At 35.4% G+C, this 72089-nt stretch overlaps 3 protein-coding genes and 1 pseudogene across 3 annotated transcripts; 1 reads left to right on the top strand and 3 right to left on the bottom strand.

Moving 5' to 3' along the window:
- Positions 1 to 780: 780 nt before the first annotated feature.
- On the top strand, positions 781 to 12262 carry LOC121258537 (annotated as a pseudogene).
- An 867-nt stretch (positions 12263 to 13129) lies between these two features.
- LOC121258536 (gamma-glutamylcyclotransferase 2-3) lies at positions 13130 to 17706 on the bottom strand. The gene is made up of 8 exons (XM_041160072.1): positions 17445 to 17706; positions 17294 to 17370; positions 16475 to 16528; positions 14096 to 14152; positions 13977 to 14017; positions 13810 to 13881; positions 13537 to 13616; positions 13130 to 13407 (listed from the first exon to the last, which is right to left on the bottom strand). The coding sequence occupies exons 1-8, from the start codon at positions 17551 to 17553 to the stop codon at positions 13328 to 13330; spliced, it is 570 nt and encodes a 189-aa protein (XP_041016006.1). The 5' UTR covers positions 17554 to 17706; the 3' UTR covers positions 13130 to 13327.
- Positions 17707 to 25648: 7942 nt separating this feature from the next.
- Positions 25649 to 28710, bottom strand: LOC121258535 (WAT1-related protein At4g08300-like). Its single transcript, XM_041160071.1, has 7 exons — positions 28410 to 28710; positions 28170 to 28232; positions 27308 to 27424; positions 26792 to 27038; positions 26516 to 26674; positions 26224 to 26375; positions 25649 to 26127 (listed from the first exon to the last, which is right to left on the bottom strand). The coding sequence occupies exons 1-7, from the start codon at positions 28622 to 28624 to the stop codon at positions 25854 to 25856; spliced, it is 1227 nt and encodes a 408-aa protein (XP_041016005.1). The 5' UTR covers positions 28625 to 28710; the 3' UTR covers positions 25649 to 25853.
- Positions 28711 to 52434: 23724 nt separating this feature from the next.
- On the bottom strand, positions 52435 to 55738 carry LOC121258534 (WAT1-related protein At4g08300-like). The gene is made up of 7 exons (XM_041160070.1): positions 55464 to 55738; positions 55203 to 55265; positions 54330 to 54446; positions 53629 to 53872; positions 53353 to 53511; positions 53061 to 53212; positions 52435 to 52966 (listed from the first exon to the last, which is right to left on the bottom strand). Exons 1-7 carry the CDS (start codon positions 55676 to 55678, stop codon positions 52717 to 52719), a joined length of 1200 nt encoding a protein of 399 aa, XP_041016004.1. The 5' UTR covers positions 55679 to 55738; the 3' UTR covers positions 52435 to 52716.
- Positions 55739 to 72089: the final 16351 nt, after the last annotated feature.

Here is a 72089-nt window from a genome sequence, read left to right as displayed (position 1 = left end):
TTTTTAACTAAAATATCCTTGAAATTTATAAAAAAAAAATTAGTTTGATTCGAAACTGAGGAGTTCTATATAGGGGTGGACAGTGGGGACCCACACGCCGCCACCACCCTCGTCCACCCAGCAGGGAGAAAGCCTAGTGGGGGCGGGATGACCCCAATGGGGCCCCGTCCAGTCCCCCGTCCCGCTATATAAAAAAACTTATTTTTAAATATTTATATAAAAAGATTGTATATAAATATATACAATTTGTTGAAGACTTGAAGGTGTATTCAAGTCATTTTATTGCCTTGACCTCCTATATAAAGGTTGATCTAGGAGGTGAAGGCAATACAATAAAGTGAATATAACTCTAGTGAGTTTAAATTATATGAATTTTTGTTGTATATATAAATTTTAATTTATAATTTAAATTATATCATAATTTGGATCCAAAAACATTTTTTTGGAACTAGAAATATTTTAGGCCCAATGGGCCATGAGTAGCATTGGACTCGGCGGGGGGCAAGGCGAATGAGATGTTCCAAAACCTTCCTCCCCGGCCCGCACCATGCGAACATTACCCCTAGTTCTATAATCATAAAAAGATTACACAAGAATAATTTTATTAACAGACATAGTTTTATGATCTGTTAGATCTACTTTATAATAAAAATAACTTTATAATATAATAAATTACATCAAGTTATATTAATTTGTAAGATTATTTTTATATAATCTTTTTATAATTAGAGTATTTTAAAAATGGAATATCAAGGTCGTACCTTTTATCTTTTGATATAATTTGAAATCATTAGGCTCCAAACTTAACGAGCGGTTCAGATCCAGAAGAAGCACGCAGAAGTTGCATACCAGTACATGCGCTGTAATAATTCCCTACTTCTCTACCTCCGTTCCAAACTGCCAACCCAAGGTTTTAAGCACAGAAACACCCGCGGAGAGCGGACTTCACTCCGTAGTCCGTCCATCCACGCACTCACGCACACAGAAATGGAGGAGGTGGCGCAGGATAGCGAGAGCCCTAAGACAGAAATCAAGGATTTGGCGCACGACATCGAGTCCCAGATTAAAGGAGCTATGCTCTCGCGTTGCTTACTTCAAAGAACAAGCCGAGTACTCTCTCTCTCTCTCTCTCTCAAATCAATTGGTACTAAATTTTCTCCTGGGAGATGCTCAAAATGCCTTTCGTGATTGGATGTTATAGGGGCGGAGAAAAAGTGTTCTACGTTCAAATTTTGTCGTGTTTGGCTTGAATTGGGTACATAAGCATAATAGCAAGAGTAGTATGGTTTGTAGAAAGTTCTAGTAATAGTGGGTTTTGCAGAATATTGAAGAACTAGGAGTTTTATGCTTACATTTAATTTCTGGGTTTGAAGGTTTTCTTTGTCATGGGCTCCGTTCATGACATAAAGGCTTTTTCCAGGTACATAATTAACAGAGAAATATCTTCATGTGAGATCTAGCGCTTTTTCATACTTGTTGAAGGTTGTGTAATAGTTTAATTTCTTATCAGAATGTCCCTCTCTGTTGTTGTGTTATTAGATTTCTATTTCTTGTTCTGGTTTTGGTAATTGTTGTATGCTTGCCTTTTACAACAGCACCCAAACTTCTTATCTGTTTATTTACGTGTATTTAGCTATCTTGTTTTCCCTCGACCTATAAAAAAATAACTCGTTTTCCCTCATCTTATTTCCATAAGGACGAGATATACACATACACGCATACATAGAAACATCCATATATGTATGAATATGTATCTATACTTATAGCTATATGTACATAATGTTTTGAGTTTTCTTTGTGAAAAGGAACTGTAGATAATAAAACAACTAGCAAACGGAGTTACTGTAGATGCCTATCTGTTTTTTGTTTGTTTGTTTGTTTGGGAACAATATTGGGGATTGTCCTATGCATCAAATTCAGAAGGAAGGTTTTTGTACAGATCATAGTTTACCATTAAATGTGCTGTTTTAGTAAGTCAAGATTTTTTTGGTTATGCATATTATTCCTTCTATACATCAAGAATATATTGATTGATGTGATGGTGATAAAATCAATTGTAGGTTTATACTGCTACTTGATTAATTAGTCTTTCATCTTTTGCATAAAATTGTAAGCAAGCTATTTGCTTAAAAGTCATTTTATTAGTACATCAGTGAGCATTTTGGGCTTTGAGCCTGTCATGGGCGATTCAAAAGTTGAGTTATTGGTGAAATTGTTTTTAAAATGCAGTTCCTTGACATTTGAGGGGGTACGGAGAATGTTAGAGAAAGACTTGGGGTTGGAGACATATGCTTTGGATGTGCATAAGAGACTTATAAAGCAATATTTACTGGAGGTACTTCTTCGGATCTAGGAACTTCTCATCCACTTATAATCTGAGTACCGTTATTGTTAGGGTAGTTTACCGATAAAAAAAGATATTGTTGGGGTAGAAACTCTGTGCTTTGATATCATTATTCTCAATAAAATCTTGTTTACCAATAAAAAAATATTATCACATCTTATTTTGTGCCATTATCGCAAATACAAATTAACTTATCAAAAAAAAAATTATCGCAAATACAAATTAATGTGAATGAAAAGTAGAGTTATTGTCTAGGAATTCCAGAAACAATGTATAGATGCTGTGAGGTTCAACTTAAGAACATGGATTGGAGAATTTCCCTTTTCTCAACTTTAACCTAAAAATCTTAATGCCACAAATGCACCAAAAGGTTGTAGATGCAGCTTTCCAAAATCTTCCTACTCTAGTACTCTGCTTAATAGCATATAATTCCTAGCTGTACAATTGATTTTCACACCCTACTAAAAGAGAAATAACTAAGGTTGACCTTGAAGCTACCAAACCCTAGAGGCTACCAAACCCGCCTCCACCTTCCACCCACACTTGCCACCTCACCATCAGCACAGACAAGGCCGACCGGCGTTAGTGACTTCGCTGAGGGCCATCCGATGCGGGTCCTCCCGTCGGTGACTTGGACTTTTGCAAGGGTCTATTTCTTTTGTCTTTCAGAGTGCTCTGGTGGCCATGTTGCTGACACAGAAAGTTTTTCCAACTTCAGGCGAGGCTAATAGGAGTACTTCGGCGTCAATTTGCTGGTGTTTTCGTGTATCCTAGAGGGTTACAGCGACAGACGCAACCCAACCGCCGCATCCCTCCATTCTCTTTAGCCGGCGAGTGACACCTCAGTCACAGACAAGGCCGACGGGCCCAGGTGACTTTGCTGAGGGCCATTCGGAGTTGGTCCTACCTTCGGTGAACTGTATTTTTGCAAGGGAGTTATCCGCAATCTCTGTTGACATAGAAAGAGTCGTCGGATTCCAGCGAGTCTACTTCGAGCACTCCGACATCTAGACTAGCATGTCCCGTGAGCCCTATCAACAGTTCATTTCACAAATTTTTATCTGCCTCTCGAAGCTTTTTGCATAAATACTCGACAGAATGAAGCCCTTAAGCTTGGGAAGCCCCTGCATTTGAAGTCGAAGGTTTGATATCATTATGGGTTAGCTGGTGCGCTTTTGGATGGGATTGAAGGCTTTTGAGTTTTTGCCAGAAACATAGAGGTCTTCATTAAAAATTGTGGAAAGGAGCAGAAGGGTTTGAAGATTTGTAGTGATGGGTCGTAGTGGTATAGAATGGTTGATGGCTACGGTGGAAGCAGTATTACAGGCAGGGAGAAATTTGGATTTCACAAAACACTTGCGCGAAGGAAACAGAGCATTCATGGCTCTGATGCTCCAACGACCATGATAGGTATCTAACTGTCACCAAATACGGTGGAAGAGGCCGGCGGAGTGTTGTAGTCATTCCTGAAGGGTATGAAGGTCTGGGTTGGGAGAAGTTTGCTGCGGAATTACACAGAGCTGCGGATATGTTTTTTGCTGATGGGTCAAGGAAGGAAAACCAGAAGAAGAATGAGAACATTAACTTGGAGGTGAATCATAAAGACCCAAGTATAGCCACGGTGGCGAGGCGAACATATGCGGCAGCTCTGAAGACGGGTCATGCTTCGAGACTTCAGAGTGAGGGGAACGATGAAAGTGGTTTGCAGATCACGCCTCAGAACCAGCTTGTCACGATGCACAATTCTTTAAAGGAGATGGAAACCAACTTGTCGAGTTGAAGGCAGCGATAGCTTTATTGTCTACGAAATAGACCTATTTTCAGCTGGAGGCAACAAAGTTGTAAGAAACAAGACTAAGATAGGCCCAAATCCTTTAAACTTAGATAAAGGAAAACGGAAAATCAGATTCGGCTTTGTCCCTATAACTAGATCCAGGAGAGTATGGCAGGTCCAAAGGAAATCTGGGTTATTTGAAGTGGGTTCTACGTTGGGTATTGGCGTAGAGACATCAGTAATGGAATGTCATTCGGCTCGGGTAACACAGGATTCATCGATAGTTGGTATTACACCCTTGATCCGCAAAGAAACTATGGCTCCCTTGTTAGAGTTGAAGGAAAATGGTATACTGCCGAGTCTGAAGGAGATTTAGGATCCACTGAAATTGCACATAAAGGGTCACCAGAGATGAAGGGCTTGTTGTCATCCCAGAATCTCTAATGGGGACCCTGATACCATTGGAGAGAACCAGTGGAGTTGCTGAGGAGGTACGAGATTTGAATATGGGTTGCCTTGTGTAGATGAATGTCTAGAGTCGGGAGTGCAGTTGGATACTGTGTCTGGGGATAATGTTGCTCCCCTGGTCTCTCTTCCTCCAATAGCAGATTGGATTCTGCCTAAAGTTAACGAGATTCAGCAGTTTGTGGGAATTTCACATGGAGGATGTTAATACCAATTTAAAGAACTAATCACTACGATTGAGGCAAGCCACGAGCTTGAAACCAAATCAAGTTTCAAGAAAATCATGGAATTACAGCGTCTTTCTTGGGCAATCAACTATGACGCTAAGGGTGATAGCTCAACTAGAGGGAAGTATAAAGGGAGAGCATTGTGAAGACGGAAACAAGGGGTTGGGGTTGGGCTTGGTGTATTTTTGGTTGTTTTTCACTGGCTTTTTGGGTCATTAGGGGTTTTCTAATATGGACAAGGTGTTTTCTTGTATATATTCAATGTACTTGGATACTTCTATTGATATATATATATATATAATGTTTTTACTTATAAAAAAAAAGAAATAACTTATCCTTCAATGTTCAATCAAATAAATAATTTTGCTTTCTGCTGATCCCAAATTTGCAGAAAGCAACCATCATGACTTAGAAAACCATAGAAAGAGTATATAGGCCTCTCAAAAGAAAAAGTATACAAGAGTCATAATATTTTGCCTCCTAGTGTGATGATGACATATTTGAGTTGCTTTTGTTTACATATGATAGAATCATAGGACACAATGCACAACTTCTTGGGCGGGGGTCATTTTCCACCTTGCCCCTGACCTGCCATGAGCCACTATCTGTCCGCCCTCGTCTAATGAATACCTGCTCTTCGCCCAACCAGAAATTGAAAAAAATTCGTGGGTTTCTTCAACCAATCTTTGTGTGTAGATCTTGAAATATGTACACCAATCCTTACCAAGCCATGGTTGTAGATCTTCAAAAATGTGTAGATCCATACCAATCTCTGTGCAGAACCATGAGTCTCTCGCCTGCTTTCTATAGAAAAATGGTAGGGAGGCAAAGATGAGAGGTACGGTGGGGCACGACCAAGCCATGATCATGGGTTTCTACAACCCATGACCAAGCTGTGGCTGTGGGTTGTAGTCTATAGAGGCCGATGGCCATGGCCGTGGATCTCTTAGCCATAACCAGTTCAAGTGACCCACGACCATGGGTCTACTAGAAGAAATCTGGAAGAAGGTGAGGAGGAGGAGGATGAGAAGGAGAGAAGGAGATGAAGAAGAATGGGAGACTTGGCCGTTGGAGGAGATGAAGAGAAGAAGAAGAGGAAGTGAGTGACATAAGACTTTGGGGAGAGAATAAATAAGGGTAAAATTAGGTTTTTTTTTTTGGCTTATATGGTATGGGGTGGGCGGGTGGGTTATATACGGGTGGGTTGGTACCCATGCCCGAGCCTCGCCCTCTTTTAATGTTTTAAGATTTTGATCCGCTTGCCCGCCCAGTAGCCTGTGGGTGTGAGCGGATGGGCTGGGTAGGCCGGGTATAAGACCGCCCTCCAAGCCTATGTCCTACTATAGCCTTGCCTTCTCATCCATTCCAATTCCAAATAGATAGGATATTGTTCTCTGAATCATCTATGTTGCTAACCCTCTTAAAGCTTTGATCTTTTTTTTTGATAAGTACTTAAAGCTTTGATCTTACCCTTGAAACACGTTATGAGACCTCTAATGACGGATTCAAAAATCCAATTCCTTTACCCCCATCCTCCTTGGACCATTGACATAGATTGATATTTCAAATTTTGAACTTTGTTAGATGGATGGAAAAAGATTTGATGCTCTGGATAGACTTTATAATATTTTTTTTTACTTTTTCTTTTGGGGTGGGATGGGGGAGTTTGGGATTTAGAATTGGAGATTTTTTTTTTTAAATTTTTTATAAGAGAGATACAAGTAAAAGATGAGGTTGACTAAAGACAAAGCGCTGGGTCCAGATGGCTTTTCGTTGGGATTCTTTCAAGCTTGTTGGGAGATTGTGAAATGTGATGTTATGTGGTTTTTTCTTGGATTCCATTCCTTCAAAAAGTTTAATAAATGCCTTAATGCGTTGTTGATTGCTCTCATACTGAAGAAACATGGGGCTATGGAAGTTGAGGATTTCCGCCCTATAAGCCTGGTGAGTGGGATATACAAGATTATTTCGAAGGTTCTTGCTAATCGGCTAAGCTTGGTAATGGAACAAATTATTTCTTAGACTCAGAATGCATTTGTTCAGGGGAGACAATGAGTGCTTGGATCATAGGTTGAAGAAGGAAGTACCAGGCATTCTATGCAAGCTTGACGTGGAAAAAGCATATGACCATGTGAATTGAAAATTTCTCTTTTATTTGCTTGGGAGGTGTGTCGGGGCTTAAGGTGAATTTTGGTAAGTCTGAGATGGTGGTGGAGGGTGTGGTGTCTAGAATCAACAGTCTGGAAAATCTCTTGGGTTGTAAAGTGTCTTCTTTGCTTATGAAATATTTGGGTCTTCCGTTGGGGGCAACCTTTAAAGCTAGAGCTATTTGGGATGGAGTCATTGAGAAAGTTGAGAAAATGTTGGCTGGTTGGAAACAATTGTATTTATCGAAAGGGGGTCGACTCACACTGATTAAGAGCACTTTATCTAACCTTCCGACCTATTTTTTATCTCTATTTCCGTTGCCTGCAGGGGTGGTGAATATGATCGAGAAGTTATTTCGGGCTTTCTTGTGGGGTGGAGTGGGGGAGGAAACAAAATTCCATTTTGTAAATTGGAATAAAGTTTGCCCCCCAATCTCGATCGGCGGATTAGGAGTGTGCAACTTGAGGACCTTCAATAAAGCTCTATTGGGGAAATGGCTATGGAGGTACCACTTGGAGGGGGATTTGTTATGGAATGAAGTTGTTGATTTTAGACACGAAAGTGCTTTTTTTGGTTGGGGGGGGGGTGGTTTGGTGCTCCAATGTAGTTGGGGGAGGGGGGGGGTATGGTGTGGGCTTGAATTTAGGAGGGATTGGCAGTGTTTCGAAAATCATATCCTTTTTGTGGTTGGAGAGGGTACCAAAATCAGGTTTTGGCATGATGTTTGGTGTGGAGAGCGTGCTCTTGAAAGGGCCTTCCCAGCTCTCTATAGTATTGGAGTTAACAGGGATGCTTTTGTGGCGGATCTACTTGCATTTTCTCATGGTTCTCACTACTGGAATGTCCTATTTAATAGGAATAATCATGATTGGGAATTGCATCCTGTTTCAGAATTTTTCAGATTGATATACTCCACAAGAAGTATAACGGCACGGGGGATAGGATACAATGGAGGTCCATTGGCAGGAAGAAGTTTACAATCAAGGTGTATTACAAAATATTGGCATCACAAGGTAATGTACCCTTCCCGTGGAAAAGTATTTGGAGGTCTCGCTGCCTTCCAAAGTAGCTTTTTTTTTTTATGGACCGCTGCTCTTGGGAATATTCTGACCACGGACAACTTAAGGAAGAGGGGACTCATTGTGATGGATTGGTGCTATTTGTGCAAAAATCTTAGAAAATCAGTGGATCACTTACTATTGCATTGTGAGGCGACAAGAGTGTTGTGGAATAAGATCTTTAGAAGAGTTAATGTTGCTTGGGTAATGCCATTGAGGGTGGTTGATTTACTTGGAAGGCAATTCAAGGCTGTCCCCAGTTGGTGGCAGTATGGAAGATGATTCCGTTGTACATTATGTGGTGTACTTGATCCGAAAGGAATGCGCGGTACTTTGAAGATAGGGAGCGCACAATGATAGAGTTTCAGAATTTTTTTGTACACATTATTGCTCTGGTTTTCGGCCATTGTGCTTAATGGAAACAATGTTCATGACTTCTTATCTTTAATTTAGCGATTCTAGAATGTATTTAGGCATTCTTTTGTATACCTCCTGTGTACAATAGGCTATGCCTATTTCGTTCGTATCAATAAAATTTACCTCTTATAAAAAAAAAAAAATTAAGATGAAGTTGAGTACTGAAGTTAAAACTGTTGAGGCTTGCAATTGAGTTAAGAAATCTGCAACCAACCAGTGGACATAGGGACTGTGACAGAAAAACCCAAAAGTTTGGCAAAGGACAGTTTGACTATCCTTCATGGTACATAGTCTTGAGGTTGGGAAATGCCTTTGGTACATTCTGTTACATTAGCCTAAGAACCTCTCACGAAGACTTTGTAGAGAATACTAAAGGTTTGCACAAGATGGTCAAAGATTTTACCTGTGTGGAGTGATGTAGGATCTGATCTAGGCCTATATTAACTCTCTATAGTAATTTTTATGCTAGTTTAGCTTAGGTTATTTGTCTATTTGATATTGTCATTCTAATTTTTGACACTATTACTATTTTTTTTTCATGGTAAGTTACAGATGCACTCAATGGCCTTGAACCGACAAGTGTACCCACAACCTCAATTATAGTATCATTATCATTAGTTTTTTTTAATAAAAATCTCAATCTTATTAAAAGCACAAAGGGGTGCAACCCAAGTCCACATGGTGGATACAAGAGAAGGCACCCGATTAATCTATAGTCTATATTTTACTGTCTGCTTTAATAAGCAACATTAGTATACAGTGGAAAATTCTGATGACTGACGGACCTGGTTGGTTTTAGATTGCTTATTGGATAGCCGTGTGAAAGTAGAGAATTGCCTTGTCTGCATGATAGCTCAGTGAATTTGACTTTAGATGATTTTAACAATTTTGTACGAATTCCAATAATTAATTCATACATTTTGTATGGATACAAATTGTTGAGAAGGGGTGTATAAAGATATTATCTCATTTATGATTGGCTAAACTTGTCTATTCTATATGCTAGTGCTTAGATGGTGCCGATTCTGACAATGCCTTGAAGACTTCTGGGGATATGGGGGAGAAAAGTGTGACCAGAGAAGTGGCCGACTCATCTGAGGGGCTTCATTCCAAGAAAGATGTAAAGGATTCGGAAGAATCTCCAGTTATGGGCCTTTTGACAAGACATAAAACTACCAAAGCTGGATGTGAGGAAACTAAAGCAGTGAAAATAAAGAAGTTCCAAGTGAGAGCACAATAAAGAAAGCTGTTAGAAAAAGAGCTTCTTATATCAAAGCTAATTCCATGTATGCTGCTTCATCTGCAAATTTGTTACCAATTTCAATCTCTTATCACATTAATGTACTTCAACATTCAGTGTATCATAAATTGATTTTCTCTTTCCCAATATGTTATATTTTGGCATTCACACTAATTGTTTCTCTTTCTTTTTTCCCCCTTTCCAGGAAAATTACAATGGCTGAACTTCGTCGACTTCTGGAGAAAGATCTTGAACTAGAGAAATATACTCTTGACTCCCAAAAGAAGTTTATTAGTCAACAATTAGATGATGTGGGTAAAATTTGTTCTTGCATCATTAACTTCTTGAAGGACACCATACACTTAACCTTGTTCACTATTATATTTAGGTGTTGCAATCTTGTGAATTTTCTGAAGAAAAACCTACAAGTAATGTCAAGAAAGATCTTAAGAAAACGTATGATGGGAAAGCATCCAAAAGGGTCAGTAGTGAAGAGAGTTCGAATTCCTCAGATAGCAAGGATGATGAGGAAGAAGAAGTGAAACCTCGAAAGAAAAATGTTCCAACAGGAAAGACGCATAACTCTGATGTTAAAAAACGGGGAAGACCTTCAAAGGAGACCAACATATCTAGTGGTAAGCAGAGGAAGGCTGCGAAAACAATATCAAAGGAAAATTTTGATGCAAAAGATGGTGGAAATGTCTCTGAATATGGTCAATCTGATGAGAAACCTATGAAGGTTATCTAACTTATCTTGTTTTCCTAGCTTCTAAAAGCAGATCAAATAATATATTGTTTTTTGAAGCACAATTTTTATACAAATATGCAGAAAAAAGACAATTCAAACCCTGTATATGGGAAACAAGTGGAGCATCTGAAATCAGTTATCAAATCTTGTGGAATGAGGTTTTTCTTATTTGACTCTTGTAATGGTTGTAGATTTTGTTAAGGTTGATGTCTTGATGTTATTGATCTCTTTCACAGTGTTCCCCCATCCATTTACAAGAAAGTAAAGCAGGTGCCTGAGAACAAACGTGAGGCCCACCTGATAAAGGAGTTGGAGGAAATATTATCCAAAGAAGGCTTGTCTGCAAATCCTTTGGAAAAAGATATAATGTAATTCAGCTTTTGTTTGGTGTGTTCACTTGATCTTCAACTGTGAATAACTGGTATGCTTATTACACTGATATGGTTTACTTCTGAAAGATGTTTTTGAAACCCAGTATAAGAAGGAACAAGTGTTCTAGAAGGTTATGGAATTCATTTCATGTCAGTCATAGGGTCTATATGATTTCGTCATCCTCCTCTCACCGAAGCCAAGTTTTTCTTTTTTTTTTTTTTTTTATCGGTAAACTGAAGCCAAGTTATTAAAAGAGAGAGTAATTTTGTCTGCAGCAAAAAGTAATTCCAATAAGTTTTGCTCCAAATACCATTATAAAATATACTTGTTTAGGTCATCCTTCTTTTAATGTGGTCGTGAGTCCGCCCTTTTAGGCTAAGGTCTCAAGGTGGTGTTTGGAGGCAAATGCACATGTGCGCCTAAAGGCGCCAAGCTGTGTGCACCTGTATAAAGATGGACATGATGTGGTTTCTTATGCTCAGAAATCAAGGAAGTCAGAAAGAAGAAAGAAAGAGCAAAATAACTTGAAGGCATTGACACGAGTAATATTGTGCAAAGTTCACGTAGGAGGTCCACAGCCAGTTTTGTAGCTCCTCCAAAGCCCAAAGTTCCAGTTGAAAGCAATGGCGACGATGATGAAGATGGCGATGATGACGAAGTAGACGGAGATGATAATGATGAAGATGATGATAATGATGATGACAGTCAGAGTGAAGAGTTTAATGAGGGTAAAGTATTAAGAATTATTTTAAACTCTGCTTAAGTCACTTATATAATATTTGCTGCAGTCTCTTCAATGAACTTTTCTAGAGATCTTACTCAGTTCCCTAAATCTTAACCTTTCATATGCAGATGCTGATGAGGACAGTGATTAAGTTCTTCGTAAGTGGACTTGCAAGATTATGGATAACAGAAGCCGTACAAGTAAGAATGTACACTGTATTTTATTATTTTTCTGATTTTTTAAAATTTTTTTTTGGGTGTGGCAGTGGTTAGTCTTCGATGGATTAGTGATCTACCAAGTTTTGTAGGCTGTCATTGTGTATAACGTGTGACAAAGGCATGTGGCTGGTCTGTTTTGATTAATTTTACCACCCAAAAGAGCTCCCCACATATATCTCGGTCACATTGATCGGGCAACAATGATGTTTTTTTGGAGACTGATAACAATTGGACAACCCCTCAAGAAGATTTGTAGCATTGACTGTCGATTTATATAATTTCTGCAAGTAAAACCGGTTCAGGGAATGCATTTTGTTAATCGGGCATTTGAAGGAAACGCAAGTCAGAAGACTCAAAGCCAAGTTCTTTATGAAATTTATCCTTCAGGGCAAGACTTCCCAGCAATGTTTTGAATACCGGTGGTTGTTTCGGTCAAGGCATTGAAACAAGATATTTCGGTATTTATACTGTTTCGAAATAGTCTATATATGAATAAATTATATATATAAATATATAAAAATTATATTTCAAAATAATAGTCTATATATGAATAAATTATATATAAATATATATATAAATTGTAAATAATCTAGTTTGAATTAGGAGATAAAAAAATAAGTTTGCAGTTTGAAGAAATAAAAAAAAAAAAGAAAGTAAAGGCCGAAATCAATATATCGCCAGTACTGGCCAAAACGGCTGAATTTTGGTCGGTATGAAACTATATCATTCTCTGTACCAGCCGGGTGGTCAGTACGAAATTCAAAACCTTGCTTCCAAGTATACTCTATGGTTGTACTTATAAAAAAAAAGTATACTCTATGGTTGTATATGGGTTGTAAGCTGTTTTGTCACAGAAACTGAAACAATCCAAAATCAGAACTGCCACATCCTATAAACAATTCAATGCTAACTATAGTAAAACCACCACACCCTCGACACCACTGGTCGAGCCCCTTCAACATCGGCAAAACCAAAATTGAAACTCCATCTAATGCCCAAGTTCACTCTAATTGTTCCCATTGTGATGATCTTTGAACTGAGCTTCAAACTAAAAGAGTGCTAGTAGCGCTAAGAATTAAGAAATGCAGGCAGTGTCAGCATGTGGATTCTATATTCGTGAGTTTTGCAATGAAAATGCAACGATGACCGGGTTCAATACGGATCTTTGGTGAACCAAAAGATGCAAGTAAAAGATGGAGTTTTTCAACAATCTCTGGCCACAAAGGCATATGTCAAAACGCCACTGTAATGCATGACCAAATCATGAAGGCAGATTCAACCTTGGTTCTGGTGAAAGTTCATGCACCTTATGGTCCAATGGAGTTAACTCTTAGCACAGGCTTCGAAGTGTTTATGATAGGGATGATAACTTTACAAAAGAGGGACCTATAAAATTACATGTCAATAAAATACTTCTATACTAATAAAAAATTGTTATTACTTAAATAAAAGAAAATCTGAGTCCGAGTAATTCTTAGCATCTCGGCTTTCTTGTCTTTCTCGATCAAGTCCATGATATTTTAGAACCTTTTGGTTGAAAAATGTGCAGGCTGCTCCAGTTCATAGAAACGTTTTGCCTCCTGTTCATGACTTCATGAAGCAGTCAGCTCCCCCAGGGAAACCATGCGCCTGACTTCATTTGCAAGATCCATTACATGTTTGTCTTTACAACCTATAGAGAAAATTATAAAAAGAAAGTGGAAATGAAAAGAAGAGCGAAAGCGAAGTTTTCCCGGTTAAAGAGAGAAAAACTGAAATATTTAATAGTAGATAATGCTGAAGGTTCTTAGAAGAACCTTACCCATTTCAAGAAGAGCCTTTTCAAGTTGGAAAAGGTAGTCTCTGTTGGGACCTGATGGGCCTTCAGCGTGGATTATTTGTCTGTTTTAAAAGAAAAGGATACAAATGAAGGAATTACTTGAGTGACAGAGGAAATGAACAATTATGCATGGTCAATGAAAAATCATCACATAGAGGATGCCTCATAAATTTTGATCTAATCGGATTCAGGATTTGGTGCAAAGTTTTCTTTTTCAGCAAATGCCAAACTAGATTGCATTTGAAAGATTCGTACTTGGCAATATCCTCAATAGAAGCAGGTCCCAAGTAATTCCTGTTGAGCTTCTGGTCTGGAGATGCAATGTACCTAAAAAGTGAAAATTTAGGTTTTGATCTGGTTGCATTGTGGCAATCCAACATGCATATAAAATGCATAGTTCATTGAAGGTTTTTGTCACTTACACCATTATTCCAGAAACAGCTGGACTTGTAGCTGTAGGTTCCTAAAACAGATTTCAATAGATTAACTCATATCCTTAATTGGTTCCTTATAATAATTGCACTGAACATGTAGAACTTACAGTGAAGAAATCAAGATAAGCCTTCTTGTCATACTGCTTCTCCCTCACTTCTAAATGCTGCATACATACAAAGAAAGAAATCTAAATATATCAAACCATGACATCATTAATTGATTAGAAAGTACAAAGTGTGGGCTTGAGAAGAAATTCTGGCTGAAAAGTGAGGTTGCAAAACATGGTAAGCATATCTTTATGAGCACACAATTAAATTAACAAAATGACAATTCAAGGGGACCAATTGATTACTAGTTGAAACATCTTCAAGCAAGTTACAGAAGCGATTGCGATAAGTGCATTGCAAGCTTCAAAAAATAGATTTTTCACAAAGGATTTCTGTCAATAACAAGAGATTGGGATTCATCAAGATTCAAATCATTCTAATGCCCTCCCAGGCAGAAGAATGGCACCGGGATGCCATAAGAAATAAGCAAGGCTTTGCAAAAACATTTACCCCAAAAGAGTAGAACACTAAGTGGTAAAAGGAGGAACTTGTAATTACTAGGGGTGTAAATTTAAACCGGAAAACCGGACCGGACCTGTTGGTCCGGTTTTTTAACCGGTCCGGTCCGGAACCGGTTCCTATATTTTTGAAAATCGGCCGGAATCGGTCCGGTTTCGGTTCCGTAGTTTCCGGGACCGGACCGGACTGGTTGAAAAAAAATATATAAAAATTAATTTTATATATTATACAAAATATTATATATATAAATTTTATATAGAATATATAATTATATATTAAATTTTTATATATAATAATTCTATATAATTATATATTAAATTTTTATATATAATATATATAATTATATATCATATATGAAATAATTTCATATTATAATTTATAAATTATAACATGAAATGTTAATCTTAAATATGAACATTTGTAATTTGTTTGATTATATGTTATTAATATAATTATATATACGATAATGTTATTATAATTTATAAAATAAAAGTTTAATCTTAAAGATGAAAATTTAATTGATCATATGCTTTAAACATAAAAAATATATATTAAATTATTAATAACATTTTATCATAAGAGGTAACACTTTATTATATATTTTTACATTTTAAAAAAAACCGGAAAACTGGACCGGACCGGACAGGAAACCGGTAAAACCGGAGATACCGGTTTAGGAGGGTAACCGGGGCGTAATCGATTTTGAAAAATGTAAAACCGGTACATACCGGTTCGGTCCTAAATTTTGTCCAAAACCGGACCGGACCGGACCGGTTACACCCCTAGTAATTACAGGCAAAAAGAGCCAATTCATTAGTTTTAAAAGACATGTTAAGACAGAAAATACCAAAAGGGTTGATGACTATAAACCTTTTTAACAGGAACAATTATATGAAACGATCGAGATGATGACTATCAAATATATGAAGTTGTAAATACTAATATAGTGGGAGATCTTTTTTTTTTCTTCCTTGTCAAAAGACAGTAGGAGATCAGCTCTATATAGGATTTCTGCCTTTTTGCATTGAATATGCAATATACCATTTAACAGGTAACACGTATTAGATGATAAAAAGCATTGCATAACACCGTTAATGAGATTAACCACATCAACTGAGTGCATCTCAAATTGAATTGAACTATAGGCAGACCTAAATGGACCTGTATAACTTGGCCATGACAGATATGATTGAGTGCAAGCAGAAATTATGAGTAAGTAGAATGAATGCAAAACTTGACTTTACAAAGGGGTAGCCTCATAAGAGTAGCATGTAAGAGGAAAGGTGCAACCTTTATATGGTCAACCCTCTGATAGAGAGAGGAAACGTGGCACCTTTATATGTTCAACCCTCTGATAGAGAGAGGAAAGGTGTAACCTTCATATGCGTGTGCATTGGTGTGGTTGAATGTGTGGGTGCACACATGTGAAAATGAACTGTTTTCAACATCTAGCGCTCAAATTTATAAATAGGTTCTCAGTGGATTAATTAAACTCGGTACTCTTGTTCCCTGCTTGAAAACCCAAGCTACTATCCTGCTGTGCTTCTAAACTTGCCCTTGTCTCATAGTATGGAATAGACTTCCATGGCTCCTAAGAGTGAGGGATTCTTTCCCAAAGAAAGCAATTAAGAAATTCAGTAATAGCAAAGAAGATGCAAGATTACGCTTTTAATAAACTTCCCAAAACTAACTAAACAAAGCTCACAATACCAATGGCAACAAGATAATAGATAACAACATTAGCAATCAGAAATTTGGATGCGAAGCACCAACTGCTTATCGAATTTTTGTCGAGCGTTTGAATGAAAAGGGAAGGTGATGGTCTCGAATGGAACAAAAAAATAAAATTACGATTTTTTTACACTTGTTAGCAGCCAAACCAAGATAAAAGTTCAAATACTATACTTCAAGAAACGTACCGTTAGTGCAGTTTCTTCATCTTCCTTTGTAGAGACCTTGTAGGCAACTCCACACTATGACCTCGCAAAATCACAAATTTATCTATTTTCATGCGTCTCATTTTATAATTTGGACTTCACAATGAGGAAATTACATATGTGAAGTCGAGAATAAGACTGGGATATGGCATACAAGCATAAATTTCAAGTGGGAAATTGATTGCTTATTCACGAAAGAAATTCCATCAACTATCTAAAAATGTAAATATTATACAGTTCTTTCCTCTCCCCTATATGCCAAAGTAGTAATTTTATTCCTATGGAAACATGAATAACACACTGATTGAACGATAGGAGACTTCTATGTTCTGTTGATCTTGGGATATGCTTTTCTAGTTAACTGTTTTCTCCGATGCCTATTCTTCCTGTAACTTGACGGAAGCCTGCAGCAATTACCGAGACAATTGAGTAGACACAACCACCCAAGAGACACAAAACTCACAATACTCACGAAATTTGGGGTGAAAATAGAACAATTTACTTCATGATAAAACTCTAATTTCCATAATTTTTCTTCTTCCGTTAAATATCAGTGCGCCCAAATAAACCAGTGGATTATGACCAATGTAAATCGCTGAACAATCCATCGATTTACAATCCATCAATTAAAAACGGCAGATTATGTCTTCTTTTCTATTACTCATATATCTTCAATGCAAGATAACCCAATAAGATACAGCTTTCACATTACGGATTAACGACAGAACCATCACTGCACGATTGATAATTACTACCACTCGAGCCATAGAAAAACCTATTAATGATAATTAAAAATCTTACACAGACTTCTCCTTCTGCTGGCTCCAATGTCACTGTCCTTCCTGGATACTCTGGTGTTCCTCTGTGGTCCGTACTACCTAAATCGTAATGGCCCACTATATCAAACTTGTAAAATGTAAAGAATACGTAGCGCACACAGAGAGAGAGAAACCTTGATAGAAGACACGACGATAGCCTTTGATGAACCCAACGAGGCGCTGATCGTAGTTAAAGCCGGCTTTCCAAATGAGAGAACCATACCCAAATACCCACATCACCATCTCTCTCAACCTTTTCACTCTCACTTTATCTTCCTTCTAAATGACGCTCGGGCTCTCGGCTTTCTTTCTCTCCACGGAACAAGAGACGACGAATGAGAGAGAGAGAGAGAGAGAGAGGCTATCAATCTAGTGGCTTTGGGAGTGCAATAGGTACGGGCGAGAGGTTTGACAATTGACACAGGCCAATACAAGTGAGGCCCGTTGTCGAGCTTCCACCAGCCATCAGCAACTCGCCACGACAGCATGACAACGTACCAAGAAAAAAATGACAAAAAAGAAAAAGAAAAAGAAAAACGTGGGTCTCATTGCATTTTTTAACTGGTCAACGATTTCTTACATTCCTTTTACTATTATTTTACAATCCGTTTTACTATTTGAATATTGATTAAAAATTAAAAAAATAAAATTAATCAACTAATATAATTATATAATTTAATTAAAAATAAATAAAAATTATATAATTATGATAGTTGATTAAATTTATTTTTTACTAAATTATGCAAGAATATCAAGTTCTAAAATTTTTAATCTAAATTCAAAGAGTAAAAAGCAAAAAAAATAACTATGTAGTAAAATAATAATAAAGAATGTGTAAGGATATCATTACCATTTTTAATTTTCATTTAATTTGCATATCAAGGAAAAAGGCCATGATATAACTATCATGTAATTTTTTTATAATTCTCTAATCAAGATATTATTATTTTTAATTTAAATCTATCAAACCAAATGAAATTCAAATAAATTAAAAATTATTTTAGTAAGTAATTGTGCAAAAATTATGTAATTGTAATCATGTTTGTATTATTTCTATAAGGAAAAATATTGTCCATCTCTCTTTTTATCATTCTCAATTATACTTGGAGCTCAACGGTCAGTCAACCAGACTCGCCTGAACTTACTAGATCGTCTGGCTAGCCCGCTGAGCAACAGAAGCAATTAGCCCACCAAACGAGCCAGCAAGCATAGTTTATACTAAAATTCTCGCAAATGGGTCAATGGCGTGTAAAATATCCACATGGCTGAATTCTACCTTTTCAAACGCCCTATATCGTGTATAGAAGAGAAATGATATTTACATTCATAAAATATGCAAGTGTCCTATAGTATTTATATTTTAAAAAATGAGTAAATATGAGTTGACGAGATTCCCTACCCAGTGCCGCCATGGACGTCTTTCTGGCATCAACCCAGTGCCATCGAGATTGCGGGTTTGCGATTGGTTTCACTGTGATTTTGAACTTATTCTCTATACTTGATGATCTGATATTACGGATTTGAGATGTGTTTCACTGTAATTTTGAATGGATTATGGTTTGATTGTGGGTTGATTTTAGTTTGATTGTGGTTTGATTGTGGATTTTGGTTTGATTGTGGTTTGATTTTGGATTGATTGTGGATTGATTTTGGTTTGATTGTGGATTTTAGTTTGATTGGGTTTTGATGGAGAGGAGATGGAGATTGATAAAGGAGAGTCAAATTCTCCATGATACGTGCTGCTGTTCTCCAAGATACGTGCTGCTGCTTTACTTTTCTGTTAGCATCATATCCGTTACGTGCTGCCTTCCTTTTCTGTTAGCATAATATCCGCTTGTATAGCTGTAGGGATATGCTCATTATTTGTATTTGATTCTTTCCTATTATATAGGAGTTTACAACTGTACATATCGTGTATATATAATGAAGAGTTATCTCCTTATACGGCAAGGAGGATTTCAGCCATTAACCGTGTTTTACAAACATCTTTATGGTATCAGTTTCAAGTTTTTCTTTTTTCCGATTCTGACCATGGCTGATTCGTCTTCTTCACCTCCTACTCTTCCGCTCAACACAATGGTGCATATGCTCACCATTAAACTGACCTCCTCCAATAATCTATTGTGGAGAAATTAGTTCGTTCCTCTGTTATCTAGTCAAGAACTTTTTGGTTTTTTGGACGGTAGCATTACGGCTCCTTCTCCCATGATTACTGCTTCTGATGGCACCCCAAAGTCCAATCCTGCATATACCTCGTGGCTGCATACCAATCAGACACTACTCAGTTTACTCTATTCCTCTCTTACAGAGGAATCTATAAGTGAGGTACTGGGTTTTCGTCACTCCCATGAGGCCTGACAAGCGCTTGAAGTCTCATTTTCGCACCGTTCGAAGACTGGAGAGCTGCAACTCAAGGATGAACTCCAGCTGATGCAACGTGGCTCTCAGTCCATTGCTGAGTTTTCTCGCACCTTCAAAGGTCTTTGCGATCAACTGGCTGCTATTGGTCGTCCTATTGACGACACAGATAAAGTCCACTGGTACCTACGCGCGTTAGGACCCAACTACAAGATCTTTTCTACCACCATGATGTCACAGCTTCCTCTACCATCCTTTGCAGAGATTGTTTCGAAAGCTTTGAGTCATGAAATCCTTGAACGGCCAATTTCCCATTCATCTTCCAACTCTGCTTATTTCATGCAGCAGACTTCCAAAGTGGCTGGTCATAAGAAAGTGAAGTATCAGTCTTCAGCCTCTCCTACATCGTTTGCCAATTCGAAGTCATCATCCAACTCCTCCATTCACTGTCAGTTGTGCGACAAAGAGGGTCACTTGGCCAAACGTTGCTGGAATTTTCTGAAACTCAAGAAGAAGCAATCGGCTAACCTTGCTGAGGCATTTTTCTGCCTGCTCGATTCAGGATTTTAATGACGCTGACTGGTTCCCTGATTCTGGTGCAACGTCCCACATGACTAGTGACACCGAGGGTGTGGATCAACCGGCTGCCTATTCTGGTAATGAATGTGTCATGGTTGGCAATGGTCAGTCTTTAACAATCTCTCACACTGGTTCCATTTCTTCTCTTGTTTTGTCTAGTCCTCTTCTTTTATCTAATATCTTAGTTGTTCCTGGAATTAAGAAAAATCTTATTTCTATTAGTCAACTTACTAAAGACAATAATTGTTGTGTTACCTTCTCTTCCTCTGGTTTTACCATACAGGATTGGGTCACAAGAGTGGTACTGGGAGTCAGAAAATGTGAAAATAGTCTTTACGTGTTGGATCATCGTCATCATGCCTTCATGTCCACTACTTCTTCACCACGAGCATCTTTTCGTTTATGGCATACTCGCCTTGGTCATCCACATTATCGTACTGTTGCTTCTCTTTCTAAATTAGGATCTATTTCTTGTAGTAATAAATTGGTGAACAATGATTCTGAAATTTGTGTTGGTTGTAGACTTGGCAAAAGCCATCGTTTACCTTTTTCTCTAAATGATGAACGTTGTACCATGCCTTTTGATCGTTTACACTGTGACCTATGGGGTCCGTCACCAGTTTATTCTTTTACTAGATATAGATACTATGTTGTTTTCATTGATGATTGTACTAGATTTAGTTGGATATTCCCTTAAAACACAAATCCGATTTCTTTGATACTTTCATTCTTTTACAACGTTTTATTGAGACACAATATTCCGCAAAAATCAAATCATTTCAGTGTGATGGTAGAATTGAGTTTACTAATAATAAGTTTTGCTCTCATCTGCATTCTCGTGGCATTGATCTTCATCTGACATGTCCTTACACTTCTAGTCAGAACGGAATTGCCGAACGTAAGCATTGCCATGTCACAGAAACGGGTCTTACTCTTACGTTTTATGCTCATGTGCCGCTCTCCTTATGGGTTGAGGCCTTCTCTACTGCCGTCTTTCTTATTAACCGACTCCCGTCACCGTCTCTTGCTAGCAAAACACCTTATGAGTTCCTGTTTGGTAAGCAACCTGATTACTCTATGCTTCGTACTTTTGGGTGTCTTTGTTTCCCTTATTTGAGAGATTACTCACCTAATAAATTGTCTTCAAAATCTGCTCCTTGTATCTTTTTAGGATACAACACCCTTCATAAAGGATTTCGGTGCTTAGACCGTAAGACACATCGTGTCTATGTTTCTCGACATGTGCAGTTTCATGAACATGTCTTTCCTTATAATGGTGATTCTATGTAAAATCTACCATCTAACAGGGACTATATTCATTTTTCTGAGTGTCAGGAATGTGTTTCTAGTTCTTCTAACGTTTGTTCTTCAGATTCTTTGCCTTCACCATCTTTTTCGAATTCATCATGTCTGCCTTGCAGTGATATTCCACACCTGTCATCGCCTTCTTCTCCTGGTCCGCAGGTTCCTCTCTTGGATTTCGTCGTTCTAGATTCTACCATTCCTTCTCCCTTTTCGTTCTCTCCTCGAGTGACCACTTCCAGCCATCCGATGATTACCAGAGGGAAAGCTGGTATATTCAAACCACGGTTGTATCATGCTATGAATATCTCATCTTCTTCTCAGTTGTTTCAGGCTCTTCTTGCTCTCAAAGAGCCACGGGCTTCAAGTCTGCTGCAAAACATCCTGAATGGCTCTCGGCTATGGATGATGAAATTCACGCACTGAAGAAAAATGATACGTGGGTTCTTGTACCTCATCCTCAACATCATAATGTGGTTGGCTGATGCTGGATTTTCAAAACAAAGCTTCACTCTAATGGGTCTATTGAGCGTCATAAGGCACGTCTTGTGGCTCAAGGATTTTCTCAGGTTCATGGTCTTGACTTTGGTGACACCTTTAGCCTTGTGGTGCATCCTGCTACAGTTAGAATCATTTTATCCTTGGCTGTTACTTTTGGATGGCGTTTACATTAGCTAGATGTTAAAAACGCATTTCTTCATGGCTTTCTCAACGAAGAGGTGTACATGGAACAACCGTCTGGCTACACTGATCCACAATTTTCTTAGCATGTTTGTCGCCTAAAACGTGCTCTTTATGGCTTGAAACAAGCTCCTCGAGCTTGGTTTCATCGATCTAGCTCCTTTTTGGTCAAACTTGGCTTTCACTCTAGTCAGGCTGATTCTTCGTTGTTTGTCTATCACTCCTCACTTGGCACTGTTTACTTACTTCTTTATGTTGATGACATGATCATCACTGGAAGTACTCCTTCTCTGGTTCACACCTTTATTACTCAGCTTTCCAACGAATTCTCCATGAAGGATTTGGGTGATCTTCATTATTTTCTTGGAGTTGAAGTCCAAGCTAATGAGAAGGATCTATTTCTCAGTCAAACGAAGTATGCTCTTGACCTCTTGCAACGTGCTTCAATGATTGATGCCAAGCCTATTTCTACACCTTTTGTTGTTGGTCAGCATCTATCATCCGAAGGGATGCTATTCTCCGACCCTACTCTGTTTCGTTCTCTTGCCGGTGCTATTCAATACCTGACTATCACCAGGCCTGATTTGTCCTTTAGTGTCAATTCCATTTGCCAGTTCATGCATGCTCCCACCGAGGATCATTTTTGTGTACTCAAGCGTATTTTGCGCTATGTTAAAGGCACTGCTCATCATGGTTTTCAACTTCATAAACAGTCCACTCATGATCTTCTTGGCTATATAGATGCAGACTGAGCTTAAGCAGAATATCGCTCCTTAGCTGTTGCTACTGCTGATATTTCATGGATTATTCAATTGCTTCGGGACCTTCGTGTTACACTCTCAGCGCCACCTAAAATTCTTTGCAACAATCAAAGTGCAATTTTTATGGCAGTCAATCCGGTTACTCGTCCTCGGTCCAAACATATTGCGATTGACTACTATTTTGTTCGTGAACTTGTTGATAATGGCATTTTGAAAATTGATTTTGTTCCTTCACATCTACAGCTCGCTGATTCTCTGACCAAAGGAGTTACCAAGCCGCAATTTGTTCTCTTTAGAAGCAAGCTCAGCGTTATCCCTTCTACCACACTCACCTTGCAGGGGGTGATAAAGGAGAGTTAAATTCTCCATGATACGTGCTGCTGCTTTACTTTTCTGTTAGCATCATATCTATTACGTGCTGCCTTCCTTGTTCGTTAGCATAATATCCGCTTGTATAGCTATAGGGATATGCTCATTATTTGTATTTGATTCTTTCCTATTATATAGGAGTTTACAATTATACATATCGTGTATATATAACGAAGAGTTATCTCCTTATACGGCAATGAGGATTTCAGCCATTTATTGTGTTTTACAAACATCTTTAGAGATGATCGATGGAGATGGGGGAGATCGGCAATAGAGATGCGTTGGACTGAGATGGTTGGCGTCGGCATCGGGCTAAGGGCAGTGCATAGAGAGTAGCGATGAAGAGAAGGGCAGAGGACGATGCAAATGAGAAACGAGCTAGCACATACGAATTGATTCTTTATAGTGGAGTGTATTTCCCTTAAAGTGTTTTTCCTACATGGCTTGAGATGAATGGAGGGCTATTTTTATGAGATTTGCAGCCTGACCGTTGTGAAGTGCTTCTCTTTTTCAAAAAGAGTGCACGATATTTGCACAAGTCATGACTATAAACTAGTATTACTCTATATAAAACCCGATTTTTGGCCTTTCTCCCCTTCATTTTCATCTCTAGGCTAGCTGCATCATCCCATTCCTCCTCATCCATGATCCATGTAGATCCACAACCTAGATTTGTGCAGTGATCCACGGCTGTGGCCGAGGGTCTCTTTGGTTGAGGTAGGTGCCATGGATCTCTTTGGTTAAGGCCATGCATATATTGGGCCCTCATGGGTCAAGTTGAGTATTGTAACATACTGAACATCATGCATATGTTGGTCCTTTATCTTGGTCGATCTAAGGAGAAATTTCTATGGGTGAGAAGGAATGTAAAGAGGAAATTAGGCATAGGCTCTGTTAGTGGTTTTTGGGCATTGAGATCGGATGGTGGTTTGGAAAATCTGCGCGCCTGTCAAATCGACAGGCAGTGTTGAAAGCAGATGGAAAATATATGTCATCCTGTCTAGGTAAGGGCAGGTATCCCCTACTTCATTTGCTATGTGACATATTTGAAGGGATAATCGTTTAAATGGCTGACATATGAAACTATTTTAATTAACAAGTGTTGTTGAGGATGACAAGATCTAAAATGATTAGTAGCATTGCTCTTGTACGCTAGAAATCAGACTACTTGATCCCCTCAAACTATAAATTGGATTGACTTTTACAAAATTCTTAAAATCCCATTGTCCTTTTTCATTTTGAAAAAGTGTTAGTTTCTACACTTATATCTTGGTTATTTATCTAACACATATGTGATGGGATACCTCTTTCATACAAAAAAAGAAAGCAAGAAAGAAAAAATTAATTATTTTTTAATATTTTAAAAAATCGATTGTAGTACTGATCTTTCAAAGCAAAGAATGAAAAAAGAAACGTAAAGAATGAAAAAGGAAAGGAAAAAGAAAAAGAAAAGATATTTTGGAAATATGTATCAATTCCCAGCTAATATTGCAAATATTTCATCAAAAAGATACCTTGGCACGAATACGTATAATAACATTCAATTCCCTACTGCAAACTCATGATCGCATGCCTTGAAATTAATTAATTAGTTGAAACTCATTTTCCAAGAGCTCGTGTGATACCCATAAATTAAAAAAAAAAAATACCTGAAAATGTGGTTCTTCAGTCAAATTAAGGCCTCGTTTGGTTGTGCAGTTCAGATTAAATGAGATGAGATATTTTATTAAAAATTAAATAAAATATTATTATAATATAAATTTTTAATATTATTTTTATTTTAAGATTTGAAAAAGTTGAATTGTTTATTATATTTTGTATGAGAGTTTGAGAAAGTTGTAATGATGAGATAGATGAGATGAAATAATTTGATTTTGTATAACCAAACCAAGTTAAATACAGATCGTCCCCAGTACGTCCCAACCATGCAGAAGGATTCTAATTTCAAATGCTATCGCCAGCTTCCAGGCCGCTACCCGAGTGATGGAATTTCTCAGCAATTTCGTTGCTGAGTGTATATCCAAAACCAACAATAATATACAAAAGTTTAAGCATCTGAGAATACGGAATGTTATTCATTGAATATATAAAATCAGATGCCAACATAACTACACATGCAAAATATCCAATATTCTTGATCTCCATACATATATTATTCTAGTTTCATAATCTTTCGTGCGTGTGTAAGCCACAAGTACTTTTACGAATAATATTAGAACTAACTCAAAGTATATAACAAAAGTAGGATAGAAAGAAAATGGAGTATCCAAACCTTAGGCTACAATATCATATATAATAGTTCTATATAATCGCTTATTTTCATGTCTCACATCGATCGTAATTATCTATAATCGATCTCGACGAACTTCAAAATTCAAAACATACATATATATTTAAAGCGCGCGCACGCAATATATATGCATGCATCTATGAGTCCTAGTACTTGGAGACGAAGATCAGAAAGAGTCATCATGATTTGTAAATAATTAAAGATCAATCTCTCAAATTAAAGAACGTCCCTAGTGATGGGGGGACTGTTAATGCTGCTGGAATCTTTGACACCCCGGCAACTACATCTTTGTTGATGTGATCAATACTGGCGATTGATGATGATCTATTAGCACTGGTCACGTCGACTGTGATTGGCAACTCCTGGGAGGTTCCTTTCTCATCGGCTACGATACCTTTTGAGTTTGGAAGAATATCTTTGCTTTTACCCCACACCACTGTGTAAAGCCCCAGTACTATGACAATGGCTCCAATTACACTGTAGCACAGCACATCAACAAACTTATTATGTGTCTTTAATCAACACATGAAAATCAAGACACACACACACACACACATATATGTACGTATATACCTTCCAAGGTGGATTTGCTCAGCTAAAACGATGAGGCCTAGAACGGCAGTGATGATCATGCACAGTGGACTGAAAGTCGTGACGAACACAGGGCCTCGTTCTCTGCTTACAACTCCTTGTACATAATATGCGATTCCAGAGCAAACTACCCCCTACATATATTACAGAAGGCCGCAGGCTTAATTAATTAGTAGTGTACTTGAAATATTCATGCATTAACGTTGCCCCTAGCTAGCTTGTTGTCTTTAGTATTTTTGTTAATTATGCTAAAACTTAATTAATTGGTGCTTACAGAGTAAACAGCGGCAATGAGCCTTGAATCCCAGCCAATAGCCCAGACAGTGAGGTTACGTTCCATCACAAGCGTCACGATTGCACCTTCCACCATGCCCATTAAGCATATCCATGCTGTGAGAGACAGCTCAGCCGGGTACTTCTTCAACGTAAACGACTGATCATAGAATCACAAGGACCACAATTCTCAAATATTAATTTCACCAAAAAAATGTATGTCAAAATCATGGATTCCGAATAATTAACACTAATATTTACTTGCTACTTTACGCACTTGCCATATGAAGAAACCGGCCCAGCAACTGCAACTGGCTAGGAGCATTAAGGTGCCAGTGACCAAATGCTGATCATCCCCGGAGGACTGGGTGCTAGTTTTGTGGTGGCTTTCATGTGCTCTCCCCTTCATGAAATCGATGATGGGGCCTTTGTACAAAGTCATGACCATGGCTCCCATGACCGTGATTACTGTGCCCACCACCTTGGCTACACTATGTAACTTCTTGAAATTCACTGTCTCTAACCTGATTAATGACAAAATGATCGATTACATGACATGTTTTTCAGGCTGATGTCCCGGTCTGCAATCATTATTGATAAATGCATATATATGGAAGTTTGTTTTTTCAGTTTCTTTCCCATTAAAATTTCCCGCCTGGGCTTTTACTTTTGCATATATATGTTTTGTTGCCCATGTAGTCCCGGCTGGCCAGTTGCTGGCTCTTAACACGCTAAAAGTAACTTTACATTTACCATGTGAATGAGACATGAGTTGAATTAAACAGCTTTGTACCTGAACATGATCGCCATTATGAAGGTTAAGGCGGGGAGCATATTTATAGTGGCAGATGCAAATGTTGCTGAGGTGGTCTTCATTCCCAGATAATAGAAGTTCTGATCGAGCACCGGCCTACATGGTTATAAAGATTGGCATATATACCAGCATTAATATTAATGGCTAAGCCTTTAAATGTTTTGCTGGCTCTTAGTTTTCTGGCTAACAGTTGACTTTCATTGCCAAAAAAAAGAATCAAACGTCCCATAGAGTGGAAGTTGTAACTATTACATTCTGTCGAGCAACTGGCCGTATTTGCAAAATATCACTCTTGTTTGATGCGCGCGCGCGCGCATCAGTTCATGCAGAATGCTACGATTGTTAAGTGATCATGTCATGCCTTTGAAATGGCAGAATCTCTCTCTAAATAAAATATTTAAGGCAAAAAGGAAAGAAATAAAGAAGGGAGCTAGGAAAAAAAAGAAGAAAACATAAACGTCTAAGATTAATTATATATATGCCCTGCACTTCACTCGGTATTTTCTCTTGGCCTCCCTACATGAGTACGTAAGATAAAAGAATATTGTTCAGTCGCCAGTAATTAGTGAAGATCATATACATAAAATGGTGTAAGGTCGATCTCTAGCTAATCCGATCAATATTCCAGTTGGTGTTCGCAACAATCAATAGTTGGTTTTTTTATATGCATTCTCTATAAGAAAATAAGAATATGCGCGCGCGCGCGCGTTAATTTAATTAGTACGATCACTTGGCAAAAAACTAAGCATGTATAGTACGTTTTATCGATCACAGATACTCAAAGACATGCATATAGAAGCATTTATGCATATATATATAAACAAGGTGTTTAGAGCATTACTCCAAGAAACCGAGCGCCACAATTCTTAGGAAGATCGGCAGAGTCATTTTTGGTCGTATTTTCCTATAAAAAAAAGAAGAAAACAACATATATAATTAATTGGTCATATTTCTATATATAGCAACATATTGCAGAGGAAGATGATGATGCACCGCAAAAGTGCGTGCGTGCGTGCGTGTATAGTGAGAGAGAGAGAGAGAGAGAGAGAGAGAGAGAGAGAGAGAGAGAGAGAGAGAGTACCTTTCAAAAACAACTGCAAAGGGAGCAATCAATATCGTGGCAACTACGTGACGGTAAGTTGCAAGGACGTAGTGACTCATGCCTCGCTTCAAAGAGACCATGGAGACGATGTACATTCCTGCATATCCAAACTGCAAGAAGACCATGGCCAAGTAAGGTTTCGCCTTTCTTAGTTCTAGGCAAGACATGACACCCGCAGCCCTTTTGTCTTCCATCTCTTTGACGTCTGATACACACACACTCTCTCTCTCTCACACAGACAATCGCTTCTTTCTGATCTCTATATCTGTGTCAGCAAGAAAATGAGAGAGCCTGCTTATATAGACATGACAAAGTAAAAATAAAGGCAGGACTCCCTTTATTCACAGCTCCAATACCTTTCCAAGGCATTTCCTGTCTGATCTCAGATAATTCCCTTATCCATTAACTACATGCATCGACTATTTTTCTTTCTTTCCTCCTTAATTTGTTGTACAAAACCAGCATCACATGATATAATAATTCCAAGGATCAATACTATTCTCATCTTTAATTTTCCCATCTTCAATCATATATAGCAAATGACGTGGAATTCTTTTAATTAAGTGATTTCATACGTTAATAACCACTTTAACGAAAAATCACTTTAAATTATAACATATCACACTACAACAAAAAAGACTTTTTGGGACAATTTTCTTTTGGAACGAAATGAAAATCATCCCAAAAAGTAAGATTTAGGGACAAATTTTAGATTTCATCCCAAAAAAATGACGGAAGAACAAAATCGTTCGAACGCATTCGAACGGGATAATTAGAGACGAAATATTTTGTCCATAATAATGAAACCGTTCGAATGTAAAGTTTTACATTTTGGCGCGTTAAGTAATATTATTATAGCGGGAAATTGTTCTACCATTTGAACGTACAATTTTCACCGTTCGAATGATTAATCAGCACTGTTTGAACGTACATTTTGGCGCGTTAAGTAGAATTATTATAGAGGAAAATTGCTCTACATTCGAACGTACAATTTCATCGTTCGAATGATAAATCAGCACTGTTCGAATGTGCAATTTGGCGCGTTAAGTAACATTATTATAGGGGGAAATTGATCTACCATTCGAACGTACAATATTCACCCTTCGAATGATGAATCAATACTGTTCGAACGTTATTTGTATGGTTCGAACGGTGATCATATGTTTTTTTTAGAGATTTATATTTATATTAACTAGTAATTATAAAAAAATTTATCAATTAAATAATATGAATAATATCAATCAATAATTAGTTTAGAAAATATAAACTAATACTAATTCATAATTAAATACTAAATTTATAAAACACTAAATATTTTCCATTCTAAAAAAAAAAAATAAATAAAAGATAAAAAGTACTAAGACCCCAACTCTTTGCACACTTCCTCGATTGCAGCTAAGCGTTCCTCTATCTGTGTCAGTCGAGTACTGATGGTGACCTGAGTCACAGACATGGCATCAAACTTCGTACGTAACTCAAAGATGGTACCAGTAATCTATGTACAAAACTTAGATATAGCAGAACGGACCTCCATACGCACTGCATCAATCAACGCTGATGTTTGTCCGCTGATTGCTGCACGCACGACCTCGGCCATGTCCTCACGAGTAGCGTTGTGTACTGATGTCTCGGTCTGTCTGGATGTCCCAACGGTTGATACTCCATGATCTCCCGACTGTGCATCTCTCTGATGATCAATCGGGTCTGGAACATGATCAATCAGGTTTGGAACATGTCCACGAAGATGCAGTCTCGAGTGTCCCATGCTGCATGAGAGGGTGGTGCTGTTGATCGGTCCCATCGGCTCCCTTTTACGCTCGGCAACATCAGGCACGACACCGGCAAATAGCAGAAATCGGGTGATCAGGATCCCGAATGACAATATATCCATCGAAATGTACTGGGACTCTGATCAAATCCTATCGATATATACCCCACCAGGTCGATAGGAATATCACGAGCGACTCGTATCATAAATTTCGTCCGGTCAATGCCAACCTCTGTCTTGTGCTGCCAAGAGTCAATATTGTTGGCGATTATCAAATTCAGGATGTTGAAGAAAGAAGATAGATCTGCCTGCTTGATGCTCTTTGTCCCGTCATACGGGGGAGCATCTAGACCAACAACCAAATCCCTCACCTCATGATCAACAAGGATATCGACCTCATATGTATAAACTGGTGCCTCCTCCTCAGCTGTCTTCTCCTCAGTTGAAGGATCAGACTCTCTAGGCACCACGTTCGGATATGCATTTGGCAACCTAGGAATACCGAGATGCTCAGCGAGTCCATCCTGTGAAAATACAACTGAAACTCCTTGGACAGAGATCCTGTATGCCCCTCCGTCATTTGGGCTGGCATCATCGAGCTCTCTATAGAACTCAGAAACAATGTCAATATAGGAGATGGTCTCTCATGATTCCTCCCGCTCATCTAAGATAGGTTCCCAGCCACGATCGTTGAAGACTGATGGCAGGGAATGACCTTACAGACAAGACTCTGGAAGTCAGAAAACTTCACTTGTCGCTCTAGTGAAACAGTCCTCTCCCTGCCTGGACTGATAATTGTCTCAGCTGGATTACGTCGCTTACGTTCCGCCCTAGAAGAAGACATTTTAATTAATCTGAAATTTACAATTAAAGAGTTTATCAATACAACATTAACTATAAAAATAGAATAAATAACTAATCACTAAATTACATACGAATAGTAATTTAATAAAGTGAGACATTGTGAACAACATAATTTTATAAAAATAATATCACATTATTTAATATTAATTAGATTAATATTAATAGAAATTAAATATTTAACAAAATGTGATAAATTTCTATATTAATTTAATTATAATATAATATCTATTCTCGTTAATATTTAATAAAACTACAATACGGAATAAAAACATCAATTCACTAATATTACTAAAATTAATTATACCGTTCGAACACTTAAAATAGTGTTCGAACGGTATGCAAACCTGTTTGGCTTGTATACCGTTTGAACGTATAAAACAACGTTCGAACAATATACTACTTGTTTGGTTAGTATCGTTCGAACGTCCTAACCAGCGTTCGAACGGTATGCGAATGGAACTCAACGACTACGCTGAGTTGACTCAGCTATTGAAATCCATGGAATTATTCGATTCTATCGATTTTTCAACAAACTAATACAAAGAGACTTAAATAAACCTTCTTACAATTGATTTAAGCAAATCTACGGTGAATATTGATGGATAAATTATTTTATCCTAATTTAAACGAATAATTCAACAAAAACCTAAATTTAAACGGTAAAATGGTTAGAAAAATAGCATACCAGTGCTTAGAGGAAGAGGCTTTGACTGGGTATTATTCGCGGTGGCGACGATGGCTTTAAACGGCGGAAATGGACGGTTCACTTGGAGAAAATGAAGTTTTGTTAATAATTCGAATGTCCGTGAAAATGACCGTCCGCGAGAACTTATTTATGCAATACCGTTCGAACGGTTAAAAGACGTTCGAACGGTTTACTTCAATACATTTAAATATTATACTAATATATTAACATATTATATTTTAGTTATAGTCTAATTAGATGACACTATATATGATACTATATATATGTTATTTATATAGTCTAATATATTAACATATTATATTTTAGTTATGGTTTAATTAAATGACACTATCTATGATACTATATATATGTTATATATATAGTCTAATATATTAACATAATATATTTGTGTTATAGTCTAATTAGATGACACTATATATATGTTATATATAGTCTTATATATTAACATAATATATTTTAGTTATAGTCTAATTAGATGACACTATATATGATATTACATATATGTTATATATATAGTCTAATATATTAACATAATATATTTGTGTTATAGTTTAACTAGATGACACTATATATGATACTATATATATGTTATATATATATAGTCTAATATATTAACATAATATATTTGTGTTATAGTCTAATTAGATGACACTATATATGATATTACATATATGTTATATATATAGTCTAATATATTAACATAATATATTTGTGTTATAGTCTAATTAGATGACACTATATATGCTAGTACTATAGATGACATTATATATGATACAATATATATGTTATATATATAGTCTAATATATTAACATAATATATTTTAGTTATAGTCTAATTAGATGACACTATATATGATACTATATATATGTTATATATATATATATATATTCTAATATATTAACATAATATATTTGTGTTATAGTCTAATTAGATGACACTCTATGTGCTAGTACTATAGATGACATTATATATGATACTATATATATGTTATATATATAGTCTAATATATTAACATAATATATTTTAGTTATAGTCTAATTAGATGACACTATCAATTATATATTATAAGATGATATTACAATGTTACTAAACTATATTATCATCTAGTATGTCTTTATATATTAATGTTATTTTTTTATTTGAAGGTATAGTGTAAAAAAAAATATTAGTAAACATTTACCAAGAACTGTTAACATTAAACGTTTGAACGGTTAATGAGAATGCATCCATTATCGTTCGAACATGCTATTTATACGTTCAAACGTGAAAATTTAGGAGGGAATTTTTTCCCGCTATATATTTTCACGTTTGAATGGTTAGTAAATAACAATTCAAATAGGAAATCTTCTGTAAATACACGATAGACCTCACAATCTTGCTCTCCTCTCGCGCGCCACTCTCAGTCTCTTATGAAACAGAGACCCTTCGCAACACCAAGTATAATTCTTCCTCAATCTAGCCCCCAAACTCAAAAGAGTTTTCATTTCACTCAATTATTCTCGGATTACTATTTGTTGGGGAGCTCCTTCGCACCGCATATAATCTAATCTCCTTGCCTTTTCATCTCCAAAAATTCAGGTATGCTTTTTATATTCTCATTTTGATTTGACTATAATATTTTGCAATGTTGAAAATTTGTATGCTCTTGATATTGTTGTTTGTGTTGATGTGAGTTCGTGATTAATGGGATTTTCCGTTGTTGAAAACGACTGAAATCTAGAATGAATCTGTTTGAACGGGTTAGTCTTACCGTTCGAAAGTGTATGTTATGTTCGAACATAGTTTAGCACCGTTCGAATGTAAACTATACATCAATGTATTTACAATTAGAATACAAATATATAAGGATAGTTGTAAATTATATGTACTACTAAATCTTTAAATTAAAATACAAATAGTTAGGATTTAATAACACTTAAATAATTAATTCTAAATTAATAAAAATACAAATAGTTAAATTAAAATACTATTAAATCTTCAAATTAAAATACAAATAGTTAAGATTTAGTAATACTTAAATACTTAATTCTAAATTAATAAAATGAAGTTTGTAAATTATATGTACTACTAAATCTTTAAATTAAAATACAAATAGTTAGGATTTAATAACACTTAAATAGTTAATTCTAAATTAATAAAATTAAGTTTGTAAATTAAAAGACTACTAAATATTTAAATTAAAATACAAATAGTTAGGATTTCATAACACTTAAATAGTTAATTCAAAATTAATAAAATTAAGTATTTAAATTAAAATATTTTTAAATCTTTAAATTAAAATACAAATAGTTAAGATTTAATAATATTTAAATACTTAATTCTAAATTAATAAAATGAAGTTTGTAAATTAAAATACTACTAAATCTTTAAATTAAAATACAAATAGTTAGGATTTAATAACACTTAAATAGTTAATTCTAAATTAATAAAATTAATATTTAAATTAAAATACTATTAAATCTTTAAATAATACATACTAATTATGTTTTTGTTGTATAAATAATATGTTGTTATTGTTTGACATATATTAGCATATATTGTATTGTTTGTTCATTAAAATAAACCTTAGACCCGTTCGAGAGTTATCAATCCGGATGAATGCTTAATTGATAACTCTTGAATTGTCTAGAGTGGACAGTGTTTTGGATTGTAAGATCATTCTCGCAAACTATTGAACTATATCTATTGTCGTCCAACATTATGATTTTAGTAGATTCATCCCTTGTTCTTCATATATGCAGTTTCGATGATGGTGTAATGGCATGTTAATCGTCAATCCACACAACCAAACGAGTATATTTGGAGAACTATGAGGAGATGCTGTCGAAATTTTGTTGGATGTGACAGATATATATCGGATGAATTGTATGCATTGTCGCGTGGCCCATCGAGAAGCGCTGCTCAATATTCTTCATGTATTTCTTGAGAAAATAGGTATCACACAATGGATTGAGATTGTTATAAGAAAATCCAAAATAATGATGTCCTAGTCGAAAGATGTCATGATGGAGAAAATATTGATTTCTATGGGGTTATTGTCGATATAATTAGAATGAAATATTTGGGAGAGCTTGCGGTGTATCTATTTAAATGTGATCGGTGAGATTTAAGCAATCCTCGAACTGGAGTCCGTGATGATGAATATTTTTTGAATGTTAATACATAAAAAAAATGGCATGAAGATGATCCTTTTATTTTGGCTTCTCAAACATCTCAAGTATTCTACTTAGATGACCCGAAGTTAGGAAATCAATGGCGAGTAGTACAAAAATATTCTTCAAAAAATATATATGATGTTATCCCTCAGGCGAAAAGACAAGATGAAGAAGAAGATGACCCTTCTACTCAAGAAGCATACCAAGAGAGTCAACCTGTCTTAAATTTGTTTATGGATTTGAACCAGTATGAGATGATTCCATTAAATAGAGAAGGTATTGAGGCTGAAATTGTTGATGCGACAGTTGAGGAAAATGTTGAATCATCTGAAGTATCTATAGATGCTAAGAGCGAATTGTCAAATGAAACTAATACAGATTATGATTGACCAATTATATATTAACATTACACTTGATGACAAATATTTTACCTATTGAATGTATCAATAGTTTGAAATTATGTCGCCAAAGAGGAAGGAAGTTTGACACCCATCTCCACCTGTTCCTAGCTCTCCTTCAGACTCACCATTAGAGATTGACTCTACAGAACAAGGTAAAAATCTAATACTCATAAAATTTATTAATTAAGGTCTTATAATAGATATATAAATGAAATTGATTACAATATTATATTTTATAGAGTCTACAGTACAATCTCGTCAAGGTCGAGGTACCTTTAGAGGGGTGATGTTGGAAAAATATTGTAAAATGGGTAAGATCAAGGTTAATATTCCTGACGAATATACCGGGGGTGAATGACAACCAGCAGCTTGGCTTGCATCGTATGTGGTGCTCTTACATGAACTTACGCATATTTGGCAACGACTTCATGGAAGAAAGTCTCCCAAGATGTTAAATAGCTTATCAAGAAGCGTTGTTTGGTAATGTTTAAAACATTGATTTTGTAGAATAAATTTCTATATTTTACTTAAATTTAGAATATTATAAATGATAATGTGTTTGTGACTATTTTTTTAAGGATGATTTCGAATTAAATTTTGGTTGGAGAGATGAGCGTAAGACTTTTGGAAGAGCTTATGGGTAATGCATTCCGCAAATATAAGGCGATGTGTCATGAACATTATAATAAGTTTGAGAAGAAGGAAGATGCACGCTAACATCCTTTTTAGGATGTCCGACCTTCTGAGTGGAAAAAACTTCGTGACATGTTTGATGATCCATCATATTAGGTATAATTAAATTTAATTAGTTTACTTTTCCTATTTGTCATTTCGTTTCATAATATTTTCAATTTTTTTGCAGGAGTGAAGTTCTATAAACAAAACAAATAGATCAAAATTGAAGATTAATCATCATGCAGGCTCAAGATCTTTCCATCGCCTCTTTAAGAAATTGGTATTGCTATTTTTTTTATTGGATATAGTTAATTATTTGGATGAATCATAATGACTTTATATCTTAACATATTTATTGTAGCAAGATTCAGATACCAATTATGATATGACAAAATTATATGCTGCATCGCACAGCGATCGTAATGGAGAGTGGACTTATCCTGATGTCCATAAAAATTATGTAAGTATTATAGCTTGTTTTAATTAAATATATTAGAATATTTATGACGATATTAATTCTTTATCTTATATATGTCTAGGTTAAAATGGTTGCCATACGTGCTGAATCTGCGTCAGATCAAAATTCCTCAACAAGTGATATTGATATTTTTACACAAGTCCTGGGTCAACGTTTAGGATATTTGAGAGGTTTGGATCACTGTGTAAGGCCTTCTCCCTCTTCCTCTTCTTCTGGGTTTGCATCTATGACTTTTATAGCGCTAGAGAATGCGAATTCTAGAATCGAAGAATTGACTGCAAGACAGCATGAGTTAGAGACTTAATTGGCAAAACAAGCAGATATAGAGATGCACCTCAAACAACATGAAGAACAACAAGAAGAGTTTAGAAGACAAATGCAACTCCAAATGTAGCAGCTTATGCAACAGTATAGGCCTCCAAGCAACTGATGGTTTTTTGCATACATATTTTGGGATTATCTATTTATGTACGAACAATGTCAGTGTCACGGTTATTTATTTAGTTCGCACTTATTATAAAACTTTTGTGAGTGTTAAATAGTTTCTAATGCATTTTTTCAAATATTATGAATGTCTATTTGGTTTTCTATTATTGACTTTAAATAAAATAGTTATCGTTCGAACGCTCATAGGGTTTGAACGTAAACATAATGTTCGAACGCAATTTATTTTATTATAGTTCGAACAATCACACGACGTTTGAACGTCATTTATTTCCTTAGTGTTCGAATATAACTTATACCGTACCGTTCAAACCCCTATACCGTTCGATCTGACCCTTTAACGTTCGAATGCAGAGCTAAATTCATACCGTTTAAACGAATTTATTTTTGTTCAAACGTATTTTGCAATCGTTCAAACACATTACTACTGTTCGAACTTAAAATTGTTTCAGTTCAACGATATTTTGGGGCGAATTTCAACCGTGACAAAAGAAATTCCTGTTCGAACGGTTTTCTTCAATTTCGTCCCAAAAGATATTTTTTGAGACGAAATGGTGATTTTCATCCCAATATATCTTAATTTTTGTCCCAAAAGAGCCTTTCTGTTGTAGTGTCATTAGTGTAAATGAAAATGATAAAATTTAGAATGAATATTATGGATGATGATTTCCTACAAATTTTTGTCTCAAATATTTTCTAAGGGAGATGGATACAACATATATAGGATTCCAAAATATTAAATGTTGATTGTTGTTAAGAATATAATATAAATAATTAAATCTATCCCCTCCTATCAGTTTAATTAAGTTTTTGGGATAAATAATGATTTCACATAATATCAAAGCAGAGGTACTGAGTTCCAACCATGACTCTACTCTCAACTCAATTTAATTAAATATTCTACATATTGGCCACACTCATTAAGGGAGAGTCTGACCCACACGTGATATAATATAAATAATTAACTCTACTTCTTTCCTTCAGTTTATAAGGTTTTTGAAGCAAGTGGTGATATGTCTATCTTTATGATCTTGAAATGTAGAAAGTCATGTTTAATTATGAAATCTATATCGGAATGATAATATTCCTCTATTATTCTTGGAATCACTGTAAAGAAAGGTTAATATAAAGAGATCGATGATAATGAGGGAAGAGTGTATACGTACGTACACTAGAAATTAGGGAAGTGGGCGGGGATTCGATTCAATGGCCACCAAATACTAGAAATTAGGTTGAGTGCTTTATCGTGATCATGCATGTGAGGTTTGCATGTGTGGTGTACGTTTTCCGGTAGTAGCTAGGCATGCTAGCTGCATGCACATGCATGCGAAGATTAATATGGACAGGATCGATGCACCATTAATATTTAATTTCTATAAAATCAGATATATATTGTCTTTGAGTAGTACTACTCAGCTCGACGAACCACTCACTTGGGGATTTTAATCAATAGTACTACTTGACCTCAAACTCACTTGGGGATGTTCAAGATGACGTGGCTGTAGTAATTTTCCAAACTTGTACTCATCCAAAAGAAGAGAATTAAAAATAAGATCAGCTTTTATATATATATATATATATATATATATATATACACACACATACATGTTCATGAACTACATTCATGTGGTGTCTAGGCAGCCATCTAAAAACAATATCAGATTAACTACGAATACTATAAAAAAACTGCTTATTTACAACTAGTTAATTCCAGTGAAATGACTATTTACAATTAAAACTAGTTACAAATAGTCTTTTAATTGCAATAAATTAGTCACAAAAATCTGTTTTCCTTGTAGAATTAGTATACTATATTTTCTGTCACTCTCTTTTCTTGAGTTTCAATTAGCTAGCTAGCTACTACAACAAAAGGGAAAAAAACATTAATAATCCCACAAACCAAGCATTTGTTAACCACTGATCAGCTTAATTAATTATAAACTAGTCCGAATTGCTAATGGATTAATGGGGATCCAATTTATCTATCTTTTTATCTCCATGTTCTTCTATTATATATTGTAATTAACACATAATTAAGTACTTACGGTATGCTTGACTTCCATACATGTATACATGTGTATGTATGCATGTATGTATATATAATCCCTAACTATTAATTATGTAGATATCTTGAAAAACTAGTCAATTTTACAATTAGAACGACTTGAAATCATTATTATAAAGAACTTAATTTCTAGCTACCAAGTAGCTGTATTCGATCTATAATCTTGAGCAATCCAGAGATTTCAATAACCTAGTATTGTGGTGAAAACATAATATATATATATATATATATATATAAATATAAATATAATATAGATCACTAAAAGGAGATTTTCACCATTACTTGATGAATTAACGTTCCAAATTAATAAGCACGAACATATGGGCGACAAACTAATTAGTTTAGGAGAATCGAAGTTGGTGCTTTCATGCTTGGATTCCAACGAGAAATACATGATCAAGTTGGTCGAATCCCACCACGTAGAGAATGAGATGCACTAGACAGAGAAATATCATGTCAAACGTCGTTACTGCTAGCTAGTAGCTATATATGTGAGGATTCATAAAGAGACATGAATTGTTTTTGGTTCCTTATACATGATGATATAATATTGGACGTGTATATAAATATATATATATATATATATATATATATGTGTGTGTGTGTGTGTGTGTGTGTGTGTGTGGTGATGAGTTATATATGTCTCAAATTAATTAATTAGAAAATTCTATACACTACACTATCATCTCACTATATCATCATATATACTATGTAAGATATAGCACATTTATTACCATTTGATGGACTTTTATTGGATGATTCTTTATCATCTAATGATGATAAGAGTAATGCTATACTCATGCATACTCCTACCCTATTTTCATCCCACCATGTAAGATGTGATACATTTATCATCATTGGATGATAAATAATCATCCAATAAATAAAAGATCATCCAATGATGATACATGTGCCACATTTTACATAGTAGGATGAGAGTGAGATGGTAGTCATGTGGTGGATAGAATTTTCCTATTATCTAACGATGATAAATATGCCACATCTTACATGATGGGATGAAAATAGGATGAGAGTACACTACAACAAAAAAGAGCTATTAGGACAATTTTTGTTTGGAATGAAATGAAAATCGTTCCAAAAAATGAGATGTAGGGACGAATTTCGAATATCTTTCCTAAAAAATGACAGAAGTTGTTTACCGTTCAAACATGTTGAAACAAAATATTTTAGGGCGAAAATTTTTGTCCCTAATAAGATAACCATTCAAACATCCATAAAAAAACGTTCAAACGTAACAAAATGAACATTCAAACGGAAATTATATACGGTCGGACAATAATTTGGCACGTTTAGTGAAAAAATTTAGCGGAACATTGACTTAACGTTTGAACAACATGCAAAAACATTCAAACTCTAATAAATGTTCGAACGTAAAATAAAGTGTGTGAACTGTGGTTAAAGGAATGCCACTTTACATATTTTAAAATTATTTTTTATTTATTATTATTATTTTATTTTATTTTATTATTGTTAAACTAATTAAGTTGTTCTACTTATCATCCATACACCACATAATATAAATTAATAATTAATTCAGAAAAGATAAAAAAGATTTAATTCATAATTAAATCAAATATACAAAACACCTGATATTGTCCATACCAAAAATAAAAAAAATATAAATAAAAGATAGGAACTACTATGATCCCAGCTCTTTGCACACATCCTCGACTGTAGCTAAGCGTGTCTCTACCTGTGTCAGTCGAGTACTAAGCATGATCTGAGTCGTAGTGATGGCATGAATCTCTGTATGTAACTCAAAGATGCTAGCATTAATCTCTGTACATAACTCGGATATGCTACCATTAATCTCTGTACGTAACTCATGATCAGACATTGTAGTACGGACCTCCGTATGCACTACATCGATTACCGCTGATGTGTGTCCACCGATCTCTGCATGCAGTATATTAGCCATCTCCTCGCGAGTAGATGTGTGTGATGCCTCAGCCTATGTGGATGTCTCACTAGCCGATACTCTAGGATCTTCCAGCTGTGCATCTTTCTGAATATCAACCCGGTCAGGAACATGTCCATGAAGACGAAGTCTCAAGTGTCCCGTGCTTTGTGACAGGGTGGTGCTGTTGATCTATCCCATTGGCCCCCGTGCATGCTTGATAACATCTGGCACGACCCTAGAATATAGCAAAAATCGGGTGATTAGGATCCCGAATGTCACGAGCGACACGTATCCCATTGACCTCTGATCGAATTCTATCGAATATATACCTTACGTGGTCGATAGAAATGTCACGATTGACTCGTATCATAAATTTCACTCGATCCATACCAACCTCGGTTTTGAACTGCCGAGGGTCAATATTATTGACGATAATCAGATTCATGATTTTGAAGATGTTAGATAGATATGCCTACTTGATGGATTTCATCCCATCATACATAAGAGCATCTGGACTAACAATCAAGTCCCTCATCTCATGATCAGTGAGGGTATCGAGCTCATATGTGTAAATTGATCCCTCATCTTGAGCCATCTCCGTATCACCTGAAGGATCAAACTCTTTAGTCAACATGTTCGGATAGGCATCGTGCAATCTAGTAATACCGAGATATTCATCGAGTCTGTTTGCTGAAAATATAACTGGAGCTCCTTGGACAGAGATCCTATATTCTCCTCCGTCATCTGGGTTGGCACCATTGTGCTCTTTATAAAACTCAGCGATGATGTCAATATAGGACACGAACTCTTATGCTTATTCTTTTTGATCTAGAATTGGTGCCCAACCACGACCGTTGAAGACTGATTGTAGGGAATGACCCTCTCAGATAAGAGTTACAAAATTAGACAGTTTCACCTGTCGCTCTAGTAAAATAGACATCTCTCAAATAGTTTGGATGTAAGGTTTGCCTGATCTGCCATGCTTACGTCCTCTATGAGACATTATTATCAACTTAAAATTTAAAAAGTAAAATATATATGCAACATTAGTGATAAAATGTAATAAATAAATATTCACTAAATTATATACTAATATCAATTTAATAAATTAATTGATAGAACAAAAAAATGTGATAAAAATAAATTAATAAGTTAAAATAAATTAATTGGTTCTGACTGTTCGAACATGTTCGAACGGATACTATAGTGCTCAAATGGACACAATAGTGTTCGAACGAACACAATAGTATTCAAATAGACACCATAGTGTTTGGTTCAGGCCGTTCGAACGGATAAATAGTGTTCAAACGATTTTTAGGGTTTTTGCTTAATACATTCGAACGAAGGCCAATCGCGTTCAAATGGAAACTGAATCGAACTGAGCCATGGCTGAGTCAACTCAGTAGCCATGAAAACTCATGGAATGATTCCATGGGTTTCTTCAACAAATCATATACTATACTTCATTTCTAAACATCCTACGGTGGATTTGTGGTGTCCTATGATGTCTATCGATGAAAAATACAACTTTTTTAGAAAAACTAAATAAAACAACAAAACGATAAAAATAAACGGTAAAATAACTTTTGATGAGTGTGCTCGTACTTGAGAGCAAGAGGCTTCGACGTGGATGGTGATTATGGCTACGACGGCAGCACAAGAAGGGCATTCTAACGTATATTATCAGTTTTAGAACGATTGGGGACGGCGGCGTTCAAAAGTCTCTGTAACCGATAACTTATATGTATAGAACCGTTTGAACAATATATTATATGTTCGAACTAGGGGTGTAACCGGTCTAGTCCGGTCTGGTTTTGGACAAAATTTAGGACCGAATCGGTATGTACCGGTTTTGTATTTTCCAAAATCGATTACGCACCGGTTACTCTCCTAAACCGGTACTTCTGGTTTTACCGATTTCTGGTCTGGTCCGGTCCGATTTTTTGATTTTTTTAAAATATAAGTTTCACAATTTGTCATTAAAAATTTGTTTATAAAAAAAAAACTGATTTAAAAAAATCTATGTGTCTACAATAACAAGGGAGCTAACCAAGGATCTTATGAGCTGAAACCGGAATACAAGAGAACAAATGAGGAGCCAACTCCCAAATAGGTCACAGATTATAAATTTACTCCATATGGAGAATTTTGGTACTGAATTGTATAAGTTGATAACCAACACTATCTTTTCTTTTCTTTTTTCCCTTCCTTTCAGAGACAATGCCTTCAATTTTATAGAGAATTATAATGTTTTCGTCAATGCAAGCATGAAAAGATGACGGGCTACTCCATTCTCTCGAGTTTTATGTGCAAAGCAAACAACATGTTTATCATGGGCATAATAATACTACATTCTAATCAATTTCACAAACCCAATCACAAAACCCTAATATCACAAATACAATCACAAAAAATCCTAAATTTCGGATTCAAAAACCCTAATATCACAAAATTGAAAACCCAATCACAGATTCACAAAAATCCCAATATCACAAAACCCAATCACAAAAACCCTAATATCACAAAACCCAATCATAAAAATCCTAGTATGTAATTTCAAAAAAAAAAAAAAAAAAAACTTACCGTTGAAGGGGCAGATCGGCAGAGAGACAGGGGCCGAGAGAGTTGAGAGAAGAGAGATTGAGAGACAACAGACGAAAGAGTTGAGAGACGAGAGAGTTGAGAATGAGAGACGAGAGAGTTGAGAGTGAGAGTCAAGAGAGTGAGGGACGGGAGAGTTGAGACTGAGAGTGAGAGACGAGGGACTGAGTCACTGAGCCGAGGCGAAGGTAGAGAGTCAGAAACGAGAGAGTTAGCGCACGAGAGAGTGAGAGGCGAGAGCAGTAGCACTGGCAGTAGTCTGAGAAGTGAGAGACGAGAGGTGGAAGTTTAGAGACAGATGATTTTAGGGTTTAGTAGTAGGGAAAACGGCGCCGTTCGGCGTTTTCTATTTAATTAATATTTGATTATTTTGAAATTTCAATGTGTTTTTGTTTTAAATGATAATTAAAATTTATATATATTTATAATACATTTAATAAACTACAATGATTTAATATAACTATATATATATTTGTAATACATTTAACATACTATAGTCAAATATATTATATATTAGACTATATAATATATATATATATATATTTGTAATACATTTAATATACTATAGTCTAATAGTATATATTAGCCTATTAGTATAGTTATATATTAGTATTAGTTATAGTGATTTAGTATAACTATATTAGTATAAGTATAACTATAGTCTATAGTCTATATTAAACTAGTAGTATTAGTTAAATAGTTATAGACTTATATATTAGTATAGCTATATAATATATTAGACTAGTCTAATAATATTAATATTAGTCTATTAGTATAGTTATATATTAGTATTAGTTATAGTGATTTAATATAACTATATTAGTATAAGTATGACTATAGTCTATATTAAACTATTAGTATTAGTTAAATAGTTATAGACTTATATATTAGTATAGCTGTATAATATATTAGACTAGTCTAATAGTATTAATATTAGCCTACTAGTATAGTTCTATATTAGTATTAGTTATAGTGATTTAGTATAACTATAACTATAGTCTATATTAAACTATTAATATTAGTTAAATAGTTATAGACTTATATATTAGTATAGCTATATAATATATTAAACTATATAATAGTATCAATATTAGCCTATTAGTATAGTTATATATTAGTATTAGTTATAGTGATTTAGTATAACTATATTAGTATAAGTATAACTATAGTCTATATAAAACTATTAGTATTAGACTATTAGTTAAATAGTTATAGACTTGTATATTAGTATAGCTATATAATATATTAGACTATATAATAGTATTAATATTAGCCTATTAGTATAGTTATATATTAGTATTAGTTATAAACTTTTAGTATTAATTATAAGTATAACTATAGTCTATAGTCTATATTAGACTATTAGTATTAGTTAAATAGTTATAGACTTATATATTAGTATAGCTAAATAATATATTAGACTATATAATAGAATTAATATTAGACTATTGGTATAGTTATAAGTTATATATTAGTATTAGTTATAAACTATATATTTAATATTAGTATTAGTTATAAACTTTTAGTATTAATTATAAGTATAACTATAGTCTATAGTCTATATTAGATTATTAGTATTAGTTAAATAGTTATAGACTTATCTATTAGTATAGCTAAATAATATATTAGACTATATAATAGAATTAATATTAGACTATTGGTATAGTTATAAGTTATATATTAGTATTAGTTATAAACTATATATTTAATATTAGTATTAGTTATAAACTTTTAGTATTAATTATAAGTATAACTATAGTCTATAGTCTATATTAGACTATTAGTATTAGTTAAATAGTTATAGACTTATATATTAGTATAGCTAAATAATATATTAGACTCTATAATAGAATTAATATTAGACTATTGGTATAGTTATAAGTTATATATTAGTATTAGTTATAAACTATATATTTAATATTAGTATTAGTTATAAACTTTTAGTATTAATTATAAGTTATAACTATAGTCTATAGTCTATATTAAACTATTAGTATTAGTTAAATAGTTATAGACTTATATATTAGTATAGCTAAATAATATATTAGACTGTATAATAGTATTAATATTAGACTATTGGTATAGTTATAAGTTATATATTAGTATTAGTTGTCAACTATATATTTAATATTAGTATTAGTTATAAACTTTTAGTATTAATTATAAGTATAACTATAGTCTATATTAGACTATTAGTATTAGTTATAAACTTATATATTAGTATTAACATTTTATATAATAATTTATAAATTATAATATGAAATTATTTCATATATGAATATATATAATTATATATATTATATATAAAAATTTCACATAAAAATTTATAATTATACATAATATATAAAACTTATATATATTAATATATATAAAATATTTTGTATAAAACTTATATATACAAATATTATTATTTATATATTTTTTTATCAACCGGTCCGGTCCAAAAATACTAAAACCGGAACCGGACCGGAACCGGCCGGTTTTCACATTCTAAGAACCGGTCCCGGACCAAAATCGGTAAAATTGGTCCGGTCCGGACCGGTTTTCCGGTTTGAATTTACACCCCTAGTTCGAACGGTTTTGACTTATTGATCGAACCGTATTATTTACAGTTCGTCTTTTTTTCAAATTTAATAAATATCTATATAAGTATATATTATAGTATATTATAATTAGTATCTGTTAATTAAAAAATATATAGTAAATATAATTAAAATATATGATCTTACAAATTCCTTTATACTTTAGTATACTATAATATATATGATGCAAAATATTACTAAATTATAGTAAAATATATATGTCTATATTATAGTATAATATATATGTCTATATTATATTATAGTATACTATTACTTTTTACGTATAGTGTAAAAAATATATATAATTAAACATTTAATAATGAATGTTTGAACGGTATATACTTATCATTCGACGGCTATATTAGCAATTGAATATTTGAAGAAAAACGTTCGAACGGTTTCTAGAGCTTTTGGTGCCTCCTGAAATAGTGGCAGAAATGTGTCCCGCCAATCAATGAGTAGTGGACTACCGTTCGAATGGTACTTTAGTGCCGTTCAAACGATTTCACGAAAAATAGTGAAGCGGGAAAGCATGTGCTCTGAAATGTTTCACGCTCGACTGCCAAATATTGTCGTTCGAACACTAAATGAAAAGTTTAAGCACTTCCAGCCACCGTCAGTCCCTCATTTCCTCTGTTCTCCTTCGCATAGTCTCCGTTTTCTCTCCAAAATTCTCTATTTTCTTCAAACAATCATTTATTCTATGTACATTAGAAAGATAACTACACACTTGTATTGATTAAAGGTATGATTTTTGTTAATCTACATTGTACATTAACTAATTTTCAAACAAATTATTAATTTTATAGTTTTTATATATATATATATTGTGTAGGTGTTTATTGGAGTATTTGGAGTTGCTATTCGAAATTATTTGAAGGTAAGTTCGTTATGTTTTGTATATATAATTTTCTGTTTGTGTGTTTATCTCCTTTGTGAATTGATTTGTGATGTTGTGAATGGTACTTTAGTGCCGTTCAAACGATTTCACGAAAAATAGTAAAGCGGAAAAACATGCGCTCTGAAATGTTTCACGTTCGATCGCCAAATATTGTCGTTCGAACACTAAATGAAAAGTTTAAACACTTCCAGCCGTCATTAGTCCCTCATTTCCTCTGTTCTCCTTCGCACAATCTACGTTTTCTCACCAAAATTCTCTATTTTCTTCAAACAATCCTTCATTCTATGTACATTAGAAAGATAACTGCACACTTGTATTGATTAAAGGTATGATTTTTGTTAATCTACATTGTACATTAACTAATTTTCAAACAAATTATTAATTTTATAGTTTATATATATTGTGTAGGTGTTTATTGGAGTATTTGGAGTTGCTATTCAAAATTATTTGAAGGTATGTTCGTCATGTTTTGTATATATAATTTTCTGTTTGTGTGTTTATCTCCTTTGTGAATTGATTTGTGATGTTGTGAATTATTTTCTGAGTTTGTGTTTTGAATCTGTTTCGCATCTGGAATTTGGGTTGGATCCGTTTGAACACAATGTGTTTCCTTTCGAACGGATTTTCCTGTTCAAACAGACTTCTACGTGTTCGAACGAGTGTACTTTTTAGTTGTAATACTTAAATTAAAAATAATACTTAAAAAATACTCAAACATAAGAATTATTAATACTTAAAAAATACTATACTTAAAAAAAATATTAATAGTATAATTAATAATAAAAATACATAATATTTAAAATACATTTTGTTGTATTGTATAATTGTATTCTCGTATCTTGCATTGTTGTTGTGTGATATTATCGTATCTTATATGTCGCATTGAAATAACCCTTAGACCCGTTCGAGAGAGTTATCAATCCTATTGAATAGTTGATTGATAACTCTTGAATTGTCTAGAGTGAACAGTTTAGGATTGTAAAATCATTATCGCAAACAATCAAACTATCTCTGTTGCGTCCGACATCATGATTTTGGTAGTCTTCCAATATTGTTCTCTAGATATCTAGTTTCGGTTATGGTGAATCGACGTATTACTCGTCGGTGCACATAACTAAACGAGCATATTTAGAGAACTATGGAGAGATGTTGCCGACATTTTGTTGGATGTGATAGATAATAGTTAGTAGGTTGACGATTATGACCTTACAATCTCGAATGAAATAGGACCAATTACCTGGTGAAAGGAAGAATTTGTACAATATGTTAGATAAATGCTTGCTTGTTGATGCACGTGACTGTTTATAATGGGGTATTAGACATGGATAAAAGTTGGATGTGAATTAAAGATCGAGTGGGTGAGGATTACAATATATATGCTGAAAGTGTTAAGAAATTTTTGAAATTCGCATCCTATATAGTTGGTGACGGTCGTATTAGATGCCCATGCCGACAATGCAAGAATTTGCGTTCTCATAAGATAGACTTGGTGAGAGAGCATTTATTTATCAAAAGTATTGACCAATGTTATACTGATTGGGTCTTACACGAAAAATCATATCCATCGTCATTCGAGTCTCAACACGAAGAAGAAGACATTGATGAAGATGTACATGCAGAGATTGTTGGTGTTAATACGAAGAGGATATTGAGCAAATGTTAGGTGACATTGGTGTGGAAATGTTTATGGATGAAGGTGATACAGACGTATCAAATTCAAATGATTCGGGTCGTAACACTTTTACACGTTTGTGGAATGATTTACAACGTGAGTTATATTCAGGATGTAGAAGGCACAACAAGTTGTAATTTACAGTTAGACTACTTCATATGTGCCAAGTATCTATTAAGGCTGTCAATATGTTGCTCGAGCTGTTTAAATAGACATTTCCATCAGACAATATTTTCTCCCGCAACTTCTATGAAGCAAAATAGTTGAAAAGAGGACTCAGGTTTGACTACAACGTAATACATGCAGATAAGAATGACTACGTGTTATTTCGATGACAAAATGAACAGCTGAACGAGTGTCCCATTTGCCATGAATTAAGATGGACAACTGAGAAGCAGAATGTGTTGTGAAAGATTGTATGCTACTTTCCATTGATACATAAATTACAACGGTTATTTATGTCCATTACATCAAACTTGTAAAATATAAAGAACACGTATAGAGAGAGAAAGAGAGAGAGAGAGACCTTGATGGAAGACATGGCGATAGCCTTTGATGAGAACCCAACGAGGCGCTGATCGTAGTTAAAGCCGGCTTTCCAAATGAGAGAACCAAACCCAAATACCCACATAATCATCTCTCTCCACCTTTTCACTCTCACTTTATCTTCCTTCTAAATGACGCTCAAGCTCTCTGCTTTCTCTCTCTCCACGGAATAAGAGCCGGCGAATGAATGAGAGAGAGAGAGAGAGAGAGAGTAGCAATGGGTTTGGGAGTGCAATAGGTACAGACAAGAGGCTATGACAATTGACACAGGCCAATATAAGTGAGGCTCGTGGAAATTGTCGAGCTTCCACAAGCCACCAGCAACTCGCCACGACAACATGAAAACATACCAAGAAAAAAAAAAAGAAAAACGTGGGTCTCATTGCATTTTTTAATTGGTCAACGATTCCTTAATTTTCTTTTACTATCCGTTTTACTATTTGAATATGAATTAAAAATTTTGAAGAAAATAAATTCAATTAATTAATGTAATCATGTAATTTAATTAAAAATAAATTTAATTACATGATTACGTTAGTTGATTAAATTTATTTTCTATTAAATTATGCAAGAATGTCAAGTTTTGAGATTTTTAGTTCATATTCAAAGAGCAAAAACAAAAAAATAACTATGTAATAAAATAATAGTAAAGGAGGTTTAAGGATATCATTGATTCATTATCCTTTTTAATTTCCATTTAATTTGCATATCAACAAAAAAGGGCATGATATAACAATCACGTAATTTCTTTATAATTCTCTATTCAAAGTATTATTATTTTTTTAATTTAAATCTATCAAACCAAATGAAATTCAAATAAATTAAAACTTATTTTAGTAAGTAATTGTGCAAAAATTGTGTAATTGTCGTGTTTGTATTATTTCTATTATAAGGAAAAATATTGTCCATCTCTCATTCTCTCTTCTCATTCTCAATTATACTTAGAGCTCAACGGTCGGTCACCCGGACTCGTCTGAACTTCCTAGATCGTCTAGCTAGCTCGCTGAGCAACAGACAAGCAACTAGCCCACCAAACGAGCAAAGCAAGCATAAATTCTCGCAAATGGGTCAATGGCGTGTAAAATATCCACAGCCGAAATCCATCTTTTCAACCGGCCTATATCATATATTTGCAGTCGTAAAATAGCCAAGTGTCGTCTAAATACTCAATTAAAAAAAATAAATAAACATGAGTAGACCCATAAAAAAAATATTAATTTATAAAAAATGAATCTCTACTTTTTAAAAGAGTAAGCGATATTTATACAAGGCACAACTATAACTAATATTACTACGTATAAAACCTGTTTCTGGCCTCTCTCTACATTTTCATCTCTTGGCTGCATCATCCATTTCCTCCTTATTTATGGATCCATGTAGATCCACAACCTAGATTTCTGCAGTGATCCTGTGGCCGAGGGTCTCTTTGGTTGTGGTAGGTGCCATCGATCTCTTTTGTCAAGGCCATGCATATATTGGGCCCTCAAGGGTCAAGTTGAGTATTGTAACATACATACTGATCATCATGCATATGTTGGTCCTTTATCTTGGTGGATCTAAGGAGAAATTTCTATGGGTGAGTAGGAATGTAAAGAGGAAGTTAGGCATAGGCTCTGTTAGTGGTTTTTGGGCACTGAGATCGGATGGTGGTTGGGAAAATTCGCGCACCTGTCGAACCGACGGGTAGGGTCGAAAGCAGATGGAAAATATATGTCATCATGTCTAGGTAAGGGCAATATCTCCCTAGCTACTTCACTTGTTATGTGACATATTTTAAATGATTATCGTTTAAATGGCTGACATATGAAGCTATTTTAAATAGACCATTGTTATGCTATGTGCGACAATTATGATCAACAGTACGAAAAAGAGAAAACAAGAAAACACATAGATTTAACGTGGTTCGGCAGTATGCCTACATCTATAGGAGCGAGGGCTGAATTTTTACTAACTATCAAAGTAGGGTTACATAATGTTATATTTATACTAACCTTGGCCATATAGAGGTATTAGAAAATTTCAATGATACTATTGTATTGTTGTTCCGCTCCGCTTCGCTCAGTACACTGCGCTCCCCTCACTCCACTCCGCTTCACTCTCGGTATCAACCTGCTTTCTCTATATACCTATTCCACTCAATATGAGCCACATACTACAACAACCATGTTAACAAGTGTAGTCGAGGATGACAATATCTAAAATGAATAGTAGCATTGCTCTTGTACACAAGAAATCAGACTTCTTTGATCCCCTCAATCTAGAAATTGGATTGAATTTTACAAAATTATTAAAATCCCATTTGCCTTTTTCGTTTTGAAAAAGTGTAATTAGTTTCTACGCTCATATCTTGGTTATTTACCTAACATATAATACGAGATGGGATACCTCTTTCATACAAAAAAAGAAAGAAAGAAAGAAAAAAAGTAATTATTTTTTAATATTTAGAAAAATCGATTGTAGTACGTACTGATCTTCCAAAGCAAAGAATGGAAAGAAAAAAAAAAAAAAAACCTAAAGAATGAAAAAGGAAGGGAAAAAGAAAAAGAAAAGATATTTTGGAAATATGTATCAATTCTCTAATATTGCAAATATTTCATCAAAAAGATACATTGGCATGAATACGTATAATAATATTCAAGTCCCTACTTCAAACTCATGATCACATGCCTTGAAATTAATTAATTAGTTGAAACTCATTTTCCAAGAGCTCGTGTGCGATATCGATAAATTAAAAAAAAAAAAAAAGCTGGAAAATGTGGTTCTCCAATATTCGAATTAATTAATTAGTTAAATACAGATCGTCCCCACGTCCCAATCTAGCTAGTTGCTAGAGGACAACTATGCAGAAGGATTCTTAATTTTAAATCACTACAAGAAACATGCTTTCTTGTGACCAGTTATTTTTTTATAAAAATGATTTCATTTTTCTGTTAAAATGAATTTATTTTCGTCGTAAATAATCATTCTCGTTACAAATAATTCATCACAAATGTTCATTTTTTTTGCAGTGAATGCTATAGGCAGCTTCCAGGCCGCTACCCAAGTGATAGAATTTCCCAGCAATTTGGTTGAGCACCCGAGAATATGGAATGTTATTCATTGAATATATAAAATCAGATGCCAACATAACTACACATGCAAAATATCCAATATTCTTGATTCATCATCTTTCGTGCGCAAGGCACAAGTATATACTTTTACGAATATTAGAACTAACCCAAAGTAACAAAAGTAGGATAAAAAGAAAATGGAGTATCCAAACCTCAGGGCACAATATCATATATAATAGTTATATATACTCTCTTATATTCATGTCTCACATCGATCGTAATCTATAATCGATCTCGACGAACTTCAAAATTCAAAACATACATGTATATTTAAAGCGAGCGCGCGCAATATATATGCATGCATCTACGAGTCCTAGTACTTGGAGACAAAGATCAGAAAGAGTCATCATGATTTGTAAATAATTAAAGATCACTCTCTCATATTAAAGAACGTCCCTAGCGATGGGGGTCGACTGTTAATGCTGCTGGAATCTTTGACACCCCGGCAACTACATCTTTGTTGATGTGATCAATACTGGCGATTGATGATGATCTATTAGCACTGGTCATGTCGACTGTGATTGGCAACTCCTGGGAGGTTCCTTTCTCATCGGCTACGATACCTTTTGAGTTTGGAAGAATATCTTTGCTTTTACCCCACACCACTGTGTAAAGCCCCAGTACTATGACAATGGCTCCAATGACACTGTAGCACAGCACATCAACAAACGTATTAAGTGTCTTTAATCAACACATGAAAATCAAGACACACACACATATCTATATGTACGTATATATACCTTCCAAGGTGGATTTGCTCGGCTAAAACGATGAGGCCTAGAACGGCAGTGATGATCATGCACAGTGGACTGAAAGTCGTGACGAACACAGGGCCTCGTTCCCTGTTTACAACTCCTTGTACATAATATGCGATTCCAGAGCAAACTACCCCCTACATATATTACAGAAGGCCGCAGGCTTAATTAATTAGTAGTGTACTTGAAATATTCATGCATTAACGTTGCCCCTACCTAGCTTGTTGTCTTTATCATTTTTGTTAATTATGCTAAAACTTAATTAATTGGTGCTTACAGAGTAAACAGGGGCAATGAGCCTAGAATCCCAGCCGATAGCCCAGACAGTGAGGTCACGTTCCATCACAAGCGTCACGATTGCACCTTCCACCATGCCCATTAAGCATATCAATGCTGTGAGAGACAGCTCAGCCGGGTACTTCTTCAACGTAAACGACTGATCATAGAATCACAAGGACCACAATTCTCAAATACTAATTTCACCAAAAAAATGTATGTCAAAATCATGGATTACAAATAATTAACACTAAGATTTACTAGCTACTTTACGCACTTGCAATATGAAGAAACCGGCCCAGCTGCTGCTACTGGCTAGGAGCATTAAGGTGCCGGTGACGAAATGCTGATCATCCACGGAGGACTGGGTGCTGGTTTTGTGGTGGCTCTGTCCTCTCCCCTTTATGAAATCGATGATGGGGCCTTTGTACAAAGTCATGACCATGGCTCCCATGACCGTGATTACTGTGCCCACCACCTTCGCTACACTATGTAACTTCTTGAAATTCACGGTCTCTAACCTGATTAATGACAAAATGATCGATTAAATCACATGTTTTTCAGGCTGATATCCCGGTCTGCAATCATTATTGATAAATGCATATATATGGAATTTTTTTTTTTTCAGTTTCTTTCCCATTAAAATTTCCCGCCTGGCCTTTTACTTTTGCAACTTGCAATAATACTAGCTCGGTCGAATCAAAGTCCAGCGTACGTGAATATTCGGGGAAAAGTGAAACACCTGACCACACGGCTTCTTATGTTTTCAGAATTTTCAGGAGAATATTATTTTATTAGATGATCGGTGAATGCAAAATGATGATTAGTTAGCGCGCGCACCTTCTGGACCACTTGAAATGATATATGTTTTGTGGCCCATGTAGAGTCCCCGGCAGGCCAGTTGCTGGCTCTTAACGCTAAAAGTAACTTTACATTTACCATGTGAATGAGACATGAGTTGAATTAAACAGCTTGTACCTGAACATGATCGCCATTATGAAGGCTATGGCGGGGAGCATATTGATAGCGGCAGATGCAAATGCTGCTGAGGTGATCTTCATTCCCTGATAATAGAAGTTCTGATCGAGCACCGGCCTGCATGGTTATAAAGATTGGCATATATATATCAGCATTAATATTAATGGCTAGGCCTTTAAATGTTTTGCTGGCTCTTAGTTTTCTGGCTAACAGTTGACTTGCATTGCCAAAAAAAGAATCAAACGTCCCATAGAAATGGAAGTTGTAACTATATATTACGTTCTGTTGAGCAACTGGCCGTATTTGCAAAATATCACTCTTTTTTTATGCGTGCGCGCGCGCATCAGTTCATGCAGAGTGCTACGATTGTTAAGTGATGTCATGCCTTTGAAATGGCAGAATCTCTCTCTAAATAAAACAATATTTAAGGCAAAAAGGAAAGAAATAAAGAAGGGAGCTAGGAAAAAAAAAGAAGAAAACATAAACTAAGATTAATTATATATATGATCTGCACTTCACTCCCTATATTTTTCTCTTGGCCTCCCTACATGAGTAAGATAAAAGAATATTGTTCAGTCGCCAGTAATCAGTGAAGATCATATATATATAATGGTGTAAGGTCGATCTCTAGCTAATCCGATCAAGATTCCAGTTGGTGTTCGCAACAATTAAAAGTTAGTTTTTTTATATTCATTCTTTATAAGAAAATAAGAATATGCGTTAATCTAATTAGTACGATCACTTGGCAAAAAACTAAGCATGTATAGTACGTTTTATCGATCACAGATACTCAAAGACATGCATGTAGAAGCATTTATGCATATATATATATATATATATATATATATATAAACAAGGTGTTTAGAGCATTACTCCAAGAAACCGAGCGCCACAATTCTTAGGAAGGTCGGCAGAGTCATTTTTGGTCGTATTTTCCTATAAAAAAAAGAAGAAAACAACATATATAATTAATTGGTTATATTTCTATATATAGCAACATATTGCAGAGGAAGATGATGATGCACCGCAAAAGTGCGTGCGTGCGGGTGTATAGTGAGAGTGAGAGAGAGAGAGAGAGAGAGAGAGAGAGAGAGAGAGAGAGAGAGAGAGAGAGAGAGAGAGATCAGAGAGTACCTTTCAAAAACAACTGCAAAGGGAGCAATCAATATCGTGGCAACTACGTGACGGTAAGTTGCAAGGACGTAGTGACTCAAGCCTCGCTTCAAAGAGACCATGGAGACGATGTACATTCCTGCAAATCCAAACTGCAAGGAGACCATGGCCAAGTAAGGTTTCGCCTTTCTTAGTGCTCGGCAAGACATGGCACCCGCAGCCCTTTTGTCTTCCATCTCTTTGAAGTCTGATACACACACACACTCTCTCAATCGCTTCTCTCTGATCTATATATCTCTGTCAGCAACAAAATGAGAGAGCCTGCTTATATAGACATGACAAAGTAAAAATAAAGACAGGACTCCGGCCATTATTCACAGCTCCAATACCTTTCCAAGGCATTTCCTATCTCTCAGATAATTCCCTTATCCATTAACTACATTCGTCGAATATTTTTCTTTCTTTCCTCCTTTTGTTGTACAAAACCAGCATCACATATAATTCTAAGGATCAATACCATTCTCATCTTTAATTTTGTCGTCTTCAATCATATCAAATGACGTGGAATACTTTTAATTAAGTGATTTAATACGTTAATTAACCACTTTAATGGAAAATTACTTTAAATTATAACATATCAATTAGTGTATCTGAAAATGATAAAATTTAGAATGAATATTATGGATGATGATTTCCTACAAATTTCTGTCTCAAATATTTTCTAAGAGAGATGGATACAAAATATAAAGGATTTCAAAATATTAAATGATGATTGTTGTTAAGAATATAATATAAATAATTAAATCTATCTGCTCTTATTAATTAATTTTTTGGGACAAATAGTACTGATTTCACATTGTATCAAAGTAAATGTATTGAGTTCGAACTAGGACTCTACACTTTACTCAATTTAATTAAATATTTCACGTGTTGAGCCCACTCATTGATGGAGAGTTTGACTCACACATGGTGGAAAATGTTAAGCATATATATAATATAAATAATTAACTCTACCTCTTGATACCTTCAACTTACTAGCTAGGTTTTTGGAGCAAATGATGATTTCATGATATGTCTATTTTTATTTTGAATTGTAGAAAGTCATGTTTAATTTTAAGAAATCTATATGGGAATGATAATATTCCTCTATTATTCGTGGAATCACTGTAAATAAAATAAATCGAGTTAATATAAAGAGATCGATGATCATGAGGGAAGAGTACTGTATACGTACGTAGATCTCTATGATAATAATTTTTACTCATCTTATTTCTTATATATATTTTTTATATGGGAAGTGGGCGGGCCGGGATTCGATTCAGTGGCCACCAAATACTAGAAAATAGGTTGAGTGCTTTATCGTGATCATGCATGTGAGGTTGCATGTGTGATGTACGTTTTGCGGTAGTAGCTAGGCATGCTAGCTGCATGCATGCGAAGATTAATATGGACAGGATCGATGCACCATTAATATTTAATTTCTATAAAATAATCATATATATATATATATATATATATATTGGCTTTGAGTTGCGCTCGACGAACCACTCACTAATTGGGGATTAATCAATAGTACTTGACCTCAAATTCACTTGGGGATGTTCATGATGATGACATGGCTTAATTTTCCAACTTATAGTACTCATCATCCAAAAGAAGAGAAAAATAAGATCAGCTTATATATATATATATATATATATATATATATATATGCATGTTCATGAACTTCAACTACGTACTACATTCATGTAGTACTGTCTAGGCAGCCATCTAAAAACAATATCAGATTAAGTACTACTAATACTGTCTTCATGTCTGTCACGCTCTTTTCTTGACTTTCAATTAGCTAGCTACTACAAAAGGGGAAAAAAAAAAAAAAAAAAACATTAATAATCCCACAAACCAAGCATTTTCTAAACATTCGTTAATTAACTACTCAGCTTAATTATTATAATTATAAACTAATCCGAATTGCTAATGGAATGATGATCCAATTTATCTATCTTTTTATCTCCATGTTTTTCTATTATATATTATAATTAACACTTAATTAAGTACTTATGGTATGCTTGACTTCCATACATGTATACATGTGTATGTATGCATGCGGCATGTATGTATATATAATCCCTAACTATTGTAGATATCTTGAAAAGACTAGTCAATTTTATAATTAGAACGACTTGTCAATTAATAAAAAGAATAAGAACTTAATTTCTAGCTACTAAGTAGCTTTATTCGATCTATAATCTCAAGCAATCCAGAGATTACAATAACCTAGTATATATTGTGGTGAAAACATAATAGTTTAGGAGAATCGAAGGTGGTGCTTTCATGCTTGGATTCCAACGAGAAATGCATCAAGTTGTTCGAATCCCACCTTGTAGAGAATGAGATGCAGTACTAGACACGGAAATATCATATCAAGCGTCGGTACTGCTAGCGTAGCTAAGTGAGGATTCATAAATAGACAATTGTTTTTGGTTCCCTGTACATGATGGTATAATATTGGACGTGTATATATATATATACACATATATATATGTATATATATATATATATGTGTGTGTGTGTGTGTGTGTGGTGATGAGTTATGGCTCAAATTAATTAATTGAAAAATTCTATACACCACAGCACTATCATCCCACTCTCATCACACTATGCAAGATGTAACATATTTATTACCATTGGATGAACTTTTATTGGATGATTCTTTATTATCTAATGATGATGAGAGTAATGCTATACTCTATACTCATATCCTATTTTCATCACACCATGTAACAAGTGGCACATTTATCATTATTGGATGATAAAAAATATCTAATGAAGGATCATCCAATGGTGATAAATATCTTACATCTTACATAATAGGATAAGAGTGGGATGAGAGTGTGATGTATAGAATTTTCCTATCATCTAATGATGATAAATATGCCACATCTAATTACATGGTGAGATGAAAATAAAATGAGAGTATGGAGTATAACATTACTCTAATTTATAATAATATAAAAAGATTTTAGTTACGTGTATGTCGGTGTGTTGTCTACTTGCATGTTGTGAGATCCATTCAATTTTAGAAAAAAACTAAAACACCAATCATTTTTTAAAACTGCTAATCATGTAAAACGCTTGATCCATATCAACATATTATTGAATGCATACCAAATAAGAATTACAATTTTCTAATCTTATTGTAAATATATGCCAGAACATGCAAAATCTAATTTGGGTTTGAATTTGGTCTATGCCGGCCGGCGGTAGATTAATTCAGTGAACGTGATTACAATCCTAATTAATTAGCCGCCATGCATGCATGAAACCTAGTTCGGTCAATATTAATTAATACAAAACTGGTAAACTTTCACGAGTTCAATTCATATTACAATACATTAATATTTTTCGTCCATTAATTATAATATACTAGGCTCAAATAAGTAAGTAATTTTATTTCTCTTAAGTTAAGATATATATAATTAAAATGGTGTCCAAGTCATATTCCATCATCATCGTCTTCAATATCCCAACCAAATGAAATTGATATATATCATGGACTCATAACAAACTAGGGGTGCTACCTACACCCCCGTCCGCATGCTCCTGGATGGGGATGTCGCGGTCCCGCCCCCACCCCTGAATGGGCGTGAGGGATAGTTTGGGCCCCTTGACCTCGACATCGGCCCCAGTGGGCGGGTGCCCCAGTCCGGATGCTACGAGATGGCCGCCCGCCACCCCAGTGAAATACAATCAGAAAAAGTAAAAAAAAAAAAAAAATCAAAACAATCGAAAAACAATAACAAATCTATAGATGCATCCCTAGAATCGATGGATCTATCATCCAAAACAAATCCAAGAAATTACAAAGTACAAACAATTAAACACACGGTAAGAAAATCATGGCCACTGCAAGATCACAATGTGGCTATGGTTCTGAGCGAAGAACTACGGCCGCACTTCAAGAATGAGAGTAGAGGATCCGAGGAGGAGGAGAAGAAGAAGAGGAGAGAACGACGGAGGGAGAAAGAGAAGAGAGAATAGGTGAATTAGATTTTAGGGTTTTGACTTATATATACTACTTATTCGTAAGTATAAAACGACATCATTTTAAGATTTTTTTTTCCAAAACGATGTCGTTTTATACTTTTAATTAGTTATATATATATATATATATTTATAGTTAGCCCGATGAGGGCCGAACGGGGTGAGCGGGGTGGCGGAGCCCCTCTGCCTACCTCTAATCTTGGCAATGATATATACAAATGATGATACAATAGATGTTCAGGCTAATTTGTTAAGAATTTTCTTATCATACAGTTTAATTAGCTACAATCGTCTAGAGTTGTCCTGTTATATATTGACTGACCATGATCTGCTTGGGGTTGTGATTATGCATGCAGTGTGTTGAGGACGTGTTCCGCACCACGACTTTAGTTGACCTATAAAAGAAGAAAATTAAGGATTCGTTGTGTCCAGGACATCTCCAATGCCTAAGTTAGTGGTTCGTTAGAGAGAAAGAAGGAGAGCTCAGGGAGTTAGTTCTCAATATGAGTCTTAGAGCTTACCTCTTCTTTACCTTCGGCTTGACTTTTATATCTCCCAATTTTGGGATTCCCACACTTTGCTTAAGAGGTCATGTTGTTGCATTTAATGAGGCAGCCCTTGTCAGGGGCAGAATCTCCCGTCGCATTTACTGTTCAACCATACACTATGTTTGAACCATATACTATGTTTGAATGCATTCTGTTGCGTGTTCGATTGAATTACTATATGTTCAAACGTATTACTAGTACAAGATATTCGAACATTCGATATAGCCTTCAAATGTAGATGTAATGTTCGATGTGGTTAGAAACCATTCGAACGGCTATTACTTTCAAATGGGGAGTTTATTATGTCCGATTGCTGTTCAAATGCTGACTATAAATTACTTTCGAATGTTCTCTGACCTTGTTAAAATAGTTAGACTGACTTCATGTTTGAAGCGTTGTTTGGCATTTGAACCGTACGAATTTATTTTTACCCAATAATGAAAAACCAAATACACATACTTAATATCTTAAAAATACATTAGAATTTGTTCAATAAACATAAAAAGTAGTCTCATAAGTGCAAACTGATGCGAGTTAACAGTGTTTATCATACAAAAATATTTGTCAAATATTTATAAGATCAGTTGGTTGGAAGCCTAGATTGTTGCATAAGCCATTTGGAGTCGCATCTCTCTCCTGAACTCATATTGTTGTTTCAATCGAATCCTCATGTTTGCTTGTTGTGTCAGTTGAGCCTCTAACTCATGCTGCTTTGTCCTCAATTCCTTGATCTCAGACCTCGCTTCCTCTAAGTTCTAGAAGTGTTGAAGACATTATTGGATAATGAGGACGAGTTAGAAGGGTTGATGCAACGATCCAAACCTCTCAAATATTTTGATGTGGACCCTAAACTTTTGTAAAAATGTTAACATCACTTGTTGAGAATTCTTGATCGGATGTAGATTCAGTACGCAGGACAACCATTTTTTCCTAAGCAAAAGAGAAAGAATTAATATTACCACAAATATGTTTAATTAAAACATAAAATAATACGACAAACAACAAACTTCTTCAATCCATTATATAAAATAAGATTGCCAGTTTCTTAGAGAGACGATAGAAAGACCTTGAGGTTGCATGATGATGAATTTTCAAATCTGATCTATTTGCTTTGTTCATAAAACTTTACTCCTGCATAAAAGTTGTACATATTAGGGCTTGCGTTCGGAGTCTTAAAAAGAGCTTAAATAGCTCTAAAATCTATTTAATGTAAAAGTTAAGTTGTTTGGGTGTTACATATTAAAATATGTTTTTAATCTCAAATAAGTTAAAAAGTATGTTTGAGAAAAAATATCATTTTGCTACGTGTGATTTTCCTCAAACGTGTTTTTCTGGATAATGTGGAACGTAATTCAAATTTTAAAAATATTGCAATGGGCAAAAATCTCCATACAACTTTAAGATAATCACAACTTTTAAACTTTTATGGATATTGTCATAACTTTTTTAAAACCAAATGATCGTCTTTTCTACATTAGAAAACATATATTTTTTTAATTTGTTTCCAAATAAATGTAACATATTTAAAAGTATTTTAAACATATGATTGTAAAACAGTAAACAACTTTTTAATAGTAGAACTTATTAGTTAAGCTATAAGAAAAAAGCCCTAAAGGTATAAGTTATATTTTCCACCACAATCCCAAACATGTACTTAGCAAGAAAAAATTATAAAATATGACACTTAAAATAAGTCATTTATCTTATATGCAGGATTCTCAAACATGTCACAAAACTTTTTCCAATCGAAAGGTTGGACATCTTGAAGAGGATGTTGGCATGCCTCGTCCTTGTTCTCGAACTTATCGTAATGCTCATGACATCTCGTCTTATATTTATAGAATGCATTAAACATAAGCTAATCAGCAATTTTACGCTATTCTTTTCGGTCAAAATTTAGCTCGAAGTCATCATTGAAAAAATATATATACAAAAAAATCATTTGCATATTCTATATTTTGCCTAAACATTAAATAACTTGAGAAATTAATTAAACATTATCAAATAACGCTTCTTGATAAGGTCTTTGACATCTTGGGGGACTTTATGTCATGAACTCACAGCCAAATGTGCATAAGTTCGCGTAAGAGTACCCACATGCAAAACAAGCCAAGCTGTTGGTTCTCCTTCAACTCCAGTACGTTTTTTAAGAATGTTACCCTTAATCTTATCCAATTTACGATATTTTTCCAATGTGGCGCCTCTAGTAATACCTCGACCTCAACAAGATTGTACGATTAGCTCTAAAGAAAATCTTATTTATAGTAGAAACAAAGAAAATGAAGTTATAAAATATGTAATATGTATGATTCACCTTAATTGAAACAAAATTATTATTAATATTTTAAATTGTTCTGGAGAGTTAATCTCCAGTGGTAAGTCAGTCGAAAAGCTAGGTATGGGTGGAGATGTGAAGCAAATTTCCTTCCTCTTGAATCTAACATATATGTTTCTAAGTTTTAATTTTGTTTTTTCCCCTTTTAATATAAATGTATTTTTTTAAGTATTACTAAAATCCTAAATAATTATGTTGTTTTTTTTAGGCATAAAGATTGCTTCATTCAATAACAATAACCAAATACAAAGAACAATCTTGTCCACTAGAATCGTACATAACTAAATATTTGACATAACAAAAAGGCTTTCAGCATCAATTTCCAAACTATTTAGAATAAAATCCGGTGGATTGTGCCACCATTGAATAGTATCATTCACCCATCGTACATTTCTAGCCAATCGATGTGTTGCCTCATTTCCTTGCCTAGCAACATGAAAAACATCAAATGAATGGAAGTGTGATAACAAAGCTTGAATCTCTCTTATCAGAAGGCTATAACTGCTTTCTTCTTCACAACTTGATCTAATAGCTTCCGCAACAGTTAGTGAATCTCCTTCAAGGATCACATGAGGCATTCCCATGTGGAGGATAATTTGTAATCTCTAAAAGCAACAAGAGCCTCTTTCTCCTCCACCATATAAGTACCTACTTCCTTTCTCGAAATTTCCATAATGATACTTCCAAAATCATCTTGCAAGATAGCTCCTACCCCCGATGAGTGAAGACAGCCCCATCAAAATTCAGCTTCCATTTTCCCACTGGTGGAGGTTTCCAAGCAAATGTAAATGGTTGCTTATTAACTTGCTGATGACTACGAATCATTTGATAATTTTCTACATAAGAAAAATAGTTCCCAACTACACCAAGAGGAGATAAATCACTTTGCTGAAAAATTTTCAAATTCTTGAACTTCCATGCGCTCCAGGCAAGAATCTTAAACTAATTTAGAATTTTGGGATCCTTGTTATCAAACGAGCATGTAACCCCCATTTAATTATATCTCTATCAAAATATTTTGCTTAGATTTGAGAAATACCTTTGCAATGACACAAGATCTGGAGAGTATCTTCAACAACCTCTTGACAAAAATCACACATACTGGAATTTATGACATGACGATGGGAAAGAGGACTCTTTGTGGGTAAGCTATCATTGCAAGCCCTCCATAAAAAAATTCTTAACTTTGTTTGGTACTTGCATCTTCCATACAACCTTCCAAAATAATCTTTGCGAGGAATCAGATAGACTAGTACCAACCTCATGCCCCTTTCTAGATTGCATTACTAAATGATATGCTGACTTCACACTAAAATTTCCATTATGTGTATAGCCCCATACTAATTTATCAGAATTCCAATGGGAGAATAAAGGAATAACAAGGATTTCTGAGGCCTCAAGAGGGATAAATACATTCTTCACTAAATTCGTGTTCCACCTGTCTGGTTGTGACTGATCCAACAATTCAAAGACACATGCATTCTCTGGTAATAAATTGCACCCAGTAATAACTTTCCTGGTTGGGGAGTTCGGCAACCAATTATCAGCCCATATACGAATCTGGTCACCTCTCCCTATGTGCCATAAGCATCCAAATTGCACAACAAATTTGGCTTCACAAATGCTACGCCACACATAAGATGGGTTAGAACCCAAATGAGAAGATACAAAGTTAGAGTGTGGAAAATATTTAGCCTTAAAGACATCATAAGAAAGAGAATTTTGATAAACTTGCAGTCGTCATCCTTGCTTGGACAATAGAGCCAAATTAAATGCCTCTAGATCACGAAATCCCATACCACAATAAAACTTTGAATGGCACAACTGCAGCCAACTAACCTAATAGATCTTTCTTTTATTATCTCATTGCCCCCACCAGAATCTTGCAATTAATTCCTCAATTTCTCTACAGAATCCTTTTGGTAATTTGAAGTAACTCATGTTATAGTTGGGAATAGCCTGCACAACAGCCTTAATTAAGACTTCACATTCAGCTTGAGATAATAACTTCTCTTTCCATCCTCGTAGTTTTGTCCAGATCTTGTCCTTAATATCCTGGAAGATGTGAACCTTTGATTTACCAACAAAAGAAGGCAATCCAAGATACTTAACATGATGGTGAGTAGCCTGAGCACCCCACAATTGCTTGATATCATTCATAATTGTCTCATTCGTATTTCGACTGGAAAGAAATTTTGTTTTATGCAGATTCAATTGTTGTCCTGAGGCAGCACCATAGATAGACAAGATATTCTGAATGTGCATATTCTCAATAATAGAAGCCCGACAAAAGATGATGCTATCATTAGCAAAGAATAAGTGGCTTATCCATGGAGCTTTATTACAAACACTTACTCCCTTCACCAAATTTTCCATTTCAGCCTTTTGTAACGTAGTAGATAGAGCTTTAGCACAAATAACAAATAGGCAAGGGGATAAAGGGCAACCTTGTCGAAGTCCCCATGTCGGTTTAATTGAATTCGAAGGAGCCCCATTGATTAAAACTTGATATGAGACTGTAGTTATGTACATCATGATAAGACGAATAAAAGAGCCATTAAAACCCAGTTTAAACAATATTTTCTCCAAAAAACTCCACTCTACCCGGTCATATGCTTTACTCATATCTAATTTGATAGACATGCAATCCTTTCTACCATTTTTCCTTCTTTGAATTGCAGTCACTGTTTCATAGGTTACCATAACATTATTTGTAATAAGATGCCCTAAAAGTACATTGTGATTGTGAGATAACACTCGGTAAAATAATCTCCAGCCTATTAGCTAGTACCTTTTTTTTTTTTTTTTTTTTTGTTTTAAAGAGTTAAGGCCACATGTTTAAGAGTGACCCCTTCCCAAATTTATTAATAATAAAAACCCTCACTTGTGGCGGAGGAATACCATGAAAACAAAACAAGCATATCGGAAAAAAATACATAACAAGCAATATGCCACAAAAATACCCAAAACTCCCCAAAATAAAACTAAAAATCAACAATGATATAAAAGCCCAACGATTCAAAGACCTCTCAGATAAGGTAATGACAATTTATCCGTGCGAAGCAATCCTTTCAAATACTTTGGAACTCTCAACAAAGAACGCCAAACATAAGTCAAACCTTGAGCTCCCATTTTTGCTAAATAATCCGCCGGTGCATTTCCTTCTCGATAAATATGAGTTATGCCATAATCTCCACCTTCAAACAAACCCATAACCTCCTCTCAAAAATCTTCTAAATACCACACACCACAGCGCTTCTTCTGAACCCAAGATACACAAACCAAAGAATCAGATTCAAGATCCATATGACACAATCCCAAAGAACGGCAATATTTTAACCCAATTAATAATGCCTTCAACTCGGCAAGATTATTGGATCCCTCCCCAAGATAACATGAAAAAGAAAGCACCATATCACCCTTAAAATCCCGAATTACTCCTCCTGCATCTAATCTCCCCGGGTTACCAAGGCTACTTCCATCAATATTTAATTTGAATCTATCACATGAGGGCTTCACCCAATAAACCACTTTAACCGGCCTCAATTTGATTTGGCTAAGTGGAATGTTCAATTCTTTCAACCTTTCCTCATCAGCAAAAGCCATCTTTGTAAAACTAGACATGCTACTTAGCATTTTACTTAACCAGATACAAATAGACCTCCAAAGCACTTCCACTGAAAAACATTTGTCTTCCATCCTTGCCGTACATCTACGATGCCACAACTTTCAAATAATAAGAGAAGGAAGAAAACCCAAAATACAACCCACCTGGGACTTATTAGACGCAAGTCAAACCAAAGAAGCACCAACTCAAACCAACGTTTATTTGGGTCGTAAGGGACACCCAAAATATTCGAAAACCTCTTTCAAATCCCAGCAGCAATGTCACCTTCAGCAAAGACATGATTCAAATCCTCATATCTTCCCTGCAAACAACAATTACATTTAGAAGTAATAGGAATACCAACTCTTCTCAATCTATCATCCACACTTAAACCATTATGAAAAGCCTTCCACATAAGAATGGAAATTTTTTTTGGTATAGCTTCATGCCACACCCATTTAGCCCAAGGTACTGCTGGTGCCGTGACCCTCACACATTGCCAAGCACTTTTGGTGGAAAATAGTCCATTTTTATTATGAAGCCAAACCAATATATCTTGACCAGATTTATGAGCACCCAATAAGCTGCCAATCTCCTCCGCTTTTTGTACTCCCACTAGCCTCTCTAACAAGTCAAAATCCCAGCCATTAGCAACTTTTAAATCAGCCACCATCAGTCTTGGCACATCAATTACAGGATAAGAATTAGCAAGAGGGCCTTCACTCAACCATTTATCCCACCAAAAAGAAATATTACCATCCCGCACCCTCCATTTGGAATTATCCAAAACCTCCGGGATACATTTTACCACCATCTTCCAAAACCTTGAGCCTTTTTTAGGATCTAATAAAGATACATGTTTATCCCCAATATATTTAGCCCGAAAAAATTTTGCCCATAGATCCTCCCCAGTCAAAACCTTCCAAGCAAATTTCATATGAAGAGAAGTTTGTACCTCATCAAATTCCCGAATCCCAATTCCCCCCTCACCAGTTGGCTTACACATCAACTTCCAAGCAACCCATTTCTTCTTTTCCTTTCCATCTTTTTCCCCCCAAAAAAATGAACTCAAAAGTTTATTCAGATTTTTCAATACTCCTTTTGGCAATTGAAGAATAGACATAATATGGATCGGCATACTTGCTAACACATGCTTCAACAAAATCAACTTTCCCCCAGCCGAAAGACATTTTAATTTCCATCCCCCAAGTTTCTTCCTCACCCGGTTAAAAATAGGCTCTAAATGTAACTTCATAAGACGCCCATTAATAATAGGTGCACCAAGATAAGTAAATGGAAAAATACCTTCACTAAATCCCGTGATATTAAGCACCTCCCTCTTCCTCCCTGCAGTAGCATTTTTTACAAAGTAGATGGCTGATTTTTCTTTACTTACCCGCTGCCCAGACCAAGACTCATAAGTCTCAATAACCTTCATCAATTCTTTCAAAGAACGCTTTCCTCCATTAGCAAAAATCACTACATCATCAGTATAAAGAAGATGAGAAACAAGAGGCGCACCTCTTGGATGAGAAAAATTTTTAATATTGCCACATAAAAAATTTTTCTTTAATAAGCGAGAGAGCACTTCTTCCATGATGATAAAAAGATATGGTGATAATGGATCACCCTGTCGCAATCCTCGACTTCCTTGAAAAAAACCTCGACTCGTACCATTCATCATAATCGAATACCAAGGCGAAGCAATGCAATTCCTGATCAAACCACTAACAGAGGAAGAAAAACCAAAGGCTATCAAAACATGTAAAAGAAAATCTCATTCCACCCTATCATAAGCCTTAGCCATATCCAGTTTCAAAATAATATTACCCCCCCATCGCCTTTTTATTAAGCGATTGCACCATCTCCTGTGTAAGACTGATAGTATCAAAGATACTCCTACTTGGAATAAACGCACATTGCTAAGAAGAGATCAAAGAGGATAATAAAGGAGCAAGCCTCGCCACCAAAACCTTAGTGCAGATTTTGTAGAAGATGGAACATAAGCTAATAGGCCGAAACTTATCAAATCCGGTCGGCTGATCCATTTTTGGAATAAGTACTACAAAAGAAGCAGTGTAGAATCTGGGAAGAGGAATCCCTCGAAAAAATTCTTGAACCGCCTCCACCACCTCCAAACTAACAATATCCCAACATGCTCTATAAAAACCCGACCCAAAACCATCAGGCCCTGGACTACTCTCAATAGGAATGCTGAACACTGCTTGTTTCACCTTCTCTTCTGTAGGAACCGAACATAGTCTTAGATTATCATCATCCGAAATCACAGTAGAAACATAATCACTCAGCTCCGGAAGTACTACTCGAGACGACTGCCCCCGAAAATAATGCACCGCACCATCATGAATTTCTTGCGGGGACTTTAGCGTTAAACCATTCGGGAGCCTCATCTCCGTAATCTTAGATTGCCTCCTATTAGCTAGTACCTTAGCTATGATTTTATAAACCACATTGCATAAGCTAATGGGTCTATAATCCTTTATATATAGAGGCTATTTTTTTCTTCGAAGTTAACACAATATATGTACTATTAAATTCAGTAGGCATAACTCCTGAACTTAAAACATTTAACATAGTATCCACTATGGATCTCCCAACCAAATGCCAATATTTTTGAAAAATAGTGCAGGCATACCATCCAGACCCGGAACCTTTTGTGCATGCATCTGAAACATTACCTCTCTAATCTCCACTTCATTAAAAGATCACATCAAATCCCCATTCATAGAAGTTGATAGGCGTGGCTGTATGAAACTCAAAGCAAAACCAATTTCAGATGGGTTAGTGGATGTAAACAGATTCTGAAAATAGGAAGTGATCATATTACATAGAGCATGTGGTGCCCACGACCCCCATGTAAGGAGACACGGGAATCGAGACACCGGGATGATGACAACAGGGTCACACATTCCAACGATAGTGCCAAGTGTGTGTACATGCAACGGTGTACAAAAACAACGCAGTGGATAATTAATACAACTAAGTACCAGAATTGTTAATACAATTTAAAGAATCAGTAAAAAGGTTTAAAAATTATACAGTCATCCAAAAATAAATATTTTACAAGTCTCAAAACAAGACGAGTAATCCCAGATCACTCCTCGGGCAGAGCCAAATCCACAGGTTCACCCTCAGCCTCATCTGCATCGAAATCTGCGTTACCAAAAATGGTACCGCAGGTAAGTATAAACCAAACAACTCTCAGGATAAAAACATATTAATGCAACCAACATGCATTCATATGACAAAATACACTTAACCATAAAATACCATTTTTCCTAGAAAAATGACTATTTCCAACACACGCCAAACATCTCGTTTTGGCCCAAAAACATAGTCTGTCATTTTCTCAGAAAATGATTCACACAAAAATAAATCATTTATCAGACACTGTAGGCGGGAATCACAGGCGGGACTCTACCACCGTCCCTGCTTACCACCATCCCTATCGCGTGCACCGTAGGCGGGAATCACAGGCGGGACACAACCACCATCCCTGCTTACCACCATCCCTATCGCGTGCATCGTAGGCGGGAATCACAGGCGGGTCTCTACCACCATCCCTGCTTACCACCATCCCCTACAGTTCCTTTCCACACAATGAATACTTATCACACACAAGGAATACTTATCAGAGCACTGTAGGTGGGAATCACAGGCGGGACTATACCACCATCTCTAGCGCGTGCACCGTAGGCGGGACACAACCACCATCCCTGCTTACCACCATCCCTACCGCGTGCACCGTAGGCGAGAATCACAGGCGGGACTTTACCACTATCCCTGCTTACCACCGTCCCTACAGTCTCTTTTCCTTTTTCTCAAACTAGTCAATCCAGTTGTTTCAAACACACTCAAATCATTTCACATGAAAATCTAATTTTCAGATAAACACATGAACATGTATGCAATCATGTGAAAACCCAGTTTTCATTTACAAACATGAACATGCATGCAAATATGCCATATACATGAAACAACACCACAACAACCAACAATTCACAATACCAACCAAACACACAACTCCGTCCATAATTCATCCGACCCCCGAACTCCTCGGACTCAGTCCGGCATGTTCAACCAGATCACAATAATATGTTAGTGTAAAAATACATTTAAATCACAAAAGTTTTTTGGAAAAATACTTATAGTGCTATATTATAATTTCTGAAGGATCACGGTGGTGCAAAAGGTGGCGACACAACAACGTAACAGTGTAAAATACACTGTGGCCGTGGGTCTCAAATACCCACTTTTGAATGGGGACAAACTAAGACCCGAAATCGATAGGGTAGAGCCTAGAGAGGTCGGTGAAGCCAATGGTGGTGGTGGTTTGCCGTGGGTGGCAGCGCAAAGGGTGGTTTTAAGGCCAAAAAGTTGAAATCGGAGATGGAGTTGAATGTGCTTCACTGGTGGCGGATCGGAGCTGGGGTTGGGTCCATTGGGTTGCTAGGAGGTCGAGGATGAAGTGGTGAAGAGATGGTGGCCGGAGGTGGCGCGGCGGCGGCGTTGGAGCTCAACATGCGCCGCGGCTTGGAGTGGTGCGTGGAGGCTAACGGCGGCAATGGAGGAGCTGGAAATAGAGGGGGGGTGGTCGCCGGCCAGTGAGGAAGCTGATGGGAGAGGCGGTGTCGCGCACGGCGGCGCGACGGAGGTGGGTTGGGTGGAAGGAGAGAAGCACACGGGAGAGGAGGGGAGAAGGTGTCGCGCGGGGGGGGGGGAACTGGGGGAAGGAAAAGAAAAAAAAGAAAGGAAACAAAAGAAAAAGGGAAAAAGAAAAATGAAGGGAAAGAAATGAGGTCCAATCCCCACATTTTGGGTCATAAAAATGATCCAACGGAAAAGATTTTAAAACCGCAAGTCAATTAAAATAATTTAAACGTAATGATACAATGCAAATAAAATAATTAAATCCAACACTAAATTAATTTAAAAGAAGAACAATTTAAATGCATAACAATAATGAATATTAAGGAAACATCGCAAATTAATTTTTTCACAATTTAAAGATCATAAAATAAAACATCTAAAAATAACCGATATATTAAAAACAAGAGAATAAATTTTTGAATTAATAAAAATAATCTTTCAGTGAAAATACACTAAAATACGGGGTGTTACAGAGCAAGTCCCCCATAAGATACTTCAGCATCATCCTTCAGACAAGTGATCAAATTACGACATCTCCTCCGTGAAGCTTTAAAGTGAAAATATTTTGTATTTTGGTCTCTAGCTCCCAACCAACCTTAGATCACTATCTCCATATTAGTTCATCTTTCTCTAGTAAAATTCTTTCAGTTCCCTTCTCTTTGCTGCCAAGTTTTTCCTTACATGCCTAAAATTAGATTGACTCCAGTCTTTGAGATTAGCTTGACACTTCTTAAGTTTACCCATCAAAGAGTCAGACTGATATATCTTCCATGTGGATTCAATTGTTTCCTCACATCCCTTTTTTCCAACCACATAGCCTCAAATCTAAACAAACGATTAGCGTGATATGCAACATAATTCATATCAACTGTGTTTAAAATTAAACAACTGTGATATGAAGCAGAAGTAACTGTGTTACGAATTCTACATGTGGGGAATTTTTCCAACCAATCAGAATTACTTGTAAAGCAATCTAACCTCTTATGAATTATAGCTTCACCTTCTCTTAAATTGCTCCATGTGAAAAAATGTTCATCTGCATCTAGGCTACGTAAATGGCAATAGTCTAATGCTGATCGAAAATCCAACATGTGTCTTATTAGTCTTACCCTACCACCCATTTTTTCATATTGATGTACAATCTCATTGAAATCTCCAAAACACAACTATGTTTCACCCAATTGATTCTTCAAGTATTTCATCAAAACCCATGTTTCATGTCTTTGACTAGTAATAGGATTTCCATGCATCCCAGTTAATCTCCATCTTTCATCAATAACAGGGTCGAACTGGTATTTCAACCACTCCATTCAATGTGTATTATAATGAGTCTCCATGATGAAGACTATGTCAGGATCTTCCCTTCGAAATAAATCTCGAAGGGCACAAACCTCCATTCAGATTCGATTTTACTAGGGCTTCATTTGAGGGAAGCATATCCA

The sequence above is a fragment of the Juglans microcarpa x Juglans regia genome, chromosome 3S (assembly GCF_004785595.1).
Source record: "Juglans microcarpa x Juglans regia isolate MS1-56 chromosome 3S, Jm3101_v1.0, whole genome shotgun sequence".
NCBI lineage: Eukaryota > Viridiplantae > Streptophyta > Magnoliopsida > Fagales > Juglandaceae > Juglans > Juglans microcarpa x Juglans regia.
The sequence above is the reverse complement of the archived record's forward strand: the minus strand, read 5'-3'. Positions and strand labels throughout refer to the sequence as shown.

What these genes read in the sequence shown, in the direction of transcription:
- LOC121258535 (XM_041160071.1), bottom strand. Translation starts at nt 28,624, where the DNA reads ATGGAAGACAAAAGGGCTGCGGGTGTCATGTCTTGCCTAGAACTAAGA. An exon ending in ATAATGGCGATCATGTTCAG is followed by an intron (nt 27,039 to 27,307) that starts GTACAAAGCTGT and finishes GTCATTAATCAG; the next exon opens with GTTAGAGACAGTGAATTTCA. An exon ending in GAGCAAATCCACCTTGGAAG is followed by an intron (nt 26,128 to 26,223) that starts GTATATACGTAC and finishes GCTGTGCTACAG; the next exon opens with TGTAATTGGAGCCATTGTCA.
- LOC121258534 (XM_041160070.1), bottom strand. Translation starts at nt 55,678, where the DNA reads ATGGAAGACAAAAGGGCTGCGGGTGCCATGTCTTGCCGAGCACTAAGA. An exon ending in TTTGCAGTTGTTTTTGAAAG is followed by an intron (nt 55,266 to 55,463) that starts GTACTCTCTGAT and finishes TTTTTTTTATAG; the next exon opens with GAAAATACGACCAAAAATGA. An exon ending in GTGGCGCTCGGTTTCTTGGA is followed by an intron (nt 54,447 to 55,202) that starts GTAATGCTCTAA and finishes ATAACCATGCAG; the next exon opens with GCCGGTGCTCGATCAGAACT.
- LOC121258536 (XM_041160072.1), bottom strand. Translation starts at nt 17,553, where the DNA reads ATGGTGATGTGGGTATTTGGGTATGGTTCTCTCATTTGGAAAGCCGGC. An exon ending in TCGTCGTGTCTTCTATCAAG is followed by an intron (nt 17,371 to 17,444) that starts GTTTCTCTCTCT and finishes ATTACGATTTAG; the next exon opens with GTAGTACGGACCACAGAGGA. An exon ending in AAAGGCTCTTCTTGAAATGG is followed by an intron (nt 13,408 to 13,536) that starts GTAAGGTTCTTC and finishes TTTTCTCTATAG; the next exon opens with GTTGTAAAGACAAACATGTA.